We start from the raw sequence: 72089 nt of genomic DNA on the forward strand, positions 1-72089 counted from the left end.
AAATGGAGTGGGGAGGTGTATTTTAAAAAATTTTTGGTGACCGGAGAGGTCGCCGGCGGCGGTGGTGCCACCGGCGGCCGCCATGGCCGCCAGCTGAAGCTTCTTCAGCTGGCCGAAGAAGAAGAAAAAAGAAACGGCTGGAAGTGGAGAAAGGAAGAAAAGAAAAGAAGGAAAGAAAGAAAGAAAAAAAGGGTTTGGGCTAAGGTTAGTTTTTAGGTGGGTTTGTGATTATTTTGTTAGGTTTTGGAGATGGGCTTTAGTTTATTTTTTCTTTTGGGTTTCCGTTGGGCTAGGAGGTTGGAGCCCATGTATTTTTTGGCTGGGCTTGAGGGATAAAAAGACGGGCTGGCCTGTGTGTTTTTGGCTTGGGCTTTCAGTTGGGTTTAGGTGGTTAAGTAAAATAAAAAGGGAGGCCCGATGCCCTTTTCTTGCCCAAATCAGAAACGAACTTGCACTTCAGTCCCTGTACTTTCAAGTACTTTCACTACGGCCCATAACATTTTAAATTCCTTTCAACTCGGTCCTTAAATTAATTTCACTTTGGTCCCTGAATTTTATCTTTCATTTAATTTGGACCCCTGAACTTTGGAAAATATAATTTTTGTCCCCCAAAAGTTTTCAATTTTTGCAATTCAGTCCTTGGAAAATTTTGGCTCTCTTTATTATGATTGTTTCTTTTCTTTAATAGCTAATTATGCTACTTTTGAATATACTTAACTTGTAATTTTTAGATTTGCTTAAATTTCTTTACGTCTGACATATTAGTGTGAATTTAGTACTTGTATTATTATTTTCTTTTTCAACTAAATTGGTGCCATGATCCTTTTGTTCATTGTGAGTATAATTAGGACAATTTGACTCCATTTAGTCACCACTTCAAACGGGAGGTACTCCTATTTTATTATTTCAATGTCAATTACGTGCTCTTATGTGCTCTTATGTGTTCCTATGTGTTTATATATCTTTATATGCTTTATTTATTTGATTTAAATATTCATTCAAATTTTCTTATATATGTTTTAGTTAGTTTTTATAATGATTCGAGAGGTATTTAAATACCTCAAAAATGTAATAGATAGGATAATTAGATTTGTTTTATTATATTTTTCCCTCCTAGATTGTAGTTAGGCGCTCCCCGATGTAATAGATAGGTTGCGTGTTTATGTGGCTTATGTGTTAAGTGTTTTATCCGCTTTTCTTAGGATTTTGGCATCTAGATATTATGCTTACGTGTTATGTGTTACGTGCTCTTATGTGTTTATTTGTTTTAATTTATGCTTTATTTGCTTCACTATGAATTGTTAATGCATAACGTCACTACACTAGTCCAACGCTAGTTGTGGCTTCTCTCTTCGCTTACTTGCTAGTCCAACGCTAGTAAGGATTTTTAGAAATGGGCTAGTCCAACGCTAGATCCTTTAGGCCGTCTTGCGTTAGATTCATCTTTGTGTGCTATTCACTACATCTTCATGCATATTTTTATTTTTAGGATCTTTTCTCATTTGCATGATATTCCCTATTATATTATCCCCTACCCTCTATAGGCGCTAATCATGTCATTTAGAATTGCATCTCATTTAAGCTAGTTCATTTGCTTGTTCATGTTAAGATAATTGTTTTTCAAACATGGAAAATGGGTGATTATAGCTTTTTAGTTTAAATACCCCATTGATCCCTGTATAAGAAAATTATGTCACGAGTTTTTGCCTCCCATACCCTTTATGTTGCATTCCCTTTTTCTTTGATCACTTATATATGTATATAATTTAATTTCTTTTCTTTTATTTTAATTTCATCATTCGCATACTCGTGACACTTTCAAGAAATCATTTTGGCCTTCGCAATTAATGCGATTGGTTCAATTAAACCATTGAACGAACATTGTGTCCCTTTCGATGTTTTTTATAAATTTAGATTTGCATCCATGTAGGAAACATCCAAACGTGATAAAATTAAGGGTTAGATTAGGAAAATTTTGACTAAACCTCGCAACTAGCTTAGACTAGATTGAAAGGGTGCCTTAGGTTTGAGTCAATTAAACATTTGCCTTCCCTTTCTTCAACCGTGACTCCCGAACCTATTTTATCTTGTTTTCAAAGACCTGGAGTTGTCAAAAAGGGTTTTGATTTATTTTATTTTATTTTTGTCAAAAATATTTTTGGGGTGACTTGGTACACCAAAACTCCATACCAAGTGGCGACTCCTATTTTTTCTTAAAAACCCTTTTAGACTAAATTTTGGGACCCAAATTGTCGCATTCTTTTTAAGTCTCATTTTAGGTCTTTTTTCATTTATTATTAATAAATCACATCTTTCTTTTTTAAACACTTTCTTTTCCATCGCGAAAAAATGGGGCGCGACAACAAACTCCTCTCCAGTTTGCTACAAATGCCACAAACCCAGACATATAGCCCGTTACTGTAAACTTAACCAAAGGATCAGTACCTTAGGGCTAGAAGACCAAGTTAAAACCCAAATATCAAATCTTCTAATCGAATCAGAAACTGATGATTCTAAAAGAGAAGAAGATTATCTCAATCAGTTAGAAGATGATATTTCAACATCTTCTTCCTCTCATACCACCAGTGACAAAGAAGAAGGAGGTCCTGCCATCAATGTTTTGACAAAAGATCAAAACCTTCTTCTTGACATCATTGAAGATACTTCTGAAATAGAGAAAAGACAACTCTATTTAGACAAATTCAAAGAATCCCTGAACCAAGCCACAAATTCTTCAAATCCCTTAGCCAGAGACCCTAGAATTCTTAAAACCTATAATCTCACAGACATTCTTGATAGGTTTCCTTCCAAATCTATTAAACCTTTGACCCTACAACACCTTCAAACAGAAATTGATCTGCTCAAAGAGGAGATTAGATCAATTAAAGCCAAACAAGACCTTAACAACCTTGTTCTTCAAAACCTAACACCAATTGAGGAACCTATCAATCAAGAGGATTCTGAATTCGTAGAACAACTTTCTAAAAAACCCAAGGAAGACAAGGATTATTTGGTCCAGATTCGATTGCTAATTAATAATAATTATGTGATCGAAACTGAAGCCCTATTTGATACGGGGGCAGACCAAAATTGTATTCTTGAAAGCCTTATCCCACCTCAATTCTTTGAACAAAACAAAGAAATTCTCAGAGGAGCTAATGGATCCAAACTTGAAATTAACTTCAAGTTAACAGATGTTCAAATCCAATTCTCCTCCTTATCTATTCCAAATACATTTCTTCTAGCCAAAAAACTATCCAATAATGTTATTCTTGGAACACCTTTTATTCAAAAACTTGTTCCTTATCTCACTACAAACGAGGGCATAATACCCCAACTTCTTGATTCAAATGCCCTCCTGCCTTTTTCTAAAAAACTAACAAATTCTGTTTTGCAGGAAGAATGACAAATTCAGCAACAGTCGACGAATGGATACCTCAATATCTTACCAATAATTCTATCGCAAAAGAATATTATTCTCACAAACATCAATGCAGGGAAGATAGGATCAGATTCTTCAATGTTTTATTTTACAACTTTGAAACTGGACAAAGAATTCCTCCCTATCTTCGGTATCAACATAACAACATTGTTGCAAAACCAACAAACTACACAGTTCGCAGTTTGAAGGATCAAAGCTTCATGAGGCGAAGAAAAATTCAGAGGCTAATTCTTCACAAACATTGGATCAAGCATCAAGGGGGAACACAAGCACCTGAGATTGACAAAATGATTCAAGAGACAAAACAAGAGCTATCCGCAATTATCTTCTAAAAACAAAATATTCAACCTGGCTCAATCGGAACAAAATTCAGAAAAAATCATTTTTACTGTAATACCGAAAGTACTGTAGCAATCCGGCAAGTTACTATGCAAACACGGCAACAAAAGACAAACGTGCCGTGTTTGCATAGTAACTTGCCGGATTGCTACAGTGCTTCCGGTGTTACAGTAAAAATGATTTTTTCTGAATTTTGTTCCGATTGAGCCAGCTTTTCTGATTGAGCCAGCTTGAATATTTTGTTTTTAGAAAATAATTGCGGATAGCTCTTGTTTTGTCTCTTGAATCATTTTGTCAATCTCAGGTGCTTGTGTTCCCCCTTGATGCTTGATCCAATGTTTGTGAAGAATTAGCCTCTGAATTTTTCTTCGCCTCATAAAGCTTTGATCCTTCAAACTGCGAACTGTGTAGTTTGTTGGTTTTGCAACAATGTTGTTATGTTGATACCGAAGATAGGGAGGAATTCTTTGTCCAGTTTCAAAGTTGTAAAATACAACATTGAAGAATCTGATCCTATCTTCCCTGCATTGATGTTTGTGAGAATAATATTCTTTTGCGATAGAATTATTGGCAAGATATTGAGGTATCCATTCGTCGACTGTTGCTGAATTTGTCATTCTTCCTGCAAAACAGAATTTGTTAGTTTTTTAGAAAAAAGCAGGAGGGCATTTGAATCAAGAAGTTGGGGTATTATGCCCTCGTTTGTAGTGAGATAAGGAACAAGTTTTTGAATAAAAGGTGTTCCAAGAATAACATTATTGGATAGTTTTTTGGCTAGAAGAAATGTATTTGGAATAGATAAGGAGGAGAATTGGATTTGAACATTTGTTAACCTGAAGTTAATTTCAAGTTTGGATCCATTAGCTCCTCTGAGAATTTCTTTGTTTTGTTCAAAGAATTGAGGTGGGATAAGGCTTTCAAGAATACAATTTTGGTCTGCCCCCGTATCAAATAGGGCTTCAGTTTCGATCACATAATTATTATTAATTAGCAATCGAATTTGGACCAAATAATCCTTGTCTTCCTTGGGTTTTTTAGAAAGTTGTTCTACGAATTCAGAATCCTCTTGATTGATTGGTTCCTCAATTGGTGTTAGGTTTTGAAGAACAAGGTTGTTAAGGTCTTGTTTGGCTTTAATTGATCTAATCTCCTCTTTGAGCAGATCAATTCCTGTTTGAAGGTGTTGTAGGGTCAAAGGTTTAATAGATTTGGAAGGAAACCTATCAAGAATGTCTGTGAGATTATAGGTTTTAAGAATTCTAGGGTCTCTGGCTAAGGGATTTGAAGAATTTGTGGCTTGGTTCAGGGATTCTTTGAATTTGTCTAAATAGAGTTGTCTTTTCTCTATTTCAAAAGTATCTTCAATGATGTCAAGAAGAAGGTTTTGATCTTTTGTCAAAACATTGATGGTAGGACCTCCTTCTTCTTTGTCACTGGTGGTATGAGAGGAAGAAGATGTTGAAATATCATCTTCTAACTGATTGAGACAATCTTCTTCTCTTTCAGAATCATCAGTTTCTGATTCGATTAGAAGATTTGATATTTGGGTTTTAACTTGGTCTTCTAGCCCTAAGGTACTGATCCTTTGGTTAAGTTTACAGTAACGAGCTATATGTCCGGGTTTGTGGCATTTGTAGCAAACTGGAGAGAAGTTTGTTATTTGAGGAGACTGGATGGGTGGAGACTGTATGGGTAAAGATTGTTTGGGCTGATATTTCTTTTTGTATATAGGTGGTTTTTCAAAATGTTTTGTGGGTTTGGGCCGTTTGTGAGGTTTTTTGTAGCAACTGGGTAACCCAAACTGTTCACAAAAGGATCCAAGATCTTTTCTCCTTTGGGCTCGATCCTTTGCTAGTTGTCTGAGCATCTTGTCTTGTCTGCACACTTTGAGTGCCACTTGTTGAATTTGACTTGTTAACTGTCCATAGGTTATTTCTTCCCATGGTACAGTTTCATTGTATTGAGTCCTTAATTCTTCTCGAACAAGATCTCGTAAAGATTTTGGAAGACCATCAAGGAATTTTTCTTTCCAATAGGCCTTGTTGCCATCTGTCCTGGAATATATCCTGGTTAAGAATGTATCCTTGTACCATCGGAAGTCTGAAAGACTCTTGCATTTGAGACTGTTTAGTAATTCTGATGATTTTTCCCTGAATATTCCTGGATCACCGACGAATGTTTTTGCAATGGTAAATATCAAGGTTGCCACCGCATCTGAGATAGTATCTCCATCTCGAAGAATTGGTTCACCATTAGTATCTACCTTGATAGCATTAAGAATGCTGTCTTTGTCTTCTGTGGTGAGGTGTTCATCCCACCACTCTTTGAGTTGTCCTGTAAATCCTGTAATAAGAATATGAGCAGCTAATTGGTCAGTACAACCATGTGATGTCCGATAGGCTGTTGCTACCATTGTCATTTGTTGAAGAATTGTAAGAATGTTATATTCAGAAATGCCATCAATGCTCCATTCATATATGTTATTAGCATTATATGAATTTTGCAAGATATTGGGTTTTTCTTCAAGAAGAATATATGGATAACTGGCTCTGGAATAATATAGTTTTTGTGGATTTTTCCAATTGGTAATTGGGTTTTGTGGAGAAGAGGGTTGATGTAATTTGTTTAAGGTCAAAGACTCTTGAGGTTCTCCTTTGGTAAGGGTGCAAGCCGTTTGACTAACACTTGCAGAACCTTGGTTATTTGACCCTTGTTTAGACAATGGGGTAGAAAAGGATTGTTCTATTTTGGCTATTCGTTTTTCTAATTGGGTTAAGGGTTTGTTTTGAAATTCTTTTTGAAATTTGGTTGGTATTTCATGAGATTTGAAAATTGGGTTTGATGAAGAAGTGGTTGTAGAAGGATTTTTGGGAATAGTTCGGGTTAAAAGATATTCTCCAAGTGTTTGGAGATACTTGTTGGTGTAGTTGTTTTGCTCATAAATTCCCTGGATGTCCTTGCTATTAATTACTCCTTCATCCTGGATATTTTTGAGCTTGAATGGCTTGGCATTAATTTCCGTTGACTTGTATGTGAAGGTGATTGACTTGGATGGTGGAAGTTGTGCTTGGATTTCTCCTTCAGCTGTTTGCCACCTTGTCACCACATTTGTTGTTTGCGAAAAAGGATAATCAATCTCTTTTCTTTGCGAATATACTTCAAACCAGTCGAAGAACTGAATATGTTGTTTTGTTCTTCTGAGAAACCCATAGAATTCTTCCTGTATCTTTTGTCGATGTTGTCCCTTGTATTTGTCAAAGAACCACATTCTTTTCGAATAATTGTTGTCAGCATAAAATTCTGTTCTGATATTTTGTTTATCCAAAGAAATCACCCTTAACTCATCCAGTTGAGGACGATTCTCTGTTATTGAGGAGTATGTAGGAGATCTAGGAAGTCCTTCTTGTTCCGCATCATCAGAGGATTCATCTTGGGCCTCTGAAGGAGTAGGTCTGCTGGCTGCATACCTTGCTTGTGGAATTTTAGAAGAAAGATCTAGATCTTGTAGCCTGATTGAAATGGAAGGATTCAGTGGTCTGTCTGAAACTGACCTTCTTCCTGTTGAGTATCTAGGCATATCTATACCAGTTGTTGATGAAGATGATGCCCTGAAACTCATAGATCTGTTAAATTTGATTTGAACAGCTCTAGAAGCAAATTGTTGAATGCTTGAGACTGATGTATTTTGTATTGGATCTGCTGGAGCTACTTCGGGAAGAACCCAGCTTTCTGGTAGTGAGATCTGGTTCCAGGTGATAGATCTTGGAACTGTAATCCTAGACCTAGCCAGATCTGTTTGGAATAGGACAGTTTCTCCTTTTTGTAAAGTTTTTAAGGCTCCTGTCCTAAATGCTGAATTCATAACTTTGTATTGAATTCTATAAATGATAGCCACAGGAAGAGTCCCAGTTTTAACTCTATAGTTAGCAGTTTTTATGTTTAATGTTAAAGTATCCAGAATATTTTTATCTTTTAAAGAGACTGTGAAGTTTGGAAAACAATCAAAATATACTGGTCCTCCGCAAAGGCTTGTTTCTGCCATACCTAGGAGGGAATCATTGAATTCTAAGAATCTGCTATCTCTAAGACAAAGGAGTAGGGATGTATCTAATTCTTCTCTTGTCAAAGGTTTAGCTGCAATTTGTACTAATCCAAAATGAATATAATTGTATTTTTCCTTATGTTTTTCTATTGTTCTTTTGGATAATAGTTTGATTTCTTCATGATCAGCATCTAATGCTATAGTTTGTTCTACCGTTTTAATTGTATAATCCGAAGTAGAAAACATCCATTTTCTATCTTTTTCATATATATCAGTTTGAGTATATTTTGGAATTTCCCAATTGTCTATATCTTGATTGACATCTTGTATGTGAATTTCTTCTTTTAGTTTGGTGTTTGAAGAGGAACTAGAAGAGGTAGAGTTGGTTCTAAAAAAAGAAGCCATGAAAAGAAACAATAAATCAAATTGGATAAACAAACTTTATATTCCTCTTCCCTTTGGTACAGAATCCTTCGGGATCCATGGAGGATAAACTATTTTTCTTAATCAGATTATAAAGGATAGTGTGAAACCTACAAGAAAAGATCTAAACCTTTTGAGAAGAATTAACTGTGCATAACGACCATATTTCCATCATATTAAAGATAGTAAAAATAAACCTATGAGAATAGATCTAAATCTTTTGAGAAAGATTAACTATACATGACGACCATATTTCCAAACAAAATCATAAGATTGATAGTAAAAACCCATTTTCCCTGGATCTGATCTTGTGGCACTTCCCCGTCTTGGAGTACGTCCCAAGAACCTCAACGCCCCTACAGAACCAAATCCCATGGTCTTACCTGGACCGGACGTTGGCACTTACTGGATCCATGCCATTCAATCAGATCCAAAGTCATGAAATCAGAACTATCAAAATTATAATAAGCTTGAATACATTAGATGGTAATCACGAAGTTAACCAGTCTCATCTAACTAGATCTAAACTTGTAGATCTACACTATCAGTAGCATAAATAAGAAAGATGGTAATCACGAAGTAAATAAATCTCATCAGGAAGATTTAATCTTGTAGATCTACACTACCAACATCATAATAAGTAAAGAAAGATAGCCATTTCGCCAAACCTACCAATTTTCCTTCCGTAAAACTATTAATGTAACACTTTTTGAATTTCAGTTACAAACATTTATGTATTTAACATAAATTAAATGATTCAGAATAAAATGCCCATAAAGAGGCAATACTTTGCTCATCTAATGGATGAAAGCCATAAAGAATTAATACTTTGTGGGCCATTTCTTTTCTTTTTAATATTTAATTTATATTAAATAGATAACCTACTTATTTCTTTTTTGTAAGAATATTACTGTACACTTTTTGAATTTTATTTACAAACATTGATATATTTATCAAAAATTAAATGTTTGAAAATAAAATATCCATAAAAAGCCGGTACTTTAAATGGGTAATGCGTATTTGCTCATAAACTACACTCCTTAAAGTTTATTAATTGTTAATTGATTTGTAGTACTTTGTCATTCATTGGACATGTAGAACAAAAGGGCAAATCTGGTACAAAATTCTAATTTCACTCCTTAAAACAATATTTTAATCGTTTGGACTGAATTTGCAAAGGATTAGTAAATTCAGGGGAGGTCAGTGTAATTTTTTAAACCACAGGGGAGGTCAGTGCAAGTGTCAGAAACCTCAGGGGAGGTTTATGCAATTATCCCTTAAATATATTGTTTGGATACACAGTTCAATGAGTACTTATTGTATTGGATAATATGTAATTTGAAAATTTTAAATGTATTTGTCCCTTTATTTAGCTCATAATATAGGATAAAATTATTAAATTTAATCTTTTATTTTTTAAAATACAAAAGCTATTCTAAAAACACCAAATTTGAGCTTTCACTAAAAGTACTTTTAATACCAAAAGTTCTATTCCTAATTTTATGAAATGATATTTATCGAACACCCCAAAAGTACTGTTACCACCTAAAAGTGTTTTTTTTTTTAATCAAAAACACGGCAACTCCAAACGGGGCTAATGCAAAACATGAGTTTGGACTAGTTTACTCCTACTAATTAATTATATAACCATATTTTCCTAATCAATTTTGGTTTATAAAAAGGTAGACATATAAATTAAGACTTGTGAACGAGAGATTTGGTGAGTTTGAACCCGGTCCAAAATAAAAAAATTTACATGTTGGCTTTAGCCTAAACTGCACAAAGCTCACATATGTAAGGGTTCGATCTCAATCTATTTGTTAATATCGAGTTTAGGTTGATATTGGACTAATTTAGATTTAACAAGTTTACATTTTATATATACTAGTTTTTTGGCTCAGGCAGTGCATAAGCTTGCCTAGATTGCTGCCCAGGTTATGTGAATTTATTGAGAATGTAAGCTTAATAATGAGGGATAGATTGAGAAGGATTCTAAAATAGAAATGATCAAGAATAAAGTACTTGGACAAACTTTAAATACTAGGAAATTGAATACACTATATATTTGAGTCCATGACTTGCTTCATGAATTGTTGGACATACTTTTTAGTACCATAAAAAAACCCTTTCCCAGTAAATACATGAAATGGTGAATTCTTTTCTGTTTATTTTATGAAAGCTAATTCATAGTCTTGCTTCATCAACCACTTTCCTTGTTCTAAATTCATCCACCTATGAGATCACAAGTACAGAGAAACCATAATTAAAATCTCACACTCTAGATGTCTTAATTATGCTAAGAATGAAAACGACATATAAGTCTGCAAATAGACTTTAATATTAACACTCAAAACCTCAAGGAGATAAGAAAGCGTTACAATCAAAGTTTGGATATGAATTAGATAACACCTCTAAGTTTCTAAGTCGTTAATTTCTTGTACAAGTAGCTTGGAAATATTTCATAACTAGCAACATCTAAAATAAAATGTTTTGAACATTTGTAAATCCAATCTTCCAATATGTTAACATCTTGACTGTGCACCTTATAGTTCATAACACGAGCATTTTGCGAACAAATATGAATATACACCAAAATTGGTTTAGCACTTCAAAGAAAATAATTGAAAGATCCACAGACTATCAAAGTATGGTAAAAAGTTGCTTTGTTTTATTAAACAATTGTAAAGTCAAAATTCATATATTATCTTCAACTTTCTTCAGGTACAGAAAGTAACTATAATTCCGTCATCATTGTACAAAAAGTCCAACAACAGCAGTGAAATCATTCCGAATATTGGCAAACACTTGCATCTAGATGCAAAAATTAGCAATGTCAAATATTAGCAAACAACTGCATCCTGATGCAAAAATCAGCAATATCATTCACAAAAGCCTATGACTTGCGTACTTTACATTATCACTTGGTGATATTTGGATGAACGTTCAGAAGGCACATGTATCAACAATATCCACTTCAATATCATATCATGCTCTTTTTCCTATTTCCCCAAGCATCGATCAAATTTATAAACAAATTGATTGATTTCAAATACCTCCAGTTACCAATAGAAAAGGGATATCAAACTACCTAGAGGCGAAAAGAATAGATAGCAATCTTTACCTATTTGCCCTGTTTTGGGCTTCCAAATGCCAAAAGCATGCCTCCTTCGAGGTTTTCATTTTCTTTGTCCCAGCCTTTGGTGCATAAATCACAGCAATTAAGTTGGTTTCTCTCAACACTAAATCCATGAAAATTTCATCAACCTTAATTTGAAGAAAAATCAAGTAGAAATTCTAACAAAATATCATCACAAAACCAAATTTGCACACAAACAAGAGGGAAAAAGAAATTTTTGAAAAGTTCGAGAACTATCAGACGATTTTTCAAAAGGAAATATTCAAGAACTATGAACATGAAAAACCTCAAAATATTAAGGCATACAATGAAGTTGAAGCAGCGTAAGAGGGGGAAAAATAATTTTTAGCAATAATCCGGACAAAAGTGAGCAGAGATACCCTATTTTTAGCAATAATTTATGCATTTTTTTCTGGATTGTTTTTCTTATTTATTCTTGACGTGTTTAACTCTTAATGCTTATGCAGAACACGATTATTCACGAAAAACTGAGTGAGGTCCGCTTTTCTTCTCTCTGCCATTTAATGCGTCCGAAATGTATATGCATATCATCGAAGAGCTACAAAGATCTTTTGGATGAATTATTTCCATCAGTGTTCCCTAAATCGTTATTTGCCATCTAATTGAGGTACGTCAGCTTGCATTACCCTTTGGTGTTGCTTATATGCAAATTTGCCAATTGCCTGTGCATCAGTTCAGTAATATATTTGAACCAGTATTTCATGTTTGCTGCTTATCGTCTTACGTGCATCTCAAATATTGTCACAGAAGATGAACGATCTTAGAAAGGACTCAACTTTGCTCCACAAATTAGTTGGTTTTGAGGTGATTTTGTCTAAAGATGCAAAGCATCCAAATGATCCTGTCACAGGATACTTCATACAAGCACAAGACACTCAACTGCTCGTTTCAAGATTGCCACAATTATATTAAATTGGAAGTATAATGTCTACAAACACAGCGTTACATTGTAGGCTTGAGTAGTATTGCATGATTTTACAGCATTGGTGTGTGTTGTACTATTAAATGTGTGTTTTGCAATACACTGATGATTAAACTTTTCTTTTTGTAAAAGATTAATCTATAAAAGGTGTACTACTGATAACTTGATGATGATTAGAGCAATGTTTTGAAAATTGGACCGGACCGGCCGTTTCAACCGGTTGAACCGCGAACCGGCTATGGCACCGGTCCGGTTCTATGCTTTGGTTGACTTTGCCAGAGAACCGATCAAACCCAGTCAAAACCGTGAAAACCGGTGAACCGTGTTGAACCGGTTTTTCAGTTTCCTTCCTCTTTTTTTTTTTTTTTACTTTATGCAAAATGCTTCTATCAAGATTCGAACTCAAGATCTTTGCAATAGAAGACCAATAACCCAGTCAAAATCGTGAAAACCGGTGAACCGTGTTGAACCGGTTTTTGAGTTTCATTCCTCTTTTTTTTTTTTTTTTTTTACTTTATGCAAAATGCTTCTATCAAGATTCGAACTCAAGACCTTTGCAATAGAAGACCAATGTAGTAACCATTGCACTATCGCATCTTATTTGCTTTTTTTTGATAACTTATTTATATAAAACAAACATCTATTTTTCATTTTTTCATTTTTCTTACAAAATCTCATCCTCTCATGACTCTTTCTTTTTAATCTTCAACTCTTTCTTTCTCTCTCATCTTTTCTTTTGTTACTCCATTTTTAATCAAACCTCTTTAGTTTTAATTTATTGATATTTTCTTCTATCTTTTAATTTTGTTTTTGTCCATTAAATTGGAAAAAGTTAAAAAAGAATTATTTTTCTTTAACCCAAATTATTTAATGCCACAACCACTCACTTTTATCTCATTTTTTGTTTCTTATCAAGTTTGCATTTCGATTTTCAATTCTCTTAATTTCTTTCAAACTCCAAACTTTCTTTTTTAAATTACAATCTTTAAATCTCAAAATCGTAAATTAAAATTTAAGTTCACAATGTCAAATTTTCATAGACGTGAATTTTGTATAATTTCAAAATATTGTGATATTTTTGGGTTGGATTTAAGATTTTTTTTGGTAGATATAATTGAAATTGAGATGAAATTTATTTGTTTTAACTTATAATTTAAAAAATTTATTTTTGAAAATCTAAATTATTCAAAAATAGTGAACTTTTCATCATATAAAGTTTTAAATTAGTCCATTGCATGTCTTATTTTATGCATATATATATTTATATAAATTATTTTTAAAAAAAATTCATTGAACCGAGGTTGAACCGGTCCGACCGGTTGAACCTCGACCCTTTCACCTCACCGGTTCAATTGACGGTCCGGGTTTTAAAACATTGGATTAGAGAGGGACTATCTTTAGGTGCTTTGAAGCGCTTATAAGATTGGTGGTAACCATTCCTGTTTATAGTAAAACGGGAATGACTTCTCTGATAATGATATCCTCCTCTTTAGCTTCCCTTATAATCTCTCTGCCTTAGTGTGGGAAACTATGGAACATATGACGCTAATAATTCTTTTTTTTTTGGATAAAAAAGGTCATTTCTTTCAAATAAATCTACACTAATGACAGAAAATACGTTAAACAAATATGACACGAATACATATAGATTTGAAATCAATAAATATAACAGATCTATATGTTAGTAATTCTTAGTCATAGCATGATGAAGTCAGATCGTTCTTGGAATCTAAATCCACGCATTGCTTATGATGCACTTTTCAGAAATGATTTCAATTGCTTCGCTGTCCTTTTGTACTTGGAGTCCTCTTCAATTTCATAAATTAATCATGAAAATAACTTCTCAAGAAAGTTAAATCCAACTCTAATTAATAGGATTTGAACGTGTTTGCCTGAAAATTAAACTAACAACGATGCTAATTAATGCCGCTAAAAACTAAGTAACGTCCAACAAAAATTCAAATCTAAATCCAATGCCACCAGATAAAGGACTTGCAATTATATAATCAGTGTATTGTTGCATCTTAATTTTTTGACATTATGTGTCCATGTTATTCACTCAGGAGGAGCATTAATAGACAAATCATATTAAGTTGAAATTAGAGTTTCAACAAAAGCAGCAAAAAATAAACGCTCTTGTCTCCACACGTGTATACCATCACACAAAAACAATGGATATAATTATGAACTTTGAGAAAAACTGAAACCAGAATAAGAATTAGGCATTCAAACACTATTAAATCCTCTGAGCATTCCTTCAATTCAACATGCAATTTACATGAAATTGAAAAGGAAAAAACATAAAAATTCATTGAACGGGTCAAGAATTTTTAGTTATTAACCAAAAGAGTAAAACTTTTTTTTAACTTGAAAAGAGTCAGAAAAATCAATTTGATAGTAGCCGTTAACATTTCGAAATATAACTTTAAACTTTCAAAGTCTAACCAGAAAGCATACTGATCATGAACTTGTGAGTGCCTGCTGACTATTCTGTTTAATGCGAAATAATGTAGAGAAAAGGATGATTTGGCCCAATTGCATAAACCTAGGAAGGGCAATCGAATGTAACTCAACCTGCTTTTTGTCAAAATAAACCTAGGATGGCAGCATGTACGAGCTTGAAGATTTCTTGTTACCTTCCATTGTCCTTTTCTTCAAACTCCAAGTAATTTTCTTCCAATCAGAATCAAATTACTCTAGAACTCTAAGCTGTTCAGCAATTTTGATAAAAGAAAATGAGAGACAAAGTATGAACCAAAAGGAGGCCACCAATAGATTTGAAGGCAGGTTCAGAACTCCAAGGGAAAGGGAACAGCCTGTAAAAGGCATTTTTGCCAAAAAAAAAATTTACTTTTTTCGTGAAAACATTTTTCAATCACTTTTTTTTTTATTTCATGAATATCAAATCACTATAATTTATTTTTTTACAAAACTCCAGAAAATAACAATCCAAGCCGCCTCTAAAAGTCCCACTCACCAAATTTTCAGCTCCACCTAAACTGACCACAAGCATTTTTTTCATGTACAACGTATGTGCATGGGGAAAACACCCAAAAAAGAATTATGCCAACAATCCATCTCCGTTTTAAAATAAAAAATGGGAAAAATGGTGGGCAAGTGTAATATGGTGAAAAAGAATAGATGTTGCTCAACAAAATAAGATTGTTGTTGGAGGTCAAAGATTGTCACCGAAAACCTCAAATCCAGAAAGGCCCCAAAAGCAATATTCATCATGTAACATTGTAACTCTCTCATTTATAAGTTAACAAATGATAGCTTATGCCAAGAAAAAAAAATCTTATGCATTTTTTTTCTTTTGAAGAGAAAAAAAATGAAAAGCCAGGATTAGAATTTAGAATTCAAACATAATTAAGAGTTTTAATCATTGCTTACATTCAACAAGCAATTTACATGAAAGTGACAAGCCAAATGCCAAAAGAAAAAAAAATCATTAAACGGATGAAGAATTTTTAGTTATCGAGTGATCTAATATGACTCATTCTTTAAAAAAAAAAAAAACAATTTGTCGGGAAGTAGCTGTTAAAGTCTCAAAATAGGACTTCAAAATTTTCACACTGTAACACATTGTGAGCCTATGCTGGCATTTTTGCGGGATCTCTGAATACAAATCATGAGTTAGAACTATTTTTCATCAATTTCTTCCACTTTTAACTTATATCAGGTTAGAGGAAAAAAATAATAAAAAAAAAAATGGGATAATTTCAGAAACCTCCCTTGAGGTTTTTGATAATTTCATGTGGTTCCCTTAAGATTTCAAAAATTACACCTACCTCCCTTAGCCATTTGAAAAGACAATACTAACCATAATATTTTGATAAAACTCTCTTGTTGCCATATTTATACAAAGGATGGATTTTATAATTTTTTCCTTTTTCCTTCTTATTCATTTCTCTTATATTTCATTAGAAGTATAGAAGAACTATCAATATTGTCGCTAATATCTATCCAGATCAAACGTTAAACTAATAATTTTTTTGATGACTTTTAATATCATCCAATTTTTTTGTAGCTCTTTTTTTGTATCAAAATCAAGAATAAATCAACAATAATTAAAAACAAATAGTCCAAAATCACTATCAAACTATGGTAGTTCCATCACTAAACTAGTCCATAAACTTTTATTGAAAAATAGTCCATAAATTTAAAAAACACAAGGCAACACTTTCTACTCTATCTTAAAAAGAATCTATATTCTCAATAAAGCACTATAAAAAATAGCTTATCATAGCAAAAGATTTATTATTATAGTTGATTATTAAATAACAAATATTGGCATGAAAAACTTGAGACTCTTTTTTTCAATATATAATTGTGTCAAATTACTTTACAATCATTTAGAAGAATGAATTGAACTTTATAAGATAAGCTTATTTTAGGGTATTCATTAAATTTTTGACCTTATTTTAAGGTTTGGTTACCAAAGTGTCAAATCAAGGGAGATACGTGTAATTTTAAAAACTTCAAGGGAACTAAGAGAAATAGTCAAAAATCTCAGGGGAGGTTTCTAAAAGTATCCCTAATATATATATATATATATATATATATATATATATATATATATATATATATATAGCATGACTAATTAAATTTGGTCTTGATTTTCAAGTATATTTAAGGGATCCACTCATGCACCATTTTCTCTTTCTCCCATTCCCAAACAATTCACATCTCCCTGAGCCCATCCCGCGCCGCTGCTGGTCATAAGTCTGCAGGTATTCATCCTCTTCTACATGGAAATTTTTCTTAAGGAAAGAGATTAATCACAAAAAAGAAGTATCCAGTCTGACATTGAATTGGAGCAAATGTCTCAATTTTATTTAAATGTTGCAGTTGAATTTGTTGATTTTTTGAGATTCCACCTCGATTGTACTTAGGTTGCCTGCATGCTATCCCCATTTGGTAAGATTAGAATTGATTTTTAGGATTTTATCTTGATTGTTTAGGGGTACAGACTTATATGACAAAATCCTAATTCAGATAAGTTGTGCATGTATTGGATTTTGATTGAAATCCAATTCCTACTGTTTGAAATACATTTCTGAGCATGATTTTTTCATAGGATCTATTTATCTTCATCTGTTTGTGAGATTGTTTCTGCACATGATTTCTTATAGGATCTATTTATCTTCATCTGTTATGTTGACGTTTGTTATGTTGATCATCGTGGCAGAGGTTTTGCTAAATTAAGACTCCTGTTTCATTTCTTCAAACACATTTTTTAAGCCAAGTTTTACTTGTTCATTTTTTTTCCTCCATTTATTCCCCCGTCATCATGCTGTAATCTGTAACTGTACCTGTACTAGTATAAATCTTGGTGTTGTTTTGGGAGTTTCACCACTGAAGAATTGAAGAGGAGAAATGGAGGGATTTCTAAAGATCCTTTGTCGGAGAATAAATATTTTATTTGTTTATTTTGTCGAGCCTTTGAAAAATGCGGGAAAAAAGATCGTTAGTTTAAACTTACGGATTTCCCAACTTTGCCCTTGCGGAACTATTGGAATATGGTGCAAAATAAAGGGAAAAACCAGTAACTTCTTTTCTTTTCACTGCCAAAATAACGAAAGGAACTTGAATATGTTCTCTATCCTAAAGGACCTAAGCTCCCAAATAGATGAATTTTGATTAGATGGGAAGGGGAAACGAACAATTGACAAAACCAACAAATGAATAGTGGTATTGATTGACATCTAATGACGTAGTTTTTCTAATTTTTGAATGATCATAAATAATTGTAAAAAACCAGTTTACATTCTTGAAAAATGACTAGTGATAAGGGGGCAACCGATGAGTATAATTTAGTAACAATCATTTTTTATATGAAGGAATTTAATATAAAATTTTCATAAACAAAAAAATAAACTTTGATCTTTTAAAAGCTTTTTGAATGGAATTTTAATTAATTTGGTGGTTACAATATTTGTAAATGGTTATGGGTGAAAATTAGTGTGACTACATTGGTTGGTAATATGGGTAATATGTAATTAGATGGTAAAGTTATAATTTAATGATTGTGAAAAGTTAAAAATCTAAAAAATGACCAACAAAAAGTTTAGATAGTTTCAGCGTATACACGATTATCCATGTCGTAATTGCGCCATTCTATATTACTATTCCGACTGGATGTGGATAATTTTATTTTTTATCGCTTGAATTTCAACTTTGCCTTTTTTTTTTGAAGAAAAAAAAGTATATCTAAACTTGAATTTTGAAGATCTTATTCTAACGTTATTCTTACTAATGCAGGAAGTGTTACTAAGGTTTCTTTTGATATTTGTCCATCATGGAACCAGGTAGTCTTTACGAATTCACTAAGTTCTTCAATCAGTACCGGTTCATTACCCTTAGACACGTACTGCTAATGGACTCTCATTAATTTCATTTTGTTGGTCATTGACAGGGAACGAGGTGCAACCTAAGACAACTCGAAAGGATGCCAACCTCAATCACTTCTCCCGACTGTCTGATTCAATCATTTATCACATCTATTCGTTTTTGCCCACCCGAGATGTTGCCTGTACCTCCATCCTGTCCAAATCCTGGTATCGTATTTGGACCCTTTATTCATTTGTTGTCTACCATTTTATCTGCACTATGTGGGGCCAGGACGAAGAACAAGAAGAAAAAGGAGTAGGACGGGTTCAAGAATGTGGTAGAGAGGTTCCTGGTCCAACGTTTGAATGTACTGGCAGCGGCAATAGAAAGGACGATTTCCTGTCAATGGCAGGAAAATTCATCAGACGGCGCTTTATAGAAAACTTAAATATACAGAGATTCCAATTGTACATTGACTTCCCTAAGATGGGCTCACTGGCTCGAAGATTGGATATATGGATTGATTATGCAATGATGAGGGCTGTGCCGGAGCTTGTTCTTCGCATTGACTGCTTAACCAGTGATACACATGTTGGTCATCGCATTAAAGCTTTATCAAGTCGTCAAAGGCTCCATTATGCAATACCTCAATTTGCTGTTGAAGCTAGGTGGCTAAAAATTTTGGGCTTGAGTGGTTGTAGATTTGCGACTTGTTTGGACATCAAACTTCCCCAGCTGCAGAGCCTTTCATTATGTCATTCCTGCTTTGATGATAAGTCTCTATTGGAAAGGTTTCTCCTTGGATGCCCACTGGTTGAGTATGTGAAGATATCATGCTGCAATTGGATGGACAAACTTCTCTCTGTCCCAAACTTACCTGAATTGAAGCATTTTGAGTGTTTGTTCTGCGATATGGTTGATATTATTCAAATCAATGCAGTTAAGCTTCGTACTTTCTCGTTTGCGACATTGAAAGAAGTCAAAGAACTTTGGCCAATGACCATTGACTGGACAGCCTGTGCTACAGCACTGAGGGAGTTGAAAATATATGCGAATGGTGCCGCTGACATTGATATGTTAGAGACACCGATATCTCAGCTTCTCTTTCTTGAAACATTGGATATATGCGGCTGCAAAAGTTATGCGGGTTTCAAGATCTCAAACCAAACTCTTAAGAGATTAATCTTTAGAGATTGCAGTCACATGTCAGCTACTCAACTTGATGCTCCAAAGTTAGAGTTGCTTGAATTCAACAACTGCGATAAACCTTTTCTTCCTTGCAATGCCTCGAATAAACTTCAGATTAACTTTAGTTTGTTCTTTAGAGGACATTCAATTGAGTGGCTTTTGCGATTGAAGTATTTTCTCAGGACGTTAAAGCATTGGGAAGATTTGAAACTTATCGTCTATCCTGAACATCAGGTACTACACTTCTTTCTTAACCACTTAGCTAAGGTTCTATGAATATTTTTTTTGTTGCTTTATTTGGTTTGTGAGTTTTATGTGATGCTATTCGACAATGGACGTAAAAATCTTGAAATTATGTACTCCCCTCCCTTTTCTCTCTTCTCTATGCATGCGTTTCTGAGTTTCAATTCTTTTGCAGACGAAGATTACGGATGAGCTACCAGTCGAGGTTTGGTCTTCTATCCATCATCTAGTTCATTAAATATTCTTTTGAATCTATAATCTCCCCTTTAATTTTTGTTTTCAAACTATACTTCCTAATGGGATTATTCTTGTGCAGGACATGGCTATTCATGACAGACTAAGAGAGGTAAGCTGTTCTTACCTTTTAGTATATAAATTTAGTGATACCCTCTTTATCGATGTATTCAAACTGCAATCATGTGGACGTATGATTTGTAGCATGAAAATTAAATAACTTTTGTGCACATTAAAAATATTGTTTCATTGCATAGCATATTTACGCAGATTAACTTGACCAATGTACTAACCTTCCTTTGCTGATCATTTTCTTACCTATATGTCAGTTTGTACTAGAAAAGGCCAGGGAACTTAGCAGTAGTCCGGGCAAAGACCAGAGGCTAATCAGTTGCGAGCTGGATACCTCTGAAGCAGTTGACTATCCACTGGATCCAGGAGCTGAAGTCTTTAATGTGAAACACTCAAGTCCTGGCAGTAAGGCTTCTAAAATAACATTCATGTGGAAGTATGACGCTTCCCAACGGAGGTTTATACAGTAGTCCAAGTGCCATTTCTCCATGGTGATGGCAATTGATGTAAAGAATAATAGCCTGAAATAAAAGTTTGATCAAAAGTTGCTCATTAGTAATTTTTGGCACTCAAAACTTTGGCTTAGAATTTCTGGGATTTGAACTTCATTTTTCATCTTGTTTTGATGTTTCATCTTTAACTTGTGTATTTAAGCTTTTTGGATTGGTACAGCACTTTTCATATCTTTCTTTTGATGTTTCATATTTGACTTGCATATTTAGTCATAAGTAGAGGTGGCAATTTCGATCCATATCCATTTAACCATCCATATCCATCTCACTCAAATAGTTTTGGATAACCGAAAAAATTTAGATGGACATTAATGGACATCCAAATAAAACCAATTGTCTTGATGGTTTTAAGTGGATAATCCACTCAATCCATCTAAATCCATTTAAGAAGGCAACGACCAAACCCAGCATGTTTTGGTAGTACTACTGTTTCTTATGAAGCTGAGTAAATACTCCAAGTCCAAGACACACTATTTAGCTCTTCCAACTCGCGCGGTCAAAGGTTTCTTCTCAATCAGCGTATTAATTCCAAATTTTTACGTGCTTTATTTATTGTCTTTTTCATTTTTTATGTTTTTATTCTTCTTTGTTATCAAAACTCATCCTATTAATTAACTTAGGAGTCTCATTTTAAGCTGCGTATTAGTTAAAGAAATTAGCTGTGTTAGTTAAATGAATTTTAAATGAAAGATTGGATATCCATCATCCATTTGCATCCAATCCATACACAATCATTTATTATATGTTTTTAAATGGATTGGACCATTTAATCCATGATCCATTTATACGAAATCAATTATGATCCATATATCCATTTTGCCACTTCTAAATATAAGCACTTACAATTCTTCGTTTCAAAGTGGTATGTGTTGGTATTGATGGCTGAAAAGAAATAGTTTGACATTTGGGGATTAGCCGCAGTAAGGCATCCTTTGCTCCATAAGTACATATACTTGTCATATATTTTGTCCATCCTAACATTACTGTGCTACGGTACCATCAACTCAAGTTGTGGCATGGGCTGTAATTCATTTAGGTTTTGTCTAGAGCTTAGGTGAGGCACCATTCTAAATTTTGCCTTAGTACCTTGCCAACTTTGGTCATTGGCTCCAATTTCATGATCCCTAATTGCCCCTACTCAGGTTACTTTTAGGTTGGATGTCTGCGGCATGTGAATCTTTTGCATCTGTTGCTTATGTCTGTTTAAGGATATTTTGACATATCATACAAGAATTTTTACTACTATCACTATCAGGATGGAAATTTAATTTACAGGAGCCATGCAATAATGTTTGTTCCAGAGGCCAGTGCCTTATTATTCTTGTGCTTTACTTGCATATTATGAATTATCATACATACCGATTTTACATTTTGCTTACTAACTCTGGGTATTTTTCTTTTATTTTTTTCCCCTCCCCTGCATTTATAATAGATGCTTCAATAAGGTAAAAAAAATATTTTTTGTATATCTGATAACAATTTTGATCTGATAAGTTTTAATTACAAGTATTACTTGATTTTTGAGCAAATTCTACAATAAAAAAAAGACATGAACAATCGTGATATGGTTGTTCATAAAAATAAAAATAATAAAATCTACTGATTTGTTATTTTTAACACATTTAGTCTAAAAAAAATAAGAGAAGAGAGAGGGAAAAAAAAAAAGAGGGGCAAGTCCATTTCTCATTGCTTCCCTCCTGTGCATTCTGTCCCAAGAAAACAAGAAACTTCCCCCATGGCTCCAACTAAAACACCCTCTATATGCAATGCCTCCTCCTCCTTCATCTTCTTCATTTTAATCCTCTTCTTCTCCATCTGCCACTCGTCTCTTGTTTATTCTCTTCCTCAAAAACAACAACAAAAAAATCAACACTTTCAAGTCCTTAGCGCGGCTGCCTTCATTCATAAAACTCTTCAACTCTTCTAAAAAACAACTCCTCCGTGCCTCACCACTACTGCCACCACCGCCACTGCGGCCAATTCATCCGTGTTCTCAGTTTCTCTCCATCCACACATTTCTGTGGTGAAATCCCACCACCAAAACTATTCTGCACTCACAATATCCCAACTCGCCTCCGGCTCAACTCGAGTCAACTCCATCAACTACGAGCTTCAACTCTCTATTTCTCAAACTGTTCATCAAAGATTCATCCAACCCGAGGACCTGTAATACCCAATAACCTCAGGGGAAAGCCAGGGAACCTTTGAGTACTTAGCTCAGGTCGGGTTGGGCTAACCCGTTAAAGAATTCTTCATGTCCATAGATACCGGAAGCGACGTTAGCTAGCTCCAGTGCCAGCCTTTGTGACTTTTGTCACCAATAGTTTGACCTGATTTTTAACCCGTCCGGATCATCCACTTTTAATACCCTATCATGCTCTTCCCGGCAGTGTAATTCCCTTCATATCAACGGTTGCAGTGATGACACGTGTCATTGTTACGTGTCTTACGGAACTTTGACACGGAAACGGTGACGTTTGGGAGGTCCGGTTCAGTTAGCAATGTTGCTGTCGGATGCAGGCATGATAATGAAGGGTAGTTTTCTGGCTCAGTTGGTTTAACCGGGTTAAGAATTAGATCACTGTCATTTCCTTTACAAATTAAAGCAACATTGTTTTCGTATTGTCTCGTGGATATGGATTCCCATCCATCTTCAACTCTCAAGTTCAATTCAACTCCCTCTCGTGACTCAATCATTATTTCAATGGTTCATAACCCGAAATTTGATATATATTTTTATGTAGATCTCGTGAGAATTAGTGCTAGGGAGACAAATTGCCGATTCAACCCTCGAATTTTCAGTTGGAAGTGACGGAACCGGAGGAGTTATGGTTGACTCGAGAATAGTAGTGACTCGGGCATATGAGTCCCTGCGTGACACATTTGCTAAGCATGCTAAGAACCTACATCCCATGAGTGGTTATTCTCTACTTGATACATGTTATGATTTGTCCTCTATCCCTGATGAAGTGAAGGTTTTTCATTTTGCTGGTGGGAAAACGTGGTCGTTGAAGTCGAAAAATTGCCTAATCCCAGTTGATTCCAAGGGTAAGTTATGCTTTGCTTTCGCTCCTTCAGACTCAATTTCCATCATTGGTAATATACAGCAGCAAGAGGCGCACATCAGTTATGATTTGGCAAAGAAACTAGTTGGTTTCAGCCCAGACAAATGCGAAGGCTATATATAGCTGTTTATTAAAATTAAAATTCAGTTAGGATTTAATTCTAATAAAAATAGAATCTTAAATAACTTCGATTCTATTATTTATATGAATTGTACATTTATAATATAGTAGATTAAGAGTGATATTCAAAACATTAAAGAGTTTTTGTCAAATTAGTAAAGGGAATGTTAGCACGACGATGCACAGTATTTAGTGTCGATGTGTGTTATTATTTCAAAGAAGGGTTTAAAATTATGGAATATTTGTGATAACTAATTTTACGGAAACGATAATTGTACTAATTTTTGATATACTGATAAATTGTACAATAGTGAATCTCATGTATACATTAATTAACCTAATACATGTACTGTTGATGTAATAAAGATTAAACCATCAAAGTTCTTTGAAAACAAAATAATAAAGTGTAAGTTTAGAACTTTCAAACGTACGTAACAGGTAACGTTGATCTCATCCATCCTTGGAACAAATTTCTAATGATCACGTGAAGAAGAAACTGAGGATTGAAGGGAAGAAAATATGTGGATTCTATCTCCCTTGTATAAGCGATTGCGACTTACCATGTTATTGATTCTTTTATGCAACTTTTTCATGCACGTTCCATCGACACAAAAGGTAATTGTTGATTTGATAATCACTATAGCTTAATAGACCGAACAAGAATGTAACGGACACTGGCTTTGGCCTACATCACAATGTCTGTTTCTCAAGGATTACACTGTATATTTTGATCTCTATTTAGATTATTCAAAACAAGACCGCAATCCAACCATAACCATATAGTTTTCGGTTTGGGAGTCATTTTCTTGTGTTGTGATGAGATGTTATATGGATTCTTGATCATTTTGTAACCATTCTCGTCATTTTATTGCATGGAGAGTAATGGTGGTTATAATTAAAGCACAACCTGGCTATTGTAAACTTGTATCCCTTTCCATCGATTTGCTTTCCCTTTTGCTATCAAATGCTATTGATTTTCAGTGGATATTCAACTTGCTGGAGTAGACGAGCCTGGCTAAATCGGGTCTTGGTTCACAAAATATTGGCCACTTTTATGTAATTAAAGGTCAGAAAATTAGTCAAAAAAGTTCAAGATATTAAGCCATTGTGTCCGTTCAAACATAAGGAGGTAGGTAGGCATGTCAATGGATAGGATTTGGATTGGATCTCTTTGATCTAAATCCAAACCTATTAAATTTAATTACACCCAAACCCAGATTTTGAAACTCTTATGGGTTTGAAAAATAAATCCGAACCCAGATCCTCGTGAGTTTAGGTACCTAATGGATATTTGTAGGTACGGAGATAGAGACACGCAATAGATAGGTGAAATTAGATGGTGTTTTCTTAGATTAAGAGCATATTATTTAATCTAATAATCATGAAGTCTTGCTATATTCGATCCAATAGTCATAGAATATTAGATTATCATATATATATATATATATATATATATATATATATGTATGTATACATAATTTGTTTATATATGGCTCTAGATAAGGTCTAATTTGGAATTGAATTTGAATATAAATCATAGAATATGAGATCCAATCCAAATCCAAGACTTTCTTATCTACAGATAGAATTTGGGTTTGGGTGAGATCTAAATTAGAGAAATTAAACCCAGATCCTATTCAAATACATTGGATCTATTTTGGATCTGGGTAAGATTTGGTCTATTAACATGTTTAGAGGTGAGTATTAATTAAGTTAATTTTGAGTTGTGAATGCCTTTTGACCCTATTTTATTTTGGAGTTGGATTGATTAATGCTGAGTGTTTGATTGCCTACAAATTGAGGGCCGGAGCTGGACCAAATGATGGACTACGATGCATACGCACGTCATTTATGAACAGTTCCTTCTTCATCTTAAGCTCTATTTGATAACTCAATTCAACACTTAATTAGATTTTAATATATTCAAACTGTTTGATAACAAAAAATTGGACATCTGAATTAATTAAGTGACATTGAATTTTCTAGACAAAACTTACTCTCAAAATTAAGTGATAAACTATTCACTTATCATTGAATGTAATATGCACTCAAATGTATTATATTCAATATTTAATAATTCAATAATTTAATGTATTGTACAGACGTCAATTAAGACCGTCACAAATTGTGACAAATTTGTGGGAGACAGGGATTGAACCCCTGACCTCCAGCATCACCTTTAATGGTGATGACTACTGGACCAAATGGCCAGTGGCGTCATGGGCGTGATTATTTCTACATTTGTAGCTATTCAATTTAAATGGGACCTACATTTCTTGTAGTTTGTATTAAGGACCTATGGACAATGACGGAGCTAAGGAGGGGCTGATGGGCCAAAACTCCCCCTAAGTTTTAAAAATTTTAATTTATAATATATAAATATATATGTAAAATAAGGTTGATCCCCCTAATTTTTTATAATTTTAATTTTTATTATAAGAGTTTATATATATATATACTTATAATTAAAGTTAATATTTAATTTTTTTAGATATTATATATTTAAATGGATGAAAATTATTTTAAACATAGCATATTAAGAAAATTTTGACCTCTAAAAAAAAATCCCGGCTCCATCACTACCTATGGATTTCAAACCTTTACTATATGCTGTCTCATCGTTACGCGAGCTGAGTGTTAGAAGGTCGCCCCCAAGACCACATGCGTTCCGCGGTATTTCTCTGGGATCTCTTGCAAGTTGCAAGCATCAGAAGGGGATTATTCGTAAACTTTAACTCTATTATGCAAAGAAGCACAGGTCCTTAGAGTACCAGGATATTTTGATTTTTTTTTATTTAATATATCATTCCCTTGATGAAATCATATTGAATAAGTTATGGCATATAGATTATTACTTGGTTAAATAATTGACAAAACAAAATAATGACGTTGGTTTTTTCTTGTTAAAGCTGCCTTCTATGTGTGCTCTCCTACATTTAAATTCACATAATTTCTTCCAACAAGAAACTAATATTTATACTCCCTCCATCCCATTTTTGACAGACTTATTTTCTTTTTATATCCATCTCAAATTATAATCCAATCTTCAATTGAAAAATGTTGATGTAGTTAATTTGTAAAAATGCCCTAGACTTGTTTTCCTTCTTTAATAAACTTGTTTTCCTTCTTATTAAATTATAGTCCACTTTTTAATTGATGAATGTATATATATAATTAATTTATAATTTCTCTAAAATATCCTTATTTAATGTAAATTATTATTAAATATAACCTAATTATACTCTATTTAATTTATTAGCCATACTCCATTTAATAGAAAGATATTTTAGGAAACAGTATTTAACTCTCATGATTAGGACCCATAGGCTCCGCCTAGCAATTAAGAGCCTTGAAGCCCACAAAGTTACAAGAAAATATTTTAGAATTAAGCATTGGGCAGGGGCCGCGCGAACGCAGGCCCCCGCTACAACAAATTATGACGTAGGCTCAACCAACTTGGGCTGACCTTAGGCAGGTACCCCTCCCAAGTGCAATGGAGGTCACCAACCTAGGCCATGGGCTTCTTGATCACCCATTGACCCCGTCCAGGTAAGTATGTTTCCAAGTAGCTTCCACGGATATTTAAGTATACGTTACAAGGCTTGCTGTCTCCTGTGTGTCCCGATGTGGGACGATGCTTTCGTCAATGCTTTTGTCATTCTATTCTGTATTGTGGGACCTAACTCCTAGCTTGTAACAACTAAGTGAACTAACAAGTATTGTTACGTTTCGGATAAAAAAAAGATAAAGAAAATCCAATTAATAATCAATAAATATACTTGAGTTCCAATTTTATCGAGATTCTACTGCCCCTTTTAGGTATCACACTCACGAGTAAAATTTACCGTTGGATAATGATAGAGGGGTTATGGACCATTAAATTAAACATAGTTAAATATTTAAACTATCTATATCTATATAAATTTGAGAAGGATTTTTTAGCAATAAACCTCCACACACCTTCCCACCCTCAATTCTAATTTTCTAGCATTTTACATTTAGTTTATTTCGTAAAATATATCATGTTCACGTCTGAAACGCACCACTAAGTTTCCATTAAATAAGAATCCTATTTCAACTAACACTTCTTCCTTCACACATCTTCCTACTCTAATTAATACTCCTCCAATTAATAATTTCACTCCAATTAAAACTCCTCCAACCCAATAATAAGATATAACAACATAATTTCACTAGAAACCGCTATCTATGTATATCTATATAAATTTGAGAAGGGTTTTTTAGCAATAAGCCTCCACACATCTTCCCACCCTCAATTCTAATTTTCTAGCATTTTACATTTAATTTATTTCGTAAAATATATCATGTTCACGTCTGAAACACACTACTAAGTTTCCATTAAATAAGAATCCTACTCCAACTAACACTCCTTCCTTCACACATCTTCCCACTCCAATTAATACTCTTCCAATTAACAATTTCACTCCAATTAAAACTCCTCCAACCCAATAATAAGATATAACAACACAATTTCACTAGAAACCGCTATCTATATCTATATCTATATAAATTTGAAAAGGTTTTTTTAGCAATAAGCCTCTACACACTTTCCCACCCTCAATTCTAATTTTCTAACATTTTACATTTAATTTATTTCGTAAAATATATCATGTCCACGTCTGAAACACACCACTAAGTTTCCATTAAATAAGAATCCTACTCCAACTAACACTCCACTCCAATTAATACTCCTCCAATTAACAATTTCACTCCAATTAAAACTCCTCCAAGCCAATAATAAGATATAACAACATAATTTCACTAGAAACCACTATTTACCAAATTTGAGAAGGGGTTTTTAGCAACAAACCTCCACATCTACTCTCTAGATTTGAAATAATTGGTTATTTTTTAAAATCATTTCATTACAAATTGTTAGTTAATGCGCATGTTATCCTATTTAAACTTCAACTCATCACATTTCTTAATTGCAATGTGTTATTTACAATTCTACTCCGATTAAGACTTCTATAAGATCATAAGAAGAGATAACAAATATAACATCCTTTTCATGCCTTCTTAATTTAAATAATAAGCAAGGGGAAATATTATTTACACTCTCATTTTTGTTATTCACACTTCCATAATCATTTTGATCATATGGTTTTCATTAATTAGACTATATTATAAAATAAATGGTGGAATTGCAAATTATAAAAAAATGGAGTGCAAATAACATTTTTCTAAATAAGAAGTGGCTTTCGTGCCTTTCTAATTTAAATAAGTAAGAAGTGGCTCCAATTATATAGGAATTTGATTTGAAATTTATTAGTGGGAGGGTAAATAAAGAGAAAACATTACCAAACTTAGTAAAAGTAAAAAAAGTAAATGATAATATTTTATCTTTTAACTTAGTAATTCTAAGTAAAATGGCGAAATTAAATAGAAAACAAAAATGAAACGAAATAATGTCATGGATTTAAAAAATTAAGAATGGTACCATTCATGAAATCTAAATTATGAAATCACTAAATATAAATATAAAGTACTACTGGCCTTTTAACGTGGAAATTTTTTTTTGAAAGATTCATTTTTGATAAAAATTATGATAATAACAATACTAATTCTACCAAAAAATTTTAAAAAGTAAGATTATAGTTTAAGAGAAAGATATAAAACATTCGACCCTAAGATACTACTTAATTTGTATATATCTGAGCCAAATTTGACCATGATTACATTTGAATAAGAATGCAAAACCCAAACACTAAGGATATCTTTTGGTATCATTAATTATTTATGTAGTCTTATTGCTGTCTTCATATGTAAATATGTATTTCCTTTGTTAATATATATATATATATATATATATTGATTGTAGTACTTGAAGGTATTATAGATATTATCAGTTTCATTTGAATTTTTAGATGCTAATAATTGCAACCATTGTAATCAATTTTTAGTTTTATATTTTCATTAATTAGACTATATGATAAAATAAATGGTGGAATTGCAATGACCTTTCTCTTTCTCCTTTTTCATTTTTGTCTTATAATATAGTATAGTGAACTTTGGAAGAGGAAAAGTTTCATTTTAGTAATTATCATCCCAATTAAAACATATGAACTTGATATGAGATGTGAGGGTACCATGGAAATAACAAAATACTAAGAGCCAGATGATGCTATCACTTGAAAAGAGAAGAAACTATGGCCTTGTTTGGCAAGCAAATTTTTGGCTAAATTTGTCTACTACAAGTTTTTTAACAACTTTACTTACAGTAATCTCAAAAAAATTTTCAGAGATTTTAAACTATACACTTCAAGCAACCCGTGATTGAATTTGCATCTGTAGTTGTTGATAGACTGATCTCAGAGCAAGAAACATACAATCATACTAGTCAAGTAGCTGGAAGCTTGGAGTACAGAAGATCTCTCGTTACAGTTGCTCGTGGAGAAAGCTTGGTGCATCAATCGATATCCCGGAAACCCAGATTGTAGTATTGTACATGGAGAAAGTCTATTGATTAATTTATGTCATGATGTCTCATGGATCTCTATTGGATGTAATTAAGCATGATATTTGCCACGTATAATATTTATAGAGGTAGATCTATATTAATTCGTTGATCCTATCAAATTTCAATGTTACATGGCGCGAGGTCCATATAGTCGTCTTGTCCGCTTGTCCCCCATGGCTCATAGTACTTAGAGTCTTTGAAATAGCATTATTGAAAAGAATGACAGGTTTCCTTGCATTTGGCTAGCAGGCGTGAGGTTTCCTTGCATTTGTCTTTGCAATAAAACTATACCTATTGGGCAGTCGGGCTTAGTGTGCTCGGCAGCAAGTTAGAAACCCCCAAAATGTTCAAAGCTGGAAATTTTTGTGGGATAATTTAAAAAATTTCCCTTGAGGTTTATGATTGTTTCACTTAATATAAGAATAAATTTTATATATACTGTCAATGTATACACTATGCCGATTTGATGAATTATACATGAGCAAATTTTAAATTTTAAGTTCAAAATTTTGCTTATGTGTCATATATCTGACATGTATCCATATAATTAATGCTTCTTATATTCTATAAATGAATATTTGTTAAGTAGCACTTAACCAAGCAAATCCCCATTGTCTAATGATTTTGATTTGTTACATAAAATACAATTATTCTTCTAGCTCAATTATGCACTTTTCGAAGATTTGAATAGAGGGCAAAGTCATCATTTGGTCTTGTCGGCTAGAGAATCATAATACACATTTCACTACTATCTCGGTTGCTTTTGCATTTGCAACCCAGAAACCACCGACACACACAAGGGCGTCAGTGCCATGTAGGAGTTGAAGAACTTAGATGCAATATAGGGGCACGATTGACTCGCATTCCCTTGGAAGGATCACTATTATATAAACATGTTATAGAACCTGTTACATATTATGTAGAATTTTCTTTCCTCATTTCTTTGTAGAAGGAAAAGAAGAGGGTGTCACGGTGAGGGTCTCAGGGTCCATGGAAGAAGAGTCTCATAAGTTAAAACATGTTAGATATTCTTCTAATATGCTTCACTTCACATCTCCATATTTTTTTTAAATTCCACACTGAAAATCATTATATATTTTACATGATCTTACTTCTCCCAAGTACTTGGACTCCGCTAGAGTGCTTCCAATTGAAGAATAAAACTGTTGGTGTAATTGATACTCAAGCACACAAAAGTGTAGAAATACAAAATTCACTTAGAAAGTGGGAATGAAAATGATGATCATAAGGCATATTTGACACTATTCTTAAGGTGTCATTTACCCCTACTACATATAGTATTTTCTATAGGGTTATAACAAATTACTTCTAACATACAACAAGATTTTTGGGAAACTTAATAGCAAATGTCAAGTTTGCTCTACAAAGATATGATCAAGGTTCTAGTTTTTTAATGTGATAGAGACTTGTCATTTTATAGTGAAAGGACAATCCAAGGGTCACAAGTTATTTAGCCATTATTTCACATATTATGGACATTCATGAACATTAAAAGATACCATTAAACCCCTTCAATGGATGGAAAATGTCAAAAATATTTCAGAAACTTTTGACTTCCAACAAGTCTCTTAAGTTTCCAAATCTGACACTTCATCTGGATTAACTATTTTTGGAGGTGTTTTGAAAAATTTTACTATAGCAGAGTTTTTAGAGTATTTTTTGGAATATTTAAAAGTAGTAGAGTTTTTAGAATATATTTTGAAATATTTGTAAAACATTAAAAAAAATTAGACTACTTTTTAGAGTACCTTTTAGAGTACTTTTTGAAAAAAATTTATAATATTTGAAAAACTAATATTTGAAAAACTATAGTATTTATATCTCTCACGTATGTCTTTGTGAGAGATGTACGTGCATTATTCATCAAACTCTCTAATTTAAAAAGGTTCTCATCTTGTGCAAGATCTTGGCTCTACTTTAGGTGGAATCGTATGTTCTTAGTGGTGAAAGAACATGACAAAGTTTTTGGATTCGCCTGGATTCGCCTTTTCTTCTTCCATCTGTTTGCATCAATTTTACTATACTGCTATTTATTTCATTATTCGATTTTTTTATTGACTATATATGTTTTATCTATTTGCATCCTAGTCCAAATTTGCCTTTATTTTTTCTATTACTAAGATGTTTTATTTGACTAAATTGAGTGTAACTATTTCAGGTGTTCAGATGTTTTTTTGGTACTACTATTACTATTATGGTTGTATGTCTTCGCCAACACTATCGCACACTTTCTTGCGACTTTCTAGTGCATCAGTTTTTAAGAATCTACAGTACATGGAATTGGCCTGAACTGGTTTTCCTATATTACATAGAAAAGAAAAATGAAGCATTTCCAGTTTGGGATTGGGAGAGAGATTTTAAGCACCATCGTCATAAAATGCCGATAATTAGTCCAGCATATCCTTGCAATAGTGTTATCTCCTGAGTAACTCTTAATACATTTAGATTTTTGTACAAGAAATTGAGATGGGGACATGATGAATGTGAGGTAATATGTTTACATATTACATATTAAGGTAATATGTAAATGAGAAGGGGAAGCATGTTCAGATGTTTTTTTGGTACTACTATTACTATTATGGTTGTACGTCTTCGCCAACACTATCGCACACTTTCTTGCGACTTTCTAGTGCATCAGTTTTTAGAATCTACAGTACATGGAATTGGCCTGAACCGGTTTTCCTGTATTATATAGAAAAGAAAAAATGAAGCATTTCCAGTTTGAGATTGGGAGAGAGATTTTAAGCACCATCATCATAAAATACCGATAATTAGTCCACCATATCCTTGCAATAGTGTTATCTTCTGAGTAACTCCAAATACATTTAGATTTTTGTACAAGAAATTGAGATGGGGACATGATAAATGTAAGGTAATATGTTTACATAATAATAAATATATTATTTGTGAGTCCACTTAACATATTTGCTTGTTTTGTTTGTATGTGTAAAATTTTTGTTTATATATGTGTAAAATTAGCAGCACACTCGGCTAGAAAATGCTAGTTGGGAGGATTTATTTAAATTCGTATCAATATTTGAATTGTGCAGAAATTCATAAAAATCAAGTTTCTTATGCTTGCTCCTATTGCTGATGACACCTATTGATGAACAATTGTGCTTGTCGTCGTGTAATATTGAAGAGCGCTTGAAGTCATGCAAAGGAATATGTCTATCTAACCTGAAGCATTTGATTGACGCGATAAGTTGTGCTACATTGCTAATTTATGTTGCTATGAAAAAAATGTTTTAGAAAAATAGATGGTAGTCCGCAATGTTTGAGGAAACATACTTTGAGCAATATAACTCAAAGTTGCGGACATCCGGGGGACATACATGAGCCACACAATAATCTGAGCCCACATAGTTATCTAATTTGAGCCCACACAATAATCTGAGTCCAGAAAGGGTTACCGGATTAGAATGCCAAAATATTTTTATCCTTTTACTTTCTCTTCCTAACCACTAGCCTTTTAACGTGGAATTTTTTTTTTTGAAATATTCATTTTTGATAAAAAAAAATAATGATAATAGCAACACCAATTCTACCAAAAAGTTTTAAAAAAGTAACATTATAGTTTAAGAGAAAGATATAGAACATTCAACCCTAAAATACTACTTAATTTGTATATATCTGGCCCAAATTTGACATTAGATTTGACTAAGAGTGCAAAATCCAAACACTAAGGATAATTTTTGGTATCATTAATTATTTTATGTATTCTTATTGCTGTCTTCATATGTAAATATGTATTTGATATGTTAATATATATATATATATATTGATTGTAGTACTTGAGGATATTATAGATATTATCAGTTTTTTATTTCCATTTTTAGATACTAATAATTGCTACCATTGTAATTAATTTTCAATTTATATTTTCATTATGATAGGTAAAGTTAAATATATTGAGTCGCAGGGATATGAATTTAGAGGTTAGGTAAAGGGGGAGGAGGGAGGGAAGAAAACGATGAGGGGTTGAAAAATAGTAGGAAATGTTGAAGAAGAAATATGGGTTATAAGGATGGGCGGAGAAGGGAGGAAGAAAAAAGGGGATTGCAGGGATATGACATAGATGACAAAAAAATAATAATAATAGAGAGAGTGGTACCATGATAGAAGATATGAAAGTGATAGGAGGCTTCTAATAACTAGCTGGCGTATAAGAGAATAGGGAAATGATGGTGATTTTTAATAATTTTGAGAATCAAAGTTTTTGATTCAAGACAGAATCAAAGACACGTGCGTCCCCGATGATGCTCCCCACGGAAAGCTTAAGAGGAGAAAGAGGATCGACAGTTGACAAATCATAATGGACAATCTGCTCCATGCCATCCCAAAAACAGACAAGTTTTTGAAAGACCTATCAAAACTCACCTAATTCAGGGCAGATTTACAATGGTGCATCAGATTCACTCTGCAACAAAGACTGTGAGGATATCGGTTTTGTTCCAAGGCTTTGTGAAACATTCTTGGATGTTTTACTTGGTACCTAGAAGAGAACCAAATTCGTAAGACCAATAGTCAAATATCAATCCAATCCAACAAAATAAGCTAAAAAACAAAGTGATTTCCCTACGTTGATGATGTTGGTTAACATGACAACCTACGCATCAGAAATAAGGAAAGAACAGAGAAGAAAAGAAATTGTTGTGTTGAAAGCTTGAAGCATACGCTATTGAAGAAGATTACTTAATTCTCAGAAAGTGGAGAAATGGTCCCATATTTAATTGAACCGATAGAAAGAGAGGGAAGTTTCAGAATTGTTTCAAGAAAAAGAGAATTTAGATGCTTTCGACTACACTAAAATTGATCAGATGGGTTTCTCCAACACGTAAAACTCCAGACGAAGCGAAAATCTCAAATTTCTTTATCCATGTTTTATCACTCACTCCCTGGAACAAATTTTTTTTTTCTTTTCTCTGTTTGCAGTTACGTATTTAAGAAATTGTTATGACATTTATCTAGGCCAGGAAACGAAGTCTTAGCAGTTCTAAAATACCCCATAAAAACTACAATCTATACGTGCAATTCCAATTTCCCAGTGCAAATTTCCCCAAAAAAAAAAAAACCACTACCATGCTAAGTGATCAAAAGAGGTGTATATTAACATGTCTAACCTGAACGTTGAAATTAGCAAAGTAGCACCTAAACTGATCACACTTGGTTGACATCTGCTTCTGTAATGTTAGGCCTCTGTTTGTTGTTGGCTTGTGGTTTCTCATCCCCGCAGGGTTAGGGAGACAGAGAACCGCAGGGATGGGGATCAGGAACTCTCGAAAGTGCATTTAACCAAATCCTAACCAGTTTACGAGAGCTTTTTAACAAATTCTATTGGGTAATCCTACGAGTTTTTATTTTCATTACTAAACTCTCTTGCTCGCCAATTCGGATTACACGTCGGGTGTCCCTCTACCCACTTAAACATGAGCAGAGCCATAGAACTTGCATGAGATATGAAAAGTTAGATCAATGTTCTTCTACTTTTAATCCCAACTACCTTCATTCCAGGCTTTTATTTAAATTATATCTCCCACTATTTCCAATTTCAGCATATATCCAAAAGAAATTCAAACAATTGTTCCCCTCCACCCCACCCTCAACCCCCCCTCCCCACACACGTATATATATAAAGTAGTTTTGGATTTTTATGATCTTCTTATTAAATCCTATTGAATTATCCATCAGCAATCAATATCAAACTCCAACGGATAACCCATTGGTTGTCTGTTATTTGACATGCAAGATGATGGCGCTCTAGGGATTCGAATGAAGTCCATCTATTGCCTGTGCCAAAAAGGGATGTCCAGAGAACCCACGATAATATATGTTGGTGGAATTATAGTTGCTTTCATGAGAAATTATTTGGAAGGCAATCCCCGGGACTTGCTGGCTAATGCCATCCGGGATGGAAATCTAAGAGTACTTGCAACTCCAAGATGTTGATATCTAGGATATTGGCTTAATTTCTGTTAGGTAGGATTCTTGTTTTGCGTGGAAGTAACTAGTTTCCTAATTGGTTTTAGTTACTTGAAATAGTAGCCAAGAAATTTCCTATTTTGTTTAGAATTAGAAGTTATTTCATATTCCATACAAGTCTAGGAATTAAAATTGGATTCCTGTTGTTATTTGGGTTTTTGACTAAATAATATTCTCTATAAATAGATGGGTTGGCATATTGCACAAGAGACACACAAAAGGCACACAAGAGCAATATGTAGTCTTATACATGGGGTGGTGAGAGAGGGTTCTAGGGAGATGAGAGATGGTATAAAAGGGTTGAATTTGGGTTTAAGTTGTATTCTTGTATAGGATTTTCTTCTCATAATAAAAAACAGGTTTCTCTCCGTGGATGTAGGCTCAATGGTGGAGTCAAATCACGTTAAATATTGTGTGTCAGTCTATCTTTCATGCTTGTGGCTTATTTTTCATTAAATTGTTGTGCACTTGATATCTCAATAGTTATTTGTTCCGCGCTTGAATCCTAACAATATCCTTGTATAGTGAGTGATTCAAACAATTGTTCCAACAAAAATAATGAAAAAAAAGAAGTTGAGGGAAATACTTCAACAAAGTGCAGAAAGTGGATTTTTTTTCCTAGACATAGATTTTGCAAGCCACTTGCACAACCTTTTTTAAAATTTTAAGAAATCACACATTTTTTTTCTTCAAAGTTTCTTTTCACTTTCATACAATTGTCTCGTACAATTGATAAAGCTTATTTCGTAGTTTCATAGCATCTTTTGGTGATGATTTCACTTATTACATTGGAAAATGTGTGAAAAGGGCACACTAGAATGAATAATTAACAAACACAGTGCAATTTTGTAAATTTGAGAATATATTTATATCGGCTTCTCTGCTATTTATTTTTTGTGTACATCTAATCATAATTATGAAATTTGACCCGATCTGACGGTCGAACCGGTCAAACCGATAGACTAGACATAAAATTGGACTGATTCTGTAATTGGATCGGAGTTGCAGCTTGCTCATTCGAAATGGGTTGACTAGAGCGGTTGAACCGTTAACTCGCCAGACCTAGCTAGTATTTATTAAACCGGTGGGTTTTTGTAATATTTACAGAATGACCATTTTATCCAATTTGTTTAATTTTCACCATCACATCATCTGAGAATTACAATTTACAATTATGGAATTGGGAATTTGAGAATTAAGGGTTTCTGATTTCTCTTTCTCTTAAATCTCTTCTGACTTCTCTCTTTTCACTTCTTAGTTCTCACCTTCTCTCTCAAATCTCCAGCGACTGACAGAGATGGACAACATACGAAGAAATGAAGAAGCAAATCAGACAACAATTTTGCTATGTTTGCTGAAACGAAGCCTTGACCTGCTGATTGCTGAAGCTTTTCCAATTTTCTGCTTCTCCCCCAAGCCCTGAGCTCCGTTGATTCTCTGCTTCTCCCCCAATTGCTGAAGCTTTTCCAATTTGCTGAAACGATAGACCTTTATTTCTCTGCTTCTCCCCCAAGCCCTGAGCTCCGTTGATTCTGTAAATTCTAGATTCTGCAGCAGCTATCGGTGAAGCCTTGAAGGTAATTAATCCATATTGCATGTAGATTTTTTAGCTTTAATTAATGGTACACTGAAGCTACTTGCCTCTCAAATTCTAGATTTTTGTCTCTCCTATAGCACTGCCTCAGACTCCTTTTACTTCTTGTAGAGAGCTGAATTTGCCTCTTGAAGCTTATTCCACACCTTTTTGGCCTAAGAATCATCAGAACAACCCAAAACTGCTAATATTCCACACATGATTTTTAGTGATCTATTGCAGTCATTTTTCCCCTGTTTCTGTTTATTTGTTGAATTTTAGTGGAAAGATAAGTTTATAACCAAGATTAGCTGAAAATTAAAAATTGAATTGGCACTACAGATAGATGGATATATGCAGGGGATAGAGTCTGAGGATGGATAATGTCAAGAAATTGGATAAAAATACAAAAAGTAGTGTTAAAAAAAACAGAAAGAAAGATGAAAAAGAAGAGATTTAGGGAGGTGTAAAATGAAACGAGCAGAGAAAGTTTATGAAGTGAGAATGGTAGAGAGGGCAGGGTGAGTTTAAAAGAAAGAATTTGCCTAAGACTCCTTTTTGGCTTCAGTAACATCAACCTCCCTTTGATTCTATAAATCTTTACTTGGTATTTGATCATCTATGTTTGTTGGCATTTTGTTCTATAGATGTATGTATTTCATGCATCTACGTTGGCTGGCTAACTTATTGCTTGAGTTGTTGTTTGGAATTTAGAAACTTAGAAAAAGTCTTTAATTGTTGTTTGGCTGGAGCTATGATGCACTGACTCGATATTTAGTAAGCATAGACTAAAAAATGCATTTTAACGGCCACACTTTTCAAAGTTACCTACATGGTTGATAAGCAACTAAGCCTACCACAATAAAACCTCAATTCAATTATACGAATCTAGAAAAGGACTTGACAGAAAATCCAATAGCTTTGTTTTGGTGTTTAAGTGAAACAACATAGGCATTTTTACAATGATGGACAAATTATGTAATGTTTGAACTATGATATTTTGGCATGAGATAAGATATGTAAATGGATCAATTTAAGCTGCCTATTCTTCACAGTTAAACAAAAAAGAATCCCATATGCAACTTAATAATCTACATGCGAGCTAGTAGATACAATTTACCAATATATGCTACAAACAGAATGCTAATTGTTAATTGTTTTTACTTTTTAGGTATTTGTAATGGACTCCATTGGAGAAACACCATCAGACACAGCCGCAACATTGAGTTCAACACCAACACTGAGTACTTCAAATTCACAAACTCAATCCTTAACAAGGGGGAAGACAGATCTTGCTTGGTCGCATTGTAGAGAGGATTCTGTGTCAAACAAAAAAGTTAAGTGCTTGATATGTATTCACTGTGGAAAAAAAATTCAAGGTGATGGTATCCATTAATTCAAACAACATCTTGCGGGTGTAAAAGGGGAGACAACACCTTGTCCGAAGGTTGAGGCACATATTAGATGTGAAATGCTGGAAAATTTGAAAGCTCTAGAAACTAAGAAAAGAAGCTTACAAGCACGCTTAAGGGGAAGTGACTTATATGGCCAAAATATGAGAATACATGAAGAGCAAGTATACATGCAAGATAAAGATGATATTCAGGAGATTTAGCTGCCTCCCACTGCTGAAGTTTCAAAGGAAAAAAATGTGGTTCAACAACATAAAAAGGGAAAAACAATAGGGACTTTTTTCACGCCTAGAACAACCATCCATCAAAAGCGTCCTACAAAGCAAAGAGGCTAAAGGAAAGGTTGACTTGGCAGTTGCAAAGTGGATAATTGATGCTTGCATCTCTTTCAATGCAGTGAAATTTACATATTACCAACCAATGTTTGATGCTACTTGTTCTTTTGGAGTTTGTTACAAACCTCCAAATTTCTATGATATGCTGGGCTATTTATAGACAAAAAATGTTAAACAAATCAATAATTTTGTTAACAATTTTCGTACAACTTGGAAAGAAACTGGATGCACTATCATGGCTGATGGATGGATTGACTCGCAAAGAAGAACCCTTAGCAACTTTCTAGCTTATTTCACAAGAGGAATTGTATTTCTGAAATCAGTTGATGCCTCTAATACTTCAAAAACTGTAGAGATGTTTCGTAAATTATTTAGAGAAATGGTTTTGTATGTGGGGGGTGGAAAATGTGGTTCACTTGATGACCAACAATGCTGCAAATTATGCTGCTGCTGGACACTTTATTGGTCTCCATGCGCTGCCCATTGCTTAAACTTAATGTTGCATCATATAGGCAAGTTAGATGAGGTGAGTAAAGTTGTTGGCATGCTTTTTCTAAAATAACCAAATATATATATATATAATTATTGTTATCCATTGCATTTGATGAGAAAATACACTGGGTGAAAAGAAATTATTCGGCCTGCTCCTAGACGTTTTGCTACTAATTTCATTGCACTGCAAAGTATTTTAGTGTAAAAAGATGCTCTAGGGGCTATGGTAACTTCAAAAGAATAGACTCTTTCAGAATATGCTAAGGATAGTAAAGCAAAAAAAATTTGTGGATCTTATGCTAGATTCAATGTTCTGGAAAGAATGTGCTACAATAGTTCAATTAACAGAGCCACTTGTTCGGATTTTAAGGATTGTTGATAGTGACAAAAGCGCTGCAATGGGGTACTTGTATGCTGCTATGCATAGAGCTAGGCAAGAGCTATTGACAAGATTTGCAAGAAAAAATAAAATAGTTGACCCTTACTTGAGAATAATCGACTCCGGATGGGATAGTTAGCTTCACAAAAATCTCCATGCTACTGGTTTTTGGTTCAATCCTTGTTATCAATATAATTCTATTGAATTGGAAAAGCATAGGCATACGACATCAGGACTTTTGGATGTGCTTGAGAGGTATTCTTATGGAAATCCTGATCTGATGAGTAATCTGACAAAAGAAATGAAATTATTTCGTAAAACTGAAAGTGATTTTTGTAGAGTATCTGCTATAGAGATCGTGATGTCATGCTTCCAGGTACAAAGAAATTTTATTTTATAATACTATAATATGTTTTTTCCTATTATACTATAATGCTATAATCTGAATTTTTGTTTATTTATTTTAATAGATGAATGGTGGACAAGTTATGGTAGTAGTGCACCTAATTTGCAAAACTTAGCTATAAGTGTTCTAAGTCGAACTTGTAGTGTTTCTGGTTGTGAAAGGAATTGGAGTTTGTTAAAGCATATCCACTCAAAGAAGAGAAATAGATGGGAGCGTCAAAGACAAAATGATTTGGTTTATGTGCACTAAAATTTAAGATTACAACAAAGGTAAACTAGTTTTTGCAATCAGATTTTTGTTTTAGTATGATGACATTTGTTGTTTAACTACTTTTAGCATTTTGTATATAGAAATGCAAGGGGAAGAAATTATGATCCTATTGATTCTGAGGACTTCAACACCAATGAAACTTGGATTTTGGATGATGAATCTTCATAGTTGACAGCAGCTGAATTAGAAATTTTTAGGAATGAAATAGCTGCATTTACTATCAACCAGCCAAGTGTGAGCTATACTATTATAGAATGTAGAATTTCTATATTCATCCATTTCATTTTTGAGTGTATGGTTCATTGGTTTGTGCTACTTATATAGATGAAACTCTAAATTTGGATGAACTGGATACTGAAGAAGAAGATGAGACTCATGATGAAGAGAATGATGGAAGAAATGATCCTAATGAAGGCTGTGGTGTGTCAAATTTTGGTGATGCTGAAGAATTTGGTGGTATTGAATTCGACAGTAGTTGGGAACCATGGACATGAAGTGATGAACAATGAATGACCTATTGAAGTGATAAGCTGCATTGTTGTTGTTTATGTTTATCAGTTTATGTTTGGTGGTACTAATTTGCTGAATTGATTGTTCATCATGGCCATGTTTGAACTTTGAATGTTTGTATCTTTTAGACAACATTTGTATGTTGAAAAGTTTGAAGTATGAACTATCATATGAGAATGCTTGAGGTTTGAACTTTGAATTTGAAATTTAAACTTTGAAACTTTGATTGCTTAGCTATCCAGAATCTCCACATTGTGTGCGAGTTTCAATATTTATTATAAATTGTAATTTATAATTTTATATATTTATTTAATTATATTATTATTAGATATTTTTTATTATATACTTTGACTCGGTGGTTCAACTAATGACCCGATAGTTGAACCATTGACCCATCGATCCGGTCCTCTTGCCGGTTGGTTTTAATAACTATGCATCTAATCATACACGTTGTCAAAAAGTTTGTATAAATACCCTTGATATAATTGCATATTTTCTTTACATTTTTTTCCCCTTGGACAAAGCCACACGTTACATTTGATAGTCTTGCAGACCCGTTGCCGTTTTAGTGAGGAGTCAAAAGAGGGCAGAAGAGGGCAAAATTGCACTGTTCATTAATGGACAATCTTAGCAGTTAACACTGCCTTTTCATTAATCTTGGCTCTTGGGTAGAAAGACCTATGAGTCTGTGACCTTATATACCTCTTACCAAGTCTTACACCTAAAATTTCTTTACTCATTTGGCGAAGTGCTTACCTCGCCATGCTAATGCGAATTATCTGCTCCAAAATCTTCCCAGGAGTGGAAAGTCTGTTTCTTTGACCACCAGTGACAAAGTAGCTTACGGTATGCTGAAACACTCAAACTACGTCCGACCCTCTACATCATCTTTACTTGCGTGTGGTATATACCGTATATCCACAACCATCAGCACTCTCAGAGAGTCTATTTGGAATTTGCAAGCGAGTTTTCAAGAAACCAAAAAACTGTTGACTCAGGACTTTGCTTTACAAGACTGCGCCCTTTTGCATCCTATGAACATAAACAAGGTTCATTAAAAAAAAAAAAGAATTGAGTTACTGGGAATTGGCAAGTGAGTTTTCAAGAAACCAAAAATTGTTGACTCATGGACTTTGCATTACAAGAATGTCCCTTTCCACTTCTATGGACTTATAAAAGGTTACGAGCAAATTGAGTTACTGGGAACCGACTTAGTCAAAGCTTGAACTCAAATTGACTTAGCAAGTTCGTCTGAGTCCGGCTTTGAGTATAGGGATGCTTTGTCCGTTGGCTTGTCGAATACCATATGTTAAATTAACAGTGAAATTACATGTAGGTTTTTCGTGCCATTATTATTTTCTGTATAAAAAAAGAATTATTTTATTTCTTTGATCTCGATTAGATTCGAACTCAAGTTCGAACTATACATTGAGAGTCCCATCGAATTCGAGCCTGATACGGCGCATTTGTAGCCCTAGTAGGTATATGAACGTTCTAACAACCTAGTATGGCTTTTTAATATTCCTCGATCTTTTGATAGCATTTCTGAGGAGTGAAGCCAACTCAAACCAAAAGTCAATCATGGGCATCAATCAAATGGTCCCGATCTTATCCTAAGTGCTGACACTTCAAATGATCCCCCCGGAAGAAGCATAACATTTGCCACTTGATTCTTCTCAACGAGTAAACATATAAATGGACCGTAAGAAAGCTACAGTTCCCGAGGTCATTTCCAACTAGTATAAAGCGGTTTTGTGCATTTTGCACACCGCATAACTTTGTTTGCACACGGCGTAATTTTATTTGCACGACGTGTAACTTTAGAACAAAATTTTATGGATCTCACACACGTTATTAAAAATGAGATACAAGAAGTGATTTGGAGCGTACAAACTTTTTTGGCCAAATCTTTGCCGTGAACAGCTCAGGAGCGGTCCATTTGATGACCGCTCTTGCCCCTCATCCAAATAAATTCTTGTTGGTGCTTAGAATCTTCACTAGTTTACAGCGGAAGGTACCAATTGTTATGACTCAAAAAACTTAGAAGATGTAAGGACGTTACATATGTAAACAAATTGTGTCAGAGATCGATGAGAAAGTTGGGGTTTTAGTTAATGTAGATGTCGGTAATAGGTAAACAACAACATATACGGTATGCGAAAGGGAGAGAGTTGGCCAACTTCCACTCGATTGGTAAGACATGAAAATCTGTACACATTCCTGACATGCAAAACTGATGTGGGAAATCTATCCTGGTTTAATGTTTATATTCCTAAGACACGCTAATGGTACTTTTTTTTTGGTGTGGTTGGGTTGGCGGCGGCGGCCCCCGGGGGGGGGGGGTGTGTTGTCTGAAAGCTTCTTGCTGGAAATTGCTTCGAAAACGAGTCATGGTGGTTGTGAAAGTGGCTCAAGTGTTAGCTTATTTTTAAAAGTAAAATTAGGTTAGAATGGTATTTAAATATATAGAGGTGGCAAAATGGGCGGGATGGGCGGGAATTGTTGGGGTTTGAAATGGAATCAAGTCATATGAGTTTGGACCCAACCTTACCCATATGTGTTCTGGGACTAATTTGGGGGGGATCACTTTGGAATGAGTTTAGATTGATCCCGCCCAATACCCAAATCTATTTTCTACATATTTTTTTCCTTTAATTCATTTTTTATTTTTTTATATAACTTTAATATTTTTTATTTATTAAATTTCTTTTAGTTTTATTAAATAAACATGCAAGTGCTTTATACTCAGGATTCCCACCAAAAATTGGATTAACAAATAAACGAAAAGATAGATATACAACCATATTCCAACATATATCAAGATGGCCAAGGCACTTAGGGTGTTGAATATTTATCTTCATCATTGTCCAAGGATGACAGGTCTAAACTGACTGAAAATGTTGGAAATTCTTGTGGATAATGACTAAGAAGACTGCTAGATTATATTCGCTGGTATGACTATAAAAATTGTTAAAGATAATTTTTGAATCTAAGACTCCGTTTGGATTGACTATTTTATCAAAAAACAAGTTTTTCAAATACAATATTACAGTAATATACAATAACTCAAAAAACATCCCATCCATATTAATATATCAAATATTTCAAAAAAATTTTATAGTAAAAATTTTTCATATACACTGTTACAATAAAATATTTCAAAAACAGCTAATCCAAACGGAGCCCTTGCTATTTGAGCCCAATGGATACCCAAGTATTTTCCAAAATTTTCCATCAATTAATGGATACAATTGGGATTTATCCCATTTTAAACCCAATATCAAATTCCAGTACCCATCCCGCCCAAAGTCCCTATGGGCATGGGTAACCCATTAGGACTTGGAACAAATTGCTACCCCTATTTAAATAGAAGATAGAGTCAATAATAATTATGAATGTATGCCTTCAAATGATACGTTAAGTTTTGTATGAGAATAATAATTATTCTCGCTTGTTCAATCTTTTAATAGACCTCTTAAGGAAAATTATCTCCCAAACAAGAAAAAAAATTAAATGAATAAACAAAGATAAAGAAAACGTAGCAGCGCAGAAACTCGCTCTGCCGCGTTGGCGCGTACGGCTCACTTCTTTGAATGCACGCGCCGCCAAGCCAATTTCCTAGTCCTTTCCAGGCTTGTTCTTTGAGTTTTCCCCTGCAATGTTCTGATAAAGTAAATTCCAGCTCTTTTCAGTTTTCCTCATCTTCCTTTTCTTTCAAGTTTAAAATCTTGCTCATTACATTTGAACTACTTTGTTTGCTAGGCCCCATGGATTAAACCTTCGGACGAGAAAGAAACATTTCGCACCAGATGCTTCATGCATGACGGTTCACATCATATGCTACTATAAATACAGGCAGCACCAAATATTGCATCAACCAACTCATGCAACAGTTTTTCTAAAATCTTTTCATGCAGTTAGTCAAATTGATTGAGATCGTGAACGATTAGCTTTTATCTTGCCTACATTTGTACTTTGTACATTGCCTCTCGTTCCGTTATCTCCCTCCGATTTCTGAACCTTGTCTTTTATCTTGTGAGAGATAGAAAATCTCAACATTATTTTTCTTAGAAGCTATCATTGGCTTTCGAAATTATGCCTTCAATAGTTGATGCAAATTTGTCCTGCATTAACCTGGTTACGCGCCTTAGTAAACTCAACAAAACCAAAAAGAAATGGGGCTCTGCTTTTCTGACCATATATTGTTCAAAGGCCTTCAAAAATGTTCTTAGTTGTAGAAAGAGCAAGATTTCACCAGTACTTTCAGATACAGTTATCATCGATATTCCTGAAGTTCCTCCCAGCTTTTGCAATGTTGATCAGACAACTCTAACAAAGCTTGTCAAGGAGAAAAGCCTTGGTCAGCTTGACCAATTAGGTGGTATTCAAGGTATAGCTGCTTCTCTCAATACTGAAGTTCAGCATGGATTAAATGGTGATGATGCCGAAGATATTTTACGCAGAATTGAAGCTTTTGGTAGCAACACATATCGTAAGCCTCCCAAAAAGGGATTCTTCCATTTTGTTTGGGAAGCTTTTCAAGATCCTACAATTGTCATTCTTTTGGCATGTGCTGCATTATCTCTTAGTTTTGGAATAAAAGAGAATGGTCCAAAAGAAGGATGGTATGATGGTGGAAGTATATTTGTTGCTGTTTTTCTTGTCATTTCTGTTTCAGCTATCAGTAATTTTAGGCAGAACAGGCAATTTGAGAAGCTTTCCAAGTTCAGCAGCAATATCCCAGTTGAAGTTGTGAGAAATGGCAGGAGACAGCAAATTTCAATCTTTGAAGTTGTTGTTGGAGATGTTGTTCGCTTGAAGATTGGTGATCAGGTACCTGCTGATGGATTACTCTTGGAGGGGCATTCCTTAAGCATTGATGAATCAAGCATGACTGGAGAAAGTGATCATCTAGAAGTTAATCAAAACCAGAATCCATTCTTGACTTCTGGTACCAAAGTAGCTGATGGATATGGTCAGATGCTTGTTACTTCTGTTGGAATGAGCACAACTTGGGGGGAAATGATGAGCTCTGTTAGCCAGGACTCCAATGAGAAAACTCCTCTTCAATCGCGCCTAAATAAGCTAACTTCAGCAATTGGTAAAGTTGGTTTAGCGGTTGCTTCCTTAGTTCTTTTGGTGCTATTAGTTCGCTACTTCACAGGTCATACAAAGGACGCGAATGGAATTAAGGAGTACAATGGCAGCAAAACGAAGGCTGATGACGTGATCAATGCTGTGGTGAAAATTATTGCTGCAGCCGTAACAATTGTAGTTGTTGCAATTCCAGAAGGTTTGCCTCTGGCTGTAACAGTTACACTTGCTTATTCTATGAAGAGAATGATGGCTGATCAAGCAATGGTGAGAAAGCTTTCTGCTTGTGAAACAATGGGGTCTGCTACAACCATCTGTACAGACAAAACAGGTACTCTTACTCTAAATAGAATGACAGTAACAAAATTTTGGCTGGGCAAGGAATCAGTAGAGAAAGATAGCTACAGCTCTATCTCAACCAATGTTCTGAAATTGATTCGTGAAGCGGTGAGCCTAAACACCACAGGAAGTGTTTATAGGCCGATTAATTTAGGAACTGAGGGCCTCGAGTTCTCTGGAAGTCCTACTGAGAAAGCAATTCTGTCTTGGGCTGTCATGGAACTAAATATGGAGATGGAGAGAGTAAAACAGAATTGCTCCATTCTTCATGTGGAAGCATTCAATTCACAGAAGAAAAGAAGTGGAGTGTTGATGAAGAAAATGGTGGATAACTCGATTCATGTCCACTGGAAAGGAGCTGCTGAAATGATACTAGCAATGTGCTCGCATTATTACAACCTTGAAGGAGAAGTCACATTACTTGATCATCTTGAGAGGAAGAAATTTGAAGAAATAATACAGGGCATGGCTGCCAGCAGTCTGAGATGCATTGCATTTGCTCACAAGAAAATAACAGAAGCCAATGATGCCAGTGGCGAAATACAGCAAACATTAGAAGACAGAAACTTGATCCTTTTGGGGATTGTAGGCCTAAAGGATCCCTGTCGCCCCGGTGTGAAGAAAGCTGTGGAAGATTGTCAATATGCTGGTGTGAAGATCAAAATGATCACTGGCGACAATGTCTTCACTGCAAGAGCAATAGCCACTGAATGTGGGATACTTAAGCCTGATCTTGAGGCTAACGATGAATTGGTGGTAGAAGGTGTCGAATTTCGCAACTACACAGATGAGGAACGGATGGAAAAAGTTGATAAAATTGTTGTAATGGCGAGATCGTCTCCTTTTGACAAGCATCTCATGGTCAAATGCTTAAAAGAGAAAGGTCATGTTGTAGCGGTGACTGGAGATGGAACAAACGACGCGCCAGCATTGAAGGAAGCTGATATAGGACTTTCTATGGGGATTCAGGGCACTGAAGTTGCCAAGGAGAGTTCAGATATTGTCATTTTGGATGACAATTTTGCTTCTGTTGCCACAGTGCTTACATGGGGAAGGTGTGTGTACAGCAATATCCAGAAATTTATTCAGTTCCAACTCACAGTGAATGTGGCAGCTCTAGTGATCAACTTTGTAGCAGCAATTTCAGCTGGAGAAGTACCATTAACAGCAGTTCAACTCCTGTGGGTAAATCTCATCATGGATACTCTTGGAGCCTTAGCACTAGCAACAGAAAGACCAGCAAAGGATCTCATGGACAAGCCTCCAGTGGGGCGTACTGAACCCCTCATCACCAACATCATGTGGAGGAACTTAATGTCTCAAGCCTTGTATCAGATAGCAGTTTTGTTGACATTACAGTTCAAAGGAAAATCAATCTTTGGCGTCAGCGAAAAGGTAAACGATACGTTGATCTTCAACACTTTTGTTCTTTGCCAAGTGTTCAATGAGTTCAATGCAAGGAAACTTGAGAGGAAGAATGTGTTCGAGGGGATACACAGGAACAAGTTGTTCTTGGGAATTATTGGAGTAACAATTATTCTTCAAGTGGTGATGGTGGAATTTTTGAAGAGATTTGCTAATACGGAGAGGTTGAATTGGGGGCAATGGGGAGCTTGTATAGGAATTGCAGCTGCATCCTGGCCAATTGGCTGGATTATTAAGTGCATACCTGTTCCGGACAGACCAGTGTTCAGTTATCTCAAGTGGAACAACTTCTGTTGAAATATGCCAAACTTTACCTATAGATTTTACTAGATTATGTTTGGTATCCAAATAATTTAGTGAGTAGAAGAATAAGGATATTTGCTAATCAAAAAATCATATTGATTTGTTAATAAATATTATAGTTAAGATTTGTTAGGTAGAAAATCATGTTATCAAGTGATTTTTGTTGAAATTTTTAGGATAATTATTAACTGGATATTTTATTAGTTTGACGCTTGTAATTATTATAAATAGTGATTTGATGAATGAATAGCATAAGCTCATCTGAAGATTCAATACAAGTCTCTTATAAGTTTTTTTTTTTTTTTTTTTTTGGGCCAAAAAACCAACAGCTTCAAATGCATGTAAAATGGAGTAGTGTGCTCAAAGTTTCGTGTTAATATCTTCTGTAGTTTGCTTCTGTAATTTACTTTTGTAGTAAATTCTTGCTGAGTTCAATATTTACACTTACCAGTAAATCAAACAACTTCTACTATTGTTATTAGGAAAACAGCAGGCAAGTTGCAATATCACAAAGTTTCGTAGTAGTTTATGCTGATTTGTTAGTCTAGAAAATGATTAGACTCCACTAAAACATTGGGATACAAATTACAAATTCTTACTTCTTCAGCTATTCCCAATATTCATAATCAAACTAATGATTTTCTGCTAATGAATATAAAGAATAGCCAAGATCCATAAAGTCAAATTCAATGACTTGGACAAATCATTTTGGGCGTCAAAAGCTTTATGATGCATCTTAAACGCAAGCACACTGATATGCAGCGAAGAAGAGGTAGCCAGCCCGTGACAACAGAATTTCAAGGACAACAACTTTAAGACAAAAATGGTAAAATTGAAGAATAAATGTTTTATATGCTGTTAATGCTATATTAGCGGATTAGATGCATGTTATATATATATATATATATATATATATATATATATATATATATAATTCGATATTTAAATTTAATTGAGATAATGTGGCACGTATCTAAACCTATAAATGTATACATTGACAGTATTAGAAAGGTTGATCCAAAATTAAAACTTATAATGGGCAAACTCAAGTTCCGTTACTAAGTTGAACTGGCCATGCAATTTATCTATGCTAGTAGTACATGTTAAGGGAGATAAAAGAACAAGGAAACTGTGTATAATTGGGGTAAACAACTTTCAAAATTTGTTCTTTTTTTTTTTTCTCAAGAACTAATTATGTTGTTAATTACCTTTCAGAATGAGAAGCATATATGTAAATTTCCCCTGCCAGCATCTCGTTAGGATAGGCTATTTTTGCCTGGTAGGTTGGTTTTCTCGAACAAATTTGCTGGAAATTGAGTACGAAATGATGCTACACTTTATGTAGAAGAAATTTTTTTGCATTGACACCACGGATGAATTGAAATTAACATGAGATGAAGCCAAATTTGGATGAGACAACAGTATGGATTGACATTATAAGCATCGGTGGAAAACAAATCAAATTTCCTCGTAGGTTTCAAGCAGGGTCCAAGGAAATGGAAAGGAAATTCCATTGGAGCGAAGAAACTTGTGCAAAAGGGAAAATAAAGCTAGGCAAGGGTTCTGTTATCTCATCAGCGTAATTCCTAGGAAACTTCGGTATGCAATCCGCAATTGAAGGCATTTTTTTAACTTTTTTCCATAAACATATTTTTCAATCACTTTTTTATTTCATATATATATATATATCAGTGATGGAGCTACAACTTTTTTTTCCTAGGGGAGGGGGCAAAATTTTTCCTAACAAAATTATTTTAATATGATATGTTCAAAATAATTTTCATCTATTTAAATATATGACGTCTAAAAATCAAAATAATTTACATCTATTTAAATATATGACATCTAAAAATATCAAATATTAACATTAATTATAAAGGTATGTCTATTTTATAAATATACATTATAGTAATAACAAAAATTAAGACAAGAAATAACATTTGATTAAATATTTTATAACATCATAAACCACCCAATTTGCACATTATGATAAGATGCTCCAATATGCTATGCAATATATATATATTTATATATAACTATGTAATATAAAAATAACTATTTTCAATTAAAAAAATAATAGTTATGTTAACATACCTTGAAATTTCAACCTCTTTTCTTAAAAGTAAAATGAAATTTACGTTCTTGCATAGAACTAAATTCATCTATGATTAGATCAATGCTAAATTTTTCAACAACTTTGTTTTCTAAGTATACAATTAGGCAATCTTTCAATAAATTATCCTTGAGCTTATTTCGGAGTTTGTCTTGATTATCTTCATAATTAGAAATGTCCATTTTGTTGTTACAGTTGACACAGGAAGAGGAGTGAGAACAAGTCTAATCAATTGGACTGAGTAGCATATTTATATATGGGCCAATAAAGTAATTATTTTTGTTTTAGCCCATTGATAATTATGTATTAGGTCTTTTTATTATAATATATCAAATAGGGTCAATTTACTATGGATCATCAAATTATATGTTTAGGCTTTTGAAATTTCATAATATAAACTAATGACGTGCGCGGAGTATACATATACAATTAAACTCATCCTAATCAAGTTTTACATTTATAAACTCCTAAATACCCCACACGCGATTTATCGCAAGTATACGAATCGTGAGCGAGTATAGGGTATTAAGGGTCGATCCCACAAGGAAGATTGCAATTACCGGTACTACTAAAGCTTCTCTATTATTTAGACTATCAATGAATTATAACAAATTAAAACCTACTGAAATTATACAAGAAAATAACAAATGAAAGCTCCTTAGGTTGTGGTATCCCTAACTATTCATGCAAGTGTTATATTTGGATCATTGAATACTACATCTAGGCTAATTATGGTGTAATTTCCTTATGCATTTGAATCCTACTTTCGTAGTGAATCAATTATACTCATAACTAATCCATACCTATTTTCATGGTTATGAAATTAGCTACAAGTTCATTTCTTCAATGAAATTACATGAAATGAATCACTAAAAACCACATAGGTGCACCTCTACTTTCGTGAGTGTACTCCCTATGTTTAGCACTTCTTGAACTAGTGTTAAATCTCAATTTCCATTGCAGAAACAACACCTTAGATAATCACAATTAATGGTACCAGATTAATCATGATTTAAAGAGCTAAAGTGCTAAATAACTTGCTCAAATCATAGCAGTCAAATAACCAAATAATAAACACTAACAATTATAGAAAGTTCAACCAAACCCAAGGTATAAACTTTAGAAACACATAATGAACACAAAATCCAGAACTTGTATATTAACTAAACTTGGAATCAAATACAAAAGATAAAGAGTTTGGAAGGAATACAACCCTTGTCACATGAGCTTTCTTCCTTGCCTTCTTCATCCTCCATCTTCATCCTAATCTAGATAATAAACAAGAATGGAAAAGCTACACTACTCTATACTAAGCTAAACTAACACTAGGGAGATGAAAGAGCTACATTTCTGCAACTTCCAGCTTCTCCCGTATGTCTCTCTCTATTTTCTGCTATGAACTCCCCATTCCCTATTTTTGCAATGCATTTGGCTATTTAATGATGAAAGGTGGTCAAGAAATGAGGATTACATCTCCCTTTTACAGCTGGGAATGTTTCTCACATGTCTAGCATCCAATGTGAGTTGGTGGAGGTGAAATTGAGTTTTACGCGTACAGAGCAGCCTTTTCTGACCAGTGATCCGAGCTGCTACAGTACCTCGGATCCGTATGGATCCGAGAGGTGAAATTGAGTTTTACGCGTACAGAGCAGCCTTTTCTGACCAGTGATCCGAGCTGCTACAGTACCTCGGATCCGTATGGATCCGAGCTCGGATCCACTAACCCAGAAACAACCGAGGGTTCGGATGAATAGTGGATCCGAGTGTGGATCACTTGCTCTGTTTTTGGCCCAACTTCAACCAATCTTTTCTTGATGTTAGAGGCTGAACCAGCTCATGTCTAAAACACGAAAGTTGTAGCCTTTTGAGTTATCTTTCTAATGCATCAAGAATCACCTCATTTGGATCTGTGTAGGCTGAGATATGACTGAAATACCCTTGCCTGCTCATTGCCCTGTTCCAGTTTCGACTAGTAGAAATTTGCTATTGTAATTCGGCATTTTGACCTGGAAAACCTTCAAACTGGATTTAGATGTCTTCACCAAAGTTGTAGATCTATCTCTTATCTTCAAATGGGTTCAAGAATCATCCCAATCCGATCATTGTAACTCAAGTTATAGCCGAAATATGAAAATGTGTCAAAACTGTCAAAATACACAAAATCCAAGTAAAAAGTGATAAAAACCTCATTTAATCACTTAAAAGCATTTTTCACCAATTATAGCCAAAATGATTCATATTCTTCCAATAATATAACCAAAGTGACTAAAAATAATATAAAATATCATACAATTATTACGTAAATTAGTCACTTATCAACTAACATTCCTAAAATTTTCAAAACTTAGAGGGGGCCATGCGCCCCTTAATCCCCCTTGGCTTTGTCATTGACATGCATCGAATTGCTATGGTACAATTTTCAATAAAAACTTAAAAAAAAAATAGCATTCTAAATGGCCCTAAACATATGACGGAGTTGTGATCACATAAGCTGCCAAATTGTATAAAGATAGTCAAAAAGATAGCTCTGCATCCAAATTTTAATATGAGTCATATATATATATATATATATATATATATATATATATATATATATATACTAGAGGTATCTCGGCCGTGCTTAGAAGTTTAGTTAAACATAGAGCAATAAATCTTTTTGGTAAGTATAGGAGAAAATTTGAGTATCACAACAATTAAAATTTGCTATGAAAAGAAATTCCGTTTATAAAGTTAGTCCCCTATTCATCGTGATTTAGACAAAGATTTTTGAACCAATACTATGTGTCCAAAAAAAGAGACATAACAAGTACACTACATTGCCAATTTAATAGTAGCATAACTTTAATTGTGATTAAATCAAAAGTAGTCATAATACTTCTAATAGTTTAATAATTAGGAAAAGTTTAGAAAGTCACCAAGATTTGTCACAATTTTCAACATCAACAAAACATACAAACTTGCACCTTTTCCATCCTTTTCAAAACTTACAAGCCTACACATTTTTTTTGTCTTTTTCAGAGAAAAAGTGAGTTGTTTATACATCCATTTAAATCCTTTTTAATAGTATTACAAACAGGTGATAACATTATCTACCAAAAAACTTGAGAATACGAATAGCAATATTAAATAAAAATATGAATTGCCATGTTTGCAAACGTACATGTACAAATTCAAAACCAACCATTTGTTTGATCACAAAAATGTCTTCGCAAACAAGATTGAATTTTTAACAATTTTTTTGTTAAATCACACTCTAGGACGAAAGTCTCAATTTTGACTTCCACCACCAATTGCAATTCCTTAACAACAGTAATCAATTTAGCTACTTGAGTTTATAAAAATTTATCAACTCCTTCAACCAAATAGTAATGATATATCCAATTCCACATCTAGCTTATATTATCATTAGGGACAATAAAAATGGTAAAATTACAAATTCATAGAACCAACTTAAGCAAATGATTTTAAAACCTAATTTTACACTTCTTTTTTTCTCAAACTATCATACCATGAAAATAAACCACCTATCATGGATACAAGTCCGTAACCCAAAATGAAGAGATTATACGAAATATTTTATTCATATCCTAAATTGCTAGCCCCAACAATTCATTTACATATCATCCTTCTCATCTAGTAAATAATCATTTTTTTGCTATTAAGAAACTTTAAATAAATCAAAATATGAAAATATAATTATCTATCTATAAATTAAGAGACTTTGATTAATTTTAAATTCAATAGACCTCTCTATTTCCTTCCTAGTCATCATTCACCTTGGATCTTCACTTGCCAAATTCTTCCTCCTCCATCCTAGCACTATTAGCCTATTATCAAACAACAATTTTAATAAATGAAAACTAAAATTGGAATAAATATAAGTTGAGGAAAAATTATTATCTTCCCTCAACAAAAATTGCTATCTTCTCTCATCCACTCCAACAACAAAAACCATTCATTTAGTTAATTATGGAAAAATTGGAAAAAAAATGGATCAACTAATTCAATAGAAAAAAAAAAGTAGAGTAAACGATTAGGGTGGAGGAAAAAAAAAGAAAAAATTGAAAAGAGTACAAAGAGAAAATTGAACGTACAAGTGATAGTGTAGATAAGGGCGAGTGTTTTTGTGGTTGTCTTTTGCCAGAAAGGAAAGCGGAAATGAGGGGAAAAAAGAAAGCCAAAAGAGAAAGAAGAAAAAAATAAAGATGACTTCCTTAAAGGATTAACAAGCCACATGTCAAAGAAGATGGAAGCCACTTGTCACCCATAGAAACTGCTACAGCAATCTCACTTCTTTCTTATATAATTAGTTTTGTACCCATTCGTTGAACGGAAATTATCGAAAAATAATAAACTATTTAATCAATTTTATAAAAATGTCGATATAAAATACAAAGCCAAAGTTACGTAGGCAGTTACTATAAGATAAAGCCACAAAACGGCTTTCACATATATATGTTGAAAGACTCCCAGTTCCTTTTTCAACTCCCAAACAAATATTAAGAATTCTTATAGGAAATAAGAATTGATATACATCCAAACAAAAAAGGAGCAAGCCACGTAGGAAACTATTTGTCGTCTCGTTAAACCAGGTAAAAATAAAAATGAGGATACGACTTTATTATACATATATGATAGGTAGATATATCTGTATATTTGGGCCCATCAAAGTTGTGAAACTTTTAAGAATCCTTGCTACTGCGACAGCTCCTACACGAATTCATAAAAGACCAGTCGATAGCTATAGTTTTGAAGAAGTCGTAATTAAGTTGCTACACTTTCAAAGAAGTCATAGTATAGTGCCTAATGATTCCAAGATGATTGGTCCCATTATGAGCAAGTAATTCCTTCGAGGCATCGGCAAAAATTACTTTAGTGCAAGAATTTGCAGTATTGTCATCCAGGAAGGAAAGGGGGTCTTTCACTACTACTATTATTGTTGTTGTTTAAGGAAAATTTTAAACCTTACAAGGGGAGCAAAGAAGTAAAAAATTTAAGAATTAAATCAGAGATCTCATGATTACTTGTTTAATGTTCATTCTAACCGAATTGAATTTTGCAAACAAGGAAAGGGATTTTTTTCTGTATCAAATAAAAAGCTCGAAAGTCAGTAATGCCACCTTAATTACATAATATGTTAATCAACCAGCAGAATTATACTGAGGCTTCCGCATGTTGAGGCATGCAGATCCATGATGCATGAGTCATAGAAGTTGACGCTATATATAGTGATTTTGTGACCAATGATGGAGCCAAGGGGGGCAGAGGGGGGCCATGGCCCCCCCTAAGTTTTGAAAATTTTAATTCATAATATGTAAATATGTGTGTAAAATAAAATTGGCCTCCCCTAAATTTTTACAATTTTAGTTTATATTATGAGAGTTGATATATATATATATATATATATATATATATATATATGAATTAGTCATCTTTGAATTAATTTTTTTCTTCAAAAAAAGTTATTTATTTTTTATTGTACTAATTATTTAACTTTCAAAAATCAAACATATAATTTGATGTTTCACAGTAAATTGACCCAATGTGATGTATTAGAATAAAAAGACCCAATTCATAATTGTTAATGGGCTAAAACAAAAATAATTATCCGAATTGCTTGTTTTGAGCATTGCTTTAGATCCTAGAAGTGGATTTATGCTGTTAAAAATTGATGATATTTGTAAACTTGCAGAGAAGTTCTATCCGAATGATTTTATGGAACAAGAACTAGTACGTCTAAGAATAGAACTTCAACATTTTGAACTCGACATTCCAAATCATCCTGAATTGCAAGAATTATCTAGTGTTCATGAGTTATGTCAAGGCTTGGTGAAGACAAGAAAATCAGTAATATATCCTCTTATTAAGAGATTGATTAGACTTGTTCTTACTCTTCCTGTATCAACAGCAACTACAGAGCGGGCATTTTCAATTATGAAAATAATCAAGACAAAGTTCCGAAACAAGATGGAAGATAATTTCTTGAATGATTGTCTAACTGTATATATAGAAAAGGAAGTTGCTGAAAAATTTAGCAGTGATTCAATCATAGATGAATTTAGTTCTATGAAAGAGCGTAAAGCTCAATTTACTTCTAAGAAAAGATGTTGAAATTACAAAATATGTTAACATAACCTTTATCTTTTTTCAATTGAAAATAGTTACATTTATATTACAAGGTTATATATATATTGCATATGTGACATATTAGAGAGCATCTTCTCATAGTGTGCAAATTGGATGGTTGTTGATGTTCTAAGATATTTAATCAAAGGTTATCTTTTTTTTTTTAATTTTTGTTATGACTGTACCGCATATTTATGAATAGACATACCTTTATAATTAAATTTAATATTTGATATTTTTAGATGTCATATATTTAAATAGAAGAAATTATTTTGAACATAATATATTAAGATAATTTTATTAGGAAAAAATTTTGGCCCCCCTCCCAAAAAAATCCTGGCTCCGTCACTGTTTGTGACGAAGACAGCAACTTTTCGGCTGACGAAGAAAACATAACAAGATTGGTGGAATCATTAACTGCTTATCCCCATAACAACTACCAGATACCAAAACTCAGGTTGACAAATAGCTTCAAAACAGAAGAGAGAAGCCAAAAGAGACTATCACTAATTTGCTACATAAAAAAAAAATGAGGGAATGAAAAATGTACTACTTGCCTACAAGAATGGACGAAACTTTCTGTAACTCAAAATGGGAATTAATTCTCTGCTAATCAGTAATCAGCAGAGAATGCCGTAGCCTGTAGTCTAATTGCATGGCATTATTACAAATGTTGTGATACTACTAAAGTGGACTCATAATAACAGCAAAAAAAAAAAAAGGTGGACTCATAATAAGAATTAGCCAATTGTATGGTAAGGGACTTAATATAAATTTCTAAATACAACTATGCGAACAATCATTAAAATTGCAGCAAAGTCTAATGTGTTAAAATTAGGGATCCTTTTCATAAACCTCCTTGAGGTCTCTAACAATTTCAGGAAGCTTCCCTTAGGTTTCAAAAATTATACTCACCTCCTTGCTTTCACTATTTATGCTTCAAAATAGGCCCAATAGGCTACCAATTTCTTCAAATATCCTAAACGACACTTTTTGTCAAAAAGATAAAAAGAAAAAATAAAAAGAGCTTTGTTGATTGCCTTTCTTCCAACACCAAACCCAACAAACTCTTTCTACCAAAAATAAAAGTTGGGAAAAAAAATTTCAACTATGATTATTGCCTTCTTCCAAGCAACACCACCAAAAAAGCCAAACAAACCTCCCAATTTAAATCAAAATAAATTCCAATAATTCTAGCACTCAAAACACTACAACCTAATTTATGTCCAGTAGCCCCAATCCCTACATTTACTACACAAGTCAATTAAATCCATCATTTGTTGTTAAACTGGATAAAACTCGACCTCAAATTTTACCCAAAACTAATATTTCATCAACAATCAATAGCGCAGCTCTTTCGTCTTCCTCTCTTTGCAGCCTCCTTTATTTTTTTTTTCAATCACCCATTTCTAAAGCCCATCTATCCCTCAAATTCTTAAGTTTTGACATCACTAAGTTTTATCACCCATAATCAACCAACATTAGATAAAATAAATAGCCACAGAAAAATCAAACCATTACACTTAGAATTAAAAGGATAAAAGGATGAACATAATCATATTTGCAAAAAAAGAGATGAGAATAGAGATAAAAAAAAAAAGAAGAAGTGAAGGAGGGGGATAAATACAAGAAAGGGATGATAATTAGAATTTGGTCTTGAATTGGGGGAAGAATATTAGGCAAAGAGGAATGGGTGGTAGGAATTTAGCAAAAAAAGAAATGGAAGAAAGAGTAAGGTATAAAGGAGAGAGAGAGAGAGAGAGAGAGAGAGAGAGACTAAGTCGATTTTGTTTTTTCTTGGAATTTCTGAAATTTTCCAAAAAAAAAGTCATTAATTATCCTATATAAGGGTAGTAGAGTACTTTTGCAACAATATGGGAGGTACGTATAATTTTGAAATATTAAGAGGAGCTTTGTGAAATTGTTAAAAATCTCAGGGGAGGTTTCTGAAATTATCCTTTAAAACCCTTAAAATTATATGTAGAAAACGTTTTTGGAGTTGTGCAATTTGTAAATATTGAGGATGCTGATTGTCTCATTTGCTTTGCCTCCTTATGATATTTTCTTTTCTAAATTTTACTTGTCTTGATAATAATAACCACAAAAGTGCTGCGTGTTTTTGACCTGACTCCATTAGTCAAAATCGACCAAATGATTTAACACACGCTAACCACTGTTGAGGTCTTGTCTTAAGAATATCATAAGGCCCATTAAGTTGACTTTAAGATTTATTTTTGGCCTTGCCAATTAGACAGTGAAAATCTATATTACAAGAAAATTTATATTTTCTGTTTGGTAAGTGATATAGATTTTGAGACAAATCATTTAAAAAAATTTTAATACTCTTAATGAGACGGAGATAAATTTACGGAAAAAGGGAAGTTAAAGAAAGAATTGCAAATGATCTTGGCCGGATTTTCTTAACATTAGATTTTTTGGGCAAAATAATAACTTTCATTAATATGGCAAGGAATAGTTACAAGCAGAAGCAATCTGCACTATGCATAACCAAAGAAAAGTAAACAAAAATGGAACCAGGAAACACAATACAAGCGACTCAAAGCAACTCAAACACTATATGATAAAAAAAACACTATACGATAAATATAATGTTAAGTTACTTTAGATTTATTGAGTTCCTCGACAATCTAATTGTTTATGACTTTGATAGTGCATGATATTGATGAATGTTGGATAATGAGAAAAAAAAAAGCCTCGATTTTTTGGTGATATACCCACCTTATATGTGGTTTACTTTTAAGGGATCACTTGATCCTATTTTTGAATGAATAATGTAAATAGAAGAAGAAGTTTTCAGTAACATTTAAAAGTTATCAAAATAGAGCCATACAAGCATTCAAGAGCCATTCTTTTATTTTATTTTTGCAGCAGAAAATACTTTATTTTTGTTAATTCTCTTGTTTTCTCTCTAAGCAGAAAACATGTCAATTTTTATGTATCGATCTTTCCCCTTTTGTTTTGGTGCTGATCCAGTCCATCTTGGGCTGGGGCGAGATTAAGACCCCAAGACCCGAGGAAGCCTGAGCCCTGTTGGATAGATGACTGTTCAGTAAATTTGACAAATTATTCGTGTTTTTTTTTTTAATCCGGAACATGCATGACTCGAATCCTTAGGACCCAAGTCGGCACACCAAATAGGAGGAGTGCATCACGGCCCCATGCAGCGACCCGGAGCGAGCCACGAGGGTTCAAATCCAGGGTAAGATTCGAACCAGAACCACAAAAGTGCTTAAGAGCCCACTTACCGCTGGACCACTCCCGTGAAGGCATTTATTTATTCGTGCTTTCCATAAGACATCAGTCCAATGTTTCTATCATTCCCTTTCTTGTAATTTGTGGTGTTAGTTAAAGGATTATTATCACTTTACCCTCTTAATGTTTGGTATTAATATCAATTGTTTTCTTAATATTACATTTTAGTCATTTTACTCGTAAAACTAATGGTCAAATTTAATAGAGTTTATTAATTTAAGTGAAAAGACATATTTAATTCTTAAAATTATTTTCACTTTACCCTCATAAATTATGCCCTTATTATCAATTTACACCCTAAGTTATTTTTTAGGCAATTTATCCTGCCATTAAGTCGACTTAACAAGTTAAAAACTTAAAAAAAGGTACCCTTCTCTTTATATAATAAAAACAATAAAAAATTTAGAGTGGTTTTTCTCTTTTTTAGTATCAAGAAAAAAATGTCAAGTATTAATTTCTTTCTTCTTGACAATCTTATTAATGTTGAAAATATAGAAAAATAGAGGGAGAGCTAGAGAGAGAGAGAGAGAGAGAGAGAGCTCAATTCTTTTTCTTCAAAAAATACAAATAAGAAAGATTTCAATATTTTTATTATTTTAAAATTATTTTACTTTTCTGTTTCCTATCTAATTTCAATCCTAATTCCAACGATGTTAAATTAATACGATAATATTATTTTCTTTCTTATTTTCTTTCTTTGTAAAATTGAATTTTCTATCTCCTTCTCTCCTTTCTCTTATTCTTTTTCTAGTATTAATAAGTGTGAAAAAAGAAATTTGAAAAAACTCTTTTACTTTTATGTTTTTTGGACTCTCAGATTGAAAAAAAAAAGAAAGAACAACCATTCCAACTTTTTTACTTTTAATTATATATAAAAAAGTATAAACCTATTAAAAAATTTTTCAACATACTAGTTAGATTAACGATGGGGTAAAATGCTTAGAAAATAATATTAAGGAATAAAGTGACTGTATCAATATAATTTAAAGGGATAAAGTGATAATAACAATGTAGTAATGTTACAAAATAAAATAGTATTTTGTCTAAAATTGTTAACATGTTGAGTTATATCACCTATGGGGGTAAAGTGACTAAAATATAATATTGGAGGATAAATTAATAGTAGTGATATTATTTAAGGGGGTAAAGTGATAATAACCCTTAGTTAAATGATGACATGGCAAATAATTGTCCTTTTAACTTAGTTTCCTTTAGACAATTAACCTATTGATTCTGTGACGTGAAAATATATATTTTAATAATTTATCATGTGTTGCATTTTTACAAAATTCCATGTTCCTAAATGGGATTGAGTTTAGATAAAAAATATCTTGCAGCTACGTTCTTAAACCTTCTAGTTTTGTATTTTTTCAATCACTTGGAAGCTTGATGGACTATTATAAAGCAACTTTTAGTGGCTCACATTCTTATACTTTTTATCATTCTCTAACCATTTTGCCCGTGTCTAATATTCAAATTAACCATTTTGCGGCTCAAGATTGGAGACTTCATTAAACACAATATTATATCAAATTACTTATTGATGCATAGCACGAGTATAGGTCAAGTAAGTGGAAGAATATTGCTTCATATAGCCAAAATATATAATAATTTGAAATGCTCATTGTTGACAACAACTTCAATTGGTGTGTAAATCATAGGCAATTTTTTTTTTGGTTCCAAAAATATAGGTTACAAAAGACAATCCACAAACATGGAAAATAATTTAGAAGGAAATCTTTAAATATTGGATCAACACATGTCGGATAATACTCATTCTTTAAATTGTGTTCGTAAGAATAAAATTCAATAATTATCCATAAAAAGTAGAAATATGTATTATTCAGCACATGAGGAAAGACACTATTATGGAAAGTAAATTTTATTCAAGATAAGAGCATATTGGTTTTTCTTTTTGCTTTAATCAATTCAGAATATACTAGCATTCACACATTTTAGTGTTGTAAATGATATGTAATAGCAACCATTCATATTTATCATCAAGAGAATATTGACACAACTTTGTCAATAAATACAACATAATGCTAAAAAATTTTTATTCCTTTTATCTTTTTGAAAGTATTGAAAGAATTCTAGAACTCAAAAAGAATAAGAATGAGTACACTTCTTCGAGTACATAGGCGAAGATTCTCTCTATCTAGGGGATGGATTTTTGTCATTTTTTTTTATAGATATTTGTCCTTGATATACTACTAAGAATATTTTCAATCATTTTATCACGTTAGAAGCTGCTACTTAAAATGTAATAGAATTTATAGATCCAAGAACGTGATAGTTATACTCTTTTAAAGTTTCATGATTAGCAAAGAAGTAATTTAGCCAAATTAAAGTGTGACATTCGAAAAGCAGAGATTACTTTCAAAAAGAAAAAGAAAAAGAAGAACAGAACTATATTCTTTTCTTTTTTATGTATATACATAATAAGACATAAAATACATCGTTAGACAATGATCTTTCTGGATAAGCGGTTCATTTTGTTCTAAATTAGGCAATAGGGAAAAAGAGAAGGAAACGCAATTTCATTTTGCTTTTCAATCACCAATGGTCAAGAATAATTTATATAATTAATATATAAATTTTATTGGAAAAGTTTGATATATAAATTAAAGTATGATATTGGAGAAACAGAGATTACTTTCAACAAGAAAAAAGAAAAGGAAGAACGGGAATTATATTCTTTTCTTTCTTTTTATGTATATCCATAATAAGAAATAAAATACATCATTAGACAATGATCATTTTGGATAAGCAGTCCATTTTGTACTGAATTAGGCAATACGGAAAAGGAGAAGGAAATGCAATTTCATTTTGCTTTTCAATCACCAATGGTCAAGAATAATTTATATGACAGAAAAAACTGCATTTCTATTTCCCCCTTGTTTAAAAATTATTCATGTTTCTTCTTCGCTTGGTTGTGTCTAAATACACGTACGTGTTCGTCATTAATAGACTACCTAAATCTTTTGGGTCAAGACGGTAAGTTGAAATTTGCCGAGCACATATGGTAACAGCATGAAAGGTGCTAGGCAGAGCAAACACTAAGGAAATAATTAAATGTGGCAGCTTAATTGCATAATTATACACCTAATAAACTCCTTGAGCTTAATTGCTTAATTATACACCTAATAAATTCCTTTAGACTAATATGAATAAAAACCCCGGTATCCTTCCACATACCAATATTACATCTCACGTAATAATCATTTCCTCCTCACCTTAATTTTACCTCAAGCATTAACCAACTTTTTTCCCATAACAAACAACTAAGACACAGGAAACATAAAACCAAGAGCAAGGGGAAAGGTGAAAAGTCATGGAAGAAGTTTCTTTTCTTAAGCCAAAGCCAACCCTCACAGCCATAGATAAATTTTTATTGGGTCAGAGCCATTTTTGTCAACCTGAAATTCTTGCCAATTTCAAGAACAAAGGAAACCTTGTTCCAGTGAATTTTGATTTTGTTTCCTCTTCAACAAGTGGTGGTGCAATCCATAGCCATGCAAGAGAAGGAGAAGGGCTATTCCCACGGCCAACTATTCTACCTCCTCCTCATGACACAAGTAGTTTTGTCAATGGAGTTTTTTTCAATGAGGAAAGTACTCCAAACTTGAGTCAAGAAATGAATCTCACCAGTGGCTTTGGAGAGGAAGAAGATTTGGAACCAAGAGTTTGCAGGAGAGTAGGAAGGAGAGGAAAAAGTGGTCCTTCTGTAGCTTTAATCAAAGGCCAGTGGACTGAAGAGGAAGACAAGTAAAAGTCACAGAATTCCCTATTAGTCTCTTCTGTTGTTATTGCTACTTTTATCTATTCTTTTTCCATGGATCTTTATCTTATTTGTGACATGCAAAATTAATTTGATGTCAAAAGTGTTGGTTAATTTTTCGGTTTCCTTTTTTTTTTTGGTTATGCAGCACATTGAAAAGGCTGGTGAAGCATTTTGGAGTGAAGAAATGGGCTCAAATTGCTGAGAAAATGGTGGGAAGAGCCGGTAAGCAGTGCCGGGAGAGATGGCATAATCATTTGCGCCCTGATATCAAGGTTTTTTCTAATTTGCCATCTTTTGTAACTTCTTTATTATTTTTTAGACCCATCTTTTGTCACTTGTTGGTTAATATATGATTTTCCATGATATTCAATATTATTTTGATCCGTTGTTGTTTTTTTCACATGATCTGATTGTTTATTTTCCATTCTTGGCCCTCGCCTTATGAAGTAAGGTTCAAAATCTTCTGATAAGAAATAGTAATGAATCTAAGAACTTGGATTCACAGCAGATTCAGTGCTAAATATTTTCTGAAGTTTCTATAAGAAAAACCCCAAATTTTAATTTTTCTGCTTTTTTTGGGTCAGAAATATAATTTTCTCCCAATTTCCTTATAAGTAGATATACATATCAGAATTTTGATTAGTGAAGTTTCCAAAACAAGTGTATTATTTGTTCATTTTCTGGACATTTTTGAAATCTTTATCATCTCTCCTTCATATTTGGTATGTACAAAAATCATCATCAACATTACAGCTTAGGGTTTTGTTTGGAGATTATGATCACACGCATATGGTGAGTTGTTAGTGCCCCTAGATTTTTGCTTTTTTTTTTTTTTTTTTTTTCAATCTATGGAGATAGCATCATTTGACTCTGAAATATGATTTTTTTTAGGGTGAATTACAATGATCTTCCTTCTAGATTTTACAAAAGTCACACACCTCCCTTGTTGATTGTGAAATAACAAAGTCCTCAATTGTCAAGATTTTCCATCAACTGCCCTTCACTATGGCTCACATTTTACATTTATATCCTTTTGTTACCCTTTTTTAATAGCTTGCCAATTCTCCAAAAAAAAAAAAAAAAAAAGAATGGTGGGTGGGGGGAAATTTTCTCCGCAACTGGCAAACAAGGGCTTGCTCCAAAAAATTAAAGACCAAAAGACGAAAAAAATAGTCATCATAATTCTGGTAATTGATGCCTCAGTCTTTCAATTAAAAGGTAAGGAAGGCTATATGTTGTGCTTCTAGACAAGGGGGTTTTTAATTTGAAAATCGTTTAATAATTTCTTCTTTTAGTTTGAAGTCTAAAAACATTTGGAGTTGTGCATTTAGAAATCAGGAACCTAATGGGTATTGTAAACTTGCAAATTTTCGATATAAAGCTGGGTTATTTTTGTAGTTGTTAGCATACATCCCATGTTTATTATTTAATATGCAAGGTAGAGTTAACATCTGAGGAAGGAACTAATTTTGCTTGTCAATATGGAGATCTCCAAGTGCAGAGAGAACCATGTGTTTAGATAGTTAACAACAATATCATTTTGCATTTCTGGCTTTAAAGAATTGACAAAAGTTTTTTTCTTAATTACCAAAAAAATTGTTCCTGCGCGAATTTTAAAACATGAATTTTATTCATATGGGTTTTGCATGAACTTGGAACTTATGAGTTTGCGTCTATATGTGATTAGTAAATTTAGTTGGTATAATTTATTCACACAAGTTTAGTTGGTATAATTTATTTGTACACTACTTGCAACTATGAATTTTGTACAACATCAATACAAATATTCCAATCTCAAATTTGAAGTATAAATAAATATTTGTAGTTTTAAAAGATTTACATTTAATATGAAAATGAAAGTGTAAATATGTTCAGATGTGTATCATGCTGCCTTTTTCAATTTTATGGGAAAAAAACTCCTTGCCATCTTTTTCAATTTAAAAAAAAAAACTCCTTGCCATCTTTTTCAATTTTATGGAAAAATAATATAAGATGTCAACATGAGGGCATTTTGGGATGTAGGATGATACTATTGGCAAGACTAACTAACTTCCATCATCTCGTCTAAAATTAAAAATACTTCCATCATCTAGTTAACACAGGGTAAGTGATTGATATTGTATAGCAATCTAGAGGGAGGTCCTTGTTATTTCAAATGAAGAAGGGAGGTGTGTAACTTTTGTAGAAACTAGAGGTGAGATAAATTTAATTTACCCTTTTATATATATATTTCTACCATCATTTTTTTGGGTTTTCTTAATTTTCACCAATAAGTGAGCCATATATTTTTGCTACATTTTGTCATATTCACCACCCTTCTCCTATTGTTTGAGTCCATTTTTCATGTAACATTAGAAATTCTTTTTCTGACAGTGGAATCATGTGTTATGAAAGTTTTTTGGTGTACAACCAAGTAAAAGTTATTGTTAGAAATTTTCTTTCTTGAATGCAATATTACTTTTTTCCTCATAATATTTCTACATTTGTACTGGAAAGTTTTCTATGTTCAATCTTTGGTGTTCATAAATATTAATCCTATTTCAGAAAGACACTTGGAGTCCGGAGGAAGAGAGACTCTTGGTGGAAGCTCATATGCAGGTTGGGAACAGATGGGCAGAAATTGCCAAAAGAATTCCAGGAAGGACTGAAAACTCCATAAAGAATCATTGGAATGCCACAAAAAGAAGGCAAAATTCAAAGAGAAGGGTCAAGAAACCCGAAGGGGCACAAAATGGGAGAAATCAATCAACTATTTTGCAAGAATATATCAAAAGTACTTGTTCCAATAACAATTTCTTAACTACCATTAGCGCAGACCTAAGATCCACCACCGTGACACCAGCCAACAGTGCAACCAGCCACCCGACCCCGCCCAATTCTGTTGTATCAGAGGACCCCATATCACCTGATTTCAATCTGCCTTATCCAGAGGTATGTCAGTCCACCTGTGATGATTCTTCATTCTATATGACTCAACAGTCTTATGATGATGAGATGAAATTCATGCAAAATTTATTTGGAAGTAATAATCTCAATGCCTCATCATTTGGTGAAAATGATAATAGAAAGGCTCCTCTAGACACTGGGATTGATCGGAAGAACAAGTGTTATATTTCATTCAATCCTTTTGGATACAACAGCTCTAGTGGTGATAATCAGAGTTTTGGTGGAAATTGGGATTATGGGATTTTTCCATCTTATGCCGAACCAAACATGCCGACCAAACCTTATTTAGGTGATCAAGAGAATAATCAATCTGCCAGTATGTACTTGGACCTCTATCTCCCTCGTATATTGGAGGGAAGCAATGCGATAACTGCTCCTCCTGACCCTAGCAAAATGAGCATGGAAACACTGATAATGGATCAAGCTAGCCCTTCAGTTGGAAAGGAGGTGGACTTGATAGAGATGGTCTCAAATTCACAATTTGCTCACAAGAATGCTGCTAAATAACTTTGTGTTCTCACATTGTCTTAGTGAAGACGATGCTTAGATTTCAGTGTCTCAAAGGACTTTTGGAGTTCTACAAGCTTTTCATCGTTAATGCAGAACCAAAATTTGAACACCTCTAGCTTGGCATATTCCGGACAATTTGCACAAGACCAGTCAAAAAAATCATGTTTAGTGACGATTATATTTTATTATGTGAGTGTTTTTCTAGTTTTCTCTTGAATCCTGCAATGTTTTTGCTCCAGGTGTTAGTTTTCTGTTTTCAGTTGCATGCATAGCCATGATATTTTCCTTGAATTGGTGTGTCATGCTTTTCCGTTCCTCAGTTTTCTATTGTTTCTTCTGTCTCAAATGGCTGGTGTCTTTCTCCGGTTTCTGTTTGACAAGAGTTTTGTTTCCTGGTAAGAAAGAAAAATGCAACACTATCAGGTCCATTTATCCTTTCATTCTGCGAAGATGTTGCCTATATGGTAAAGAAAACGTCAGTAATAACAAAAACAAAATTGCATATAACGGTGCAATTTGTGTCGCAACATAGTCCCTTCTTGTTGTGATGTGAGAATGGACTTTATAGGGAGGACATTTTTGACGACGGCAGATTGATACTGCTAGTTTTATTGACACTAGGCGACGGTTTGCTACCAAAACCAATTTCTCTTTTTAGGATTATCAAAATTTTGTAACTTTTTTAAAATTAATATTAACCGTCTTAAACGGTTAATTTTTACTATATGTAATGGTCAAAACTGTAATGATAGTTAAAAATTTCTTGCATTTTGGATGATATTATCTCAAACGTCAAAACTTTGTTCATATGAAAAAAATTTGGTAGGTTAATAAATGCGTTGATTAGCGCCTATCTCAAAGTACTAATCAATTTCAGTCCACCAATAATGCTAAAATTCAAAATGTTTTTCTGCACTTATTTTGGTAGCAAGGAGGGGTATTACATTTGTATACCATTTTGCAACAAAACATGGTCTCTTTTTAGGATAAATAAAAGTACAAAATTTTTGAAAATTAGTGCTAATAGTTGTAAATAGTTAATTTTAGCAGTATATTATCACCATTATCTAAACAATAATTGACAATTTCTCGATAATTAGAATGATGTCATCCTCAACGTCAAAGCTTTGTAGACATGAAAAAAGTTTGGTAGCACAATAAATAAGTTAATCAGCACTATCTCTCAAAAAAATTTAATCAACTTGGTTGACCAATAAAGAAATTCAAAATGCTTTAGTGCATTTACTTTTCTTAGCAAGAAGGGATACTTCAGTTCTGTTTACCAATTTCGTAATGAAAATCAGTGGTCTCTTTTTAGGATAAATAGAATTTTGAAACTTATAAAAATTAATATTAACAATCTTATATGGTTAAGTTTTTAAGGATTAATCTTTCCTACACTGATAGTGTATACACTATCAGCGTTTGATTTATGATATGTATGCAAAAGTTGAATTTCAAATTCAAATTTTGCATAGTTATTATTCATGCAACGCTGATAGTGTATACACTGTCAGTGTATATAAGATTTATTCTAAGTTTAATAGTATATTGTCTTTTACTACTTTAAAGACAATTAATGACTTCTAAGATGATGTCATGTTGAACGTCAAAGATTTGTCGAGATGGAAAAAATTTGTTAGCATAGTAAATGCAATAATTAGCACAATCTCAAAATTTAATTGGTCCACCAATGATATTCAAATTCAAAAAGTTTTGGTGCGTTATTTTTATAGCAAGGATGGAAACTATAACACCTTTTGATGTAATGTATACGTGATAAAAAAAAGTAATTGAAAAATGTGTTGATGATGCAATCAAATAAAATTTGACAAATAATTTACTATCCAAACAAACTCATATTTCTATCACCGTCTTGCAAAAATCAAGAAAAATTATGAAACTTTTGAAAATTAATATTAATGGTCTTAAATGGTTAAGTTTAACGGCATATTGTTGTGGTTACTCTAATTATAATTAACGGCTTCTGGACAATTGAAATTATGACATCTTTAACTATAATTAATGACTTCTCGACAATTGAAATGGTGACATCTCAAATGTCAGAGATTCGTCAACATGAAAAAAAAAAAATAAGAAACTGGTAGCATAATAAAAGCGTTAATCAAACTTTGCTGCCTAAACTTTGGGGGTAGTCGCACTTTACTACTCTCAATTTTAAAATTCGACAATTTAGTCCTAATGAAGACTAGTCAACCATTGAAATCTTAACTCCATTATAAAAAAGTGAATGTTATGACAACATTGCCATTCTTTGTAGCTCAAATTATCTATAGAATTCTATTATTGCCCGTTTATTCCCAGGAAAATGTTAATTTTGATTTAATCTCTATTTTCCTCTTCTAAGTTTAAAAATAAGGCATGTTAGTCATTTTTCACAATTTTAATTATGCATTTAATAGTTCAATAATTTAACAAACAAAAGATGAAAATAATATTGTTCTAACAGTTTACACATAAAGTAAAATGATAAAAATATTTTTTTTTTTAAAAAGAGAGAATTGTAGTTTTGGTCTCATATGTTTAGGACATGAGCAATTCTAGTTCCTCAAGTTTGGATGGAAGCAAATGTAATTCTAAACATTTCAATTTCTAAGTACATTTAGTCTTATTGATTGATTTTTACCAATAGCTACCAGCATTCTATACGTGTTGTCACGTACTGGCAACTAACTTTTAGAAAATATGAAAAATAATATTAGCCATAATTTGTAATAAAAGAGTATTAATTACTTGTGTGTCAATCATGTGAATAATTAGTCTTTAGCTCGAAATATTGGTTGACAAAAATTTTTTGGATTAAATACTAATTATTCACATGATTGGCATATGGGCAGTTGGTTATTTTTCTTTATAGATTATGGCTAGTAATGTTTTTTCAATTGTTTAATTTTTTTTAAAAGATTAGTTGCCAGCACGTGACCTAATTCCGATAGTAATTGGTAAAAATCAGTCATTAAAACTAAATATGTTTAGAAATTGAAACATTTATGGCCAAAATTGCTTTCGCTCAAACTTTGGCATCTAGAAGGACTCATGCTCCAAACATTTGAAATCAAAATTGCAATTCTCTCAAAAATTAACAAGCTTAATGCTGCCTTAAGTTTTCAAATTTTTGCTAACTATAGATATTATTAGTATTATTTTATTTATCCATGTGATTTGACTTAAAGCCTAATAAGTTGAAAAGAAATGTATATACAAAATTAACGTTCATTCAACAAGAGTTATATAAAATTTTAAAGATAATAAACTGAAGGTAAATTGGGAGCTTAGTCTGCATTGGGATTTTGCACAGAAGCAATTAGTATTGCTTCCTTTGGTTGCTAGTTTGTAGCTGGTAGTTATGTGTTCCTTAGCACTAGTACTGCATTATGCTCGCGTACGCTATTTTGGTTTATTCAATAAAAGCCTTTTACTTAAAAAAATAAAGGTATTTTTTTCTTTTATCAATTTGATATTTTTATATAGTGGATACTATAGAGAAAATATGCATCTTTTAGTAATAAAATGCAAATAATATTAAGTTACAAAAATTTCATAAATAAAAATGCAATCATGTCATTCCATTCACCATTTTTGGCAGGAGTTGAGATTTCTAATTTTGATTAATCTTCATGGGAGTAAAGTATATAATTTTAAGATTTAGGGTGCTAAAGTATGACTACCCCCAAATTTCAGGGAGGTAAAATCTGATTAATCCAAAAATTAATCGACTCACTCTACATGGTTGAAATTCAACAATTTTGGTAAACTTATTTTCATATTAAGGAGAGAAAAATACAATTATATCAGCCATTTTGCAACAAAACCAGATTTTTTTTAAAGATAAACAAAATTTTGAAACTTTAGAAATAGATATTAACGGTTATAATGGGTAAGTTTAATGGTATATTGTCATCCTTACTTTAACTATAATTGATGATTTCTTGACAAATAGAATGATTTCATCTCAAATTCAAATATTGGTTGACATGAAAAAAGATTAAGCAGCACAATAAATATGTTAATTAGCTATATCTAAAAAAATTTATTGACTAAGTCCATTTATCATATTAAAGTTCAAAAAGTTTTGAAGAACTTATTTTTATAGCAAGGAGATAATACATTTCTGACAAGAATTGTTAAAGTTAATTATTCAGCTATTTTGCAACAAAAACAAAGTTTATCTTCAGGATAAATAAAATTTTGAAACTCTTTAA

General features: G+C 33.1%; 2 protein-coding genes, 1 long non-coding RNA gene and 1 other non-coding gene across 4 annotated transcripts; 3 read left to right on the forward strand and 1 right to left on the reverse strand.

Annotated features, from left to right (window-relative positions):
* Positions 1–27488: 27488 nt before the first annotated feature.
* Positions 27489–27649, reverse strand: LOC113719785 (U1 spliceosomal RNA). The gene has a single exon (XR_003455030.1). It is a non-coding gene; the product is annotated as a U1 spliceosomal RNA (small nuclear RNA).
* A 10108-nt stretch (positions 27650–37757) lies between these two features.
* LOC113719734 (uncharacterized) lies at positions 37758–42133 on the forward strand. The gene is made up of 3 exons (XR_003454994.2): positions 37758–38153; positions 39321–41677; positions 41768–42133. It is a non-coding gene; the product is annotated as an uncharacterized lncRNA (long non-coding RNA).
* Positions 42134–45860: 3727 nt separating this feature from the next.
* Positions 45861–49297, forward strand: LOC113718343 (putative calcium-transporting ATPase 13, plasma membrane-type). The gene has a single exon (XM_027243254.2). The coding sequence runs from the start codon at positions 46049–46051 to the stop codon at positions 49106–49108; it is 3060 nt and encodes a 1019-aa protein (XP_027099055.1). The 5' UTR covers positions 45861–46048; the 3' UTR covers positions 49109–49297.
* Positions 49298–64365: 15068 nt separating this feature from the next.
* Positions 64366–67863, forward strand: LOC113718344 (transcription factor MYB64-like). Its single transcript, XM_027243255.2, has 3 exons — positions 64366–64394; positions 64556–64682; positions 66955–67863. The coding sequence occupies exons 2-3, from the start codon at positions 64617–64619 to the stop codon at positions 67861–67863; spliced, it is 975 nt and encodes a 324-aa protein (XP_027099056.2). The 5' UTR covers positions 64366–64394; positions 64556–64616.
* Positions 67864–72089: the final 4226 nt, after the last annotated feature.

This window comes from Coffea arabica, chromosome 11e (genome assembly GCF_036785885.1).
Source record: "Coffea arabica cultivar ET-39 chromosome 11e, Coffea Arabica ET-39 HiFi, whole genome shotgun sequence".
Taxonomy (NCBI): Eukaryota; Viridiplantae; Streptophyta; class Magnoliopsida; order Gentianales; family Rubiaceae; genus Coffea; species Coffea arabica.

Coding starts and splice junctions, on each gene's coding strand:
- LOC113718343 (XM_027243254.2), top strand. CDS start 46,049: ATGCCTTCAATAGTTGATGCAAATTTGTCCTGCATTAACCTGGTTACG.
- LOC113718344 (XM_027243255.2), top strand. CDS start 64,617: ATGGTGGGAAGAGCCGGTAAGCAGTGCCGGGAGAGATGGCATAATCAT. Junction 64,683..66,954: donor ATTTGCGCCCTGATATCAAG/GTTTTTTCTAAT, acceptor ATCCTATTTCAG/AAAGACACTTGGAGTCCGGA.